Source organism: Saccostrea cucullata, unplaced genomic scaffold (assembly GCF_032062105.1).
Source record: "Saccostrea cucullata isolate Sc308-1 unplaced genomic scaffold, CSIRO_AGI_Scuc_v1 ctg702, whole genome shotgun sequence".
In the NCBI taxonomy this organism is placed as follows: domain Eukaryota; kingdom Metazoa; phylum Mollusca; class Bivalvia; order Ostreida; family Ostreidae; genus Saccostrea; species Saccostrea cuccullata.
In genome coordinates this window covers 56,469-127,280 of record NW_026920084.1, presented here as the reverse complement: position 1 = coordinate 127,280, position 70,812 = coordinate 56,469, and the positions used below count along the sequence as shown (strand labels likewise).

Below are 70,812 nucleotides of genomic sequence, written 5' to 3'. Positions count from 1 at the left end.
TTAGCCACTATGTAATGACATCTTCAGTAAATATTTACATAATCTATTGCATCGTCAATTGCATCTGTAGTCGTTTTAATTATCTAATAAATCTCTGGATGTAACTAAGATGTAGATATAATATTACAACAGGACCCGGCCCCAAACAAAGAGGTAATGAATTCGGTTCTACCGATACAAGACACTCTAATCCAACCTCCCAAGTCAAATGTTACAATGTGAATGGATCATTGTTAAAGGAAAAATACGGGAATTGTTCTGAAGGTGTTTGGGCATCTCTAAGGACAATTTTCACATTTGATACAACCTTGATTGAAAAGAAGATTTTTGGATTTCTAAAACCCCTATTAGAACGTCAAATTCGTAGTAACAAATACATTTCAAAGTCATTAATCTGAAATGCACCCGACACAAAAATGACAAACGGCCATTTCATGGTAAGTTGTACCAAAGTAAAGAATAATGTGTATTGTTGGTACGAATTTTTTGTTATTTTGATGGGAGTTCTAAATACATGTACATGTAATATTTGCCAAACCACGACACCCATAGATCTATATTACCAGTTTTCGCTAAGATTTGTGAAAGAGCAAGGGTAATTAACTTGCCTGTTTTACAGATCCACAAATTTACAGTCTAGTTGTTTTCAACATGGTTGTATATGCATGTTTTCTTTAGAATCAAAAAGAATGAAATGTATGATACAAAAATTGACTGTCTAGCTGTTCCTAAATTCTCACCACAGCTGTTAGAGATACACAAATATTCATATAATTTTATTTTGTCAAGTACATTTCCTTATCAGTAAAATATAGGAATAGCATAAAAAAGATATCCCTATAGCATGCTCGGGGAAAATACGACAAAACAGGTGTTGGAAATTTTGTTTTCGAATTTGTTTATAAAAATCCCAATAGTGATTACAAAAACATTCTAAAATCCCATGCGTTTTGGTGTATTTTATCTTCTTCGCAGCATCAGAAGAAAAAAAAAAGAAATTGTGGCAATTGCAAATTTTTGAGAAAAAAAATGTTTCTTTATTAAGACGTTTTAAGACATATCAGATATTAAACTTGGTTAAATTTTTAGTTTTTATGGCCGTCATGTCCTTTCCGTTTTTCTACAGCTGTAATGTACAATTTTGATTTCAGATTCTTCAAACAATTTAAATTAATTATAAAAACTTCTGAGCACAATGGAATGTCTTCATGCTGTTAACATATTATACTTCATTCATCAATATCATTACATTCCATATATACGTACACGTAAAATTACATTTCAAAACCATGCGCAGATCAAGGGTATACCCTTCAACATTATAGAAAGAATGACAGTATCCATGTTTTGCTTTGGAAAACTAAAAATACGTGTCCGATCAAAAAGGAAAATAAAAGGTGCACAACAGCGCTATATAACAAAGATAATATCGATTCTGTGAAAGTCTAATTAAATTTTATTCGGTAGTATAAGAGGAGTTGAAGATAAGAGATGTGTACCCCAAACCGTAACAGACAGACGTACAGACGGACGGAAATCCAGATCACTATATACTCTCCCACTTTTCAAGTGGGGAGGGGGTATAATAAATATGTCACTAATAAAAACAGCTTTACTATTCAAATTAATTTAAACTCTAGACTATTCTTGTATTGATACATGTTCATTCTCAACATTTTCATACCTAAAAACTGTGGAGAATTTTCCGGACTCTTGACACATCGAGCCATCTGCTAATTAATAGCCAACAATGCTCCCTATAGAAGCTCGGAAAGGAAGTGCCGGGAGAATACCTTCTCTCCGTTTTTCTTTTGAGAGTAATGTATTGATGTTCCTCTTCCGTCTGACTGTCTATTCCATTGTATTAGCTGCCAACTTTAGACCAAGGAAGACGGTCAAAATTATGCTTGACTTACAATTCACATTACCCAACTGAATAGATATTGATAACCCTTGATAACGATAGAGAATGAAAATCCATGACCTTTCAAGAAATATTTGAATTAATTGGTCTATTTTTGCATTACAGATTTTTTTTTAAAGAAATAAAGTCAGATTTACAGAAAATATTCAAAAAATAGAGAGAATTTTACACTTCTAAAATGAACTGTGAATGCATTTATATCGGGTACAACACGTTTCAAATTAGATCTAGCTGAACACGAAACCGTAACTGATGGAAAATGCATGAACAAGTAAATAAAGATTATTGATGCCCATTCCTTAGAGAAGGCAAAATATTCCGGACAGATGTTTGAGAATTAGTGAAATACCAGTGTTTGTAAGAACACCATAATTATACGCATTAAAATCGACATTTTGGAGAACTGGTATAATTAGATAACACAGGAGATATTGTCTTGATTTATCTTTTAAATATGCACGCGCGTGAGATTGCCATCTAGGATTTCACAGAGAGGCGTAATTGTTCTTCACACTTTGATCGCTTTTTTGCATAATATTAAATCTTACTACAGTTGTATGGAAGTCGGGACCAAAGGCTTTTCCGAAATTTGTCTGTCGTTGTAAAGTTTCACATATTCAATCTTTTTCTCTAGAAGCACTAGGTCAGTTTTGACCAAACTTGCAATAATGCATCCAAAGAAGAATCGAGTCCTATTTCAAGGGATGTTACATAGAATTTTAAAATTAATTGACATCTTTTAATAATTTATTCTTTTTTATGTGCCAATTAATGGACCAGGAAAGATAAAATTATTTAAACCGTCTGATCATTATACATATCGTTGTAAGGTTTTTTTTTTTAAATCATGACCCCCGTGAGTAGAGTGGGGCCAAATTAAGCAAGCAAAGTTTTACTTAGGAATACGAGTACATGTACATGTATATAGGAAAATATTTTAAAATATTCTTTTCAAGAATAAGCAAGGACATGATAATTAATATTGGTATGAAAGAATCTACAGGAAGAGAAAATACAAATTTTGTCCTTTGGATAGGATATGGGGCCACAATGGACGATAAAAAAAATTATGCATATATCTAAAGGAAAAGTCTACTCAAAAGCAGCAAATATGTGCCAAGTAGTAATTATATGGCATAATTGTGGATTCGGTTTGTGTAGAATCACAATTGTTAAAATCATGATCCCATAAGAGGGTGACCCAAAATGCACGATCAGAGTTTTAAAAAAAAATTTAAATAGCAGGGATAATTACTCATATAAATGACACTTTCAGTTAGATTAGATTCAGGTTTGTTAAAATCATGACCACTGAGTGTACGGGGAAGCAATAAAAAGATTTTATAGGGAATAAAGCTGCTTATAGAGAACAGCAGGTACATAATGAATCAGGTGGGCGTTGTGGCCCATCGGCATCTTGTTATTGGCGTCATCTCAAATCTATGATGTGATGCAATGTAATGGTTTTCTTTCGTTTTTGTTTATGATCAAAAAGTCATATAAACAAGAACCAGTAAGAATGGATGTAGAGAGATTATTCAAAGATCGATACATTGATCTGGTGTTAATATATAGAGATTTCATTTGAATCCATTTGTAGTCAGGCATGTGTTGAAAAATATTTCCGCATACTTCTACAGGCTGTGAGTATGGTGGCATATTTCATATGGTCAATAAAATATGTCCAATTATTAAAAAACAAATATTACTCATCCGCGTTATTACAGGAAATACAACAATACAAATTTGTTTTGAAGACAACAGCTTGTGGATACATTAAAAATAATTGGAGTACGACAGGGTTAAATAAATGTTTGAAAATAGGATGGATTGAATTCTGATGTTTGAATTACTTAAAATACTGTATAATGTGATGTTACAATATAAATGTAAAAGAAAGAGAATCTATATTGCAGGTCAAAAGATTGATTGATCGTTTGTTTGTTGTGTAACGTCTCTCGAGAGATTTTTTTTCTCACTCTTTGGAGACGCTACCCCCTGTCGTGGCGAACCGACTATAAATTCTGACCTTTATATACTCGGCACTTACGGCCATTAAGCAGTGAGGGATCTTTTTTGTGCCAGCACCTTCTGCGGAACGTTCCACAGTGGGATTTGAACCCTCGACGCAAGTGCTCTAAACAAAGCATGTAGAATGTTAATGTTTGATGAAATATCAAAGAAAATTTGTAATAATTGAGATTTAGTTTGTGACTTTCATGTTTGTCGCTCTGTAGCCATTCAGCAGGCTTTGTTCACCCATCTTCTTTTAAATTTTTTTTTCAATGAAAAATTATTGTTTCATTCTAATGAAGTGTGTAATTATTTAATCCAAACATGCATGTGTTCGAGATCAATGGCCAGGTCGCAAAAAGTGCAAATAAAGTTACCTTTGAAGGTCGAGAGTCACGATTTAAGTAGATTTAACAAATTATAAAGAATAAATTGCAACACTTTGACTTCAAAAAAGGTGAGGGAGAATTAAACGATTTTTTTTTTTTTTTTTTTTTGCGAAATTATTGAATAAACCAAATTACAAAGCAATAATCAAAAGGAATTGTCTCACATGTCGACTCACGAAGAAAGCTAAAAAATGACAATGTTATTTTACCATTTAAAATCAAAGATTAACCGCTTATAGTGATAATTAAAGAATGCTTTGAAGTCAAGCTGATTTGTAAAAGTGTGAAGATTAAAGTTTGATTCTAATAGTCTGGGGACAAATTCTAAGTTAGAGGGGCGCTAATTGATTTATAGGCCCACCTTGAGGTCCCTTTAGAGGGCGGTTTTAGGGAGGCCCACAGAGGCTCTTGGAGAAGTTTTATAGTACATATGAAGCCTTCTAAGCAGAAAATTCATACCATTTCTTGTAGTCATGTTTAATGAAACCTTATTTAATTTAAAATTTTTATAAATTTATAAAATTTAATTGGTCTGAGGAATCAAACCCTGAATGAAGACAATAAAAGCTCGTACCTCGCAAAAAATACAAATAATTTTTTTTATTTACTTTCATTTTATTTCTGAGGCAGAACTATGGTTATCCTGGTACTTTGTTAAAGTAAATGTTCTTTGCAATATTTCTTGATGATGACCTTGAAAAAAATCTCAAAAAGAAGCTAAAAGGTGATATAGATTGTCAAGTATTGGATGGCGATCAAAAACTGAACAAAAAAGATTAAACTCTCCCATTACATGTATAAACAATATGTGGCAAAAATAGGGACTTGCAAAAAGACTGAAAATGTACACGAAACAAATCTGTTTAAAGTATCCTTACGTTTAAAAATGGAAGAATGATTCAAGCCTAGGTAAGTTTTCTCAAATAACACATATGAAACAGCGGTCAAGGAAGAATTATTTTAAGAAAATGTAGCATTATGAGGAAAAGAAGCTTTCCAAAATTAATCATTTAAACAATATTTAATCTTATAAAACAAACAAGATTACTGTTTTACAAAACATAAGAATGGCCACAGGCCTGAACACACCTGAGTACACCAGAACGTGTGCAGTCAAGTGCAGCCAATTAGAATAAGTCTTTTTGCTAATTAAGTTAGTACAACAGAGAAGTATTTATTTATATTTAGTCTCCAAATGGCAAATCTACGCAAAAAGTATAAGAGGATAAAATTTCAAATCTGTTCCGCGATTAGTCCTCCCCCAAGGCAAGAAAAAAAAACTGGCCCACATCTCTTTAAATTACCAGTTTTTATCATAATCTGAAAAAAAATCTTTGATGTGCCTTGGACTCAGAGGGAATGCACAGATGTTTTAAATTACTAAAATACCAGACATATACGGGTTACTCTGATTAAAACAATCTGTATAAAAGCAGAAATAAACCTGACAACTAAGACTAATAGGTGCCACAACCATGCAATATCTGCCATATAAATATATTTTAGTGTATCACAAAATCTTACATGTACTGATGTAACCTATCAATATATCATTATATCAACAAAATAATATTTTAAATATGTTATCTGACATTTTAAATTCATCAAGTTGGTCTTTAATAAATGGTCGTTTTATGACACTTTGTCAGCAGTTTTGAAGACTATGCAAGAAATACTTCAAATGAATGAACTTGTCAGAAAATGAAAAAGCTTCAATGTGCTATCTTCAGGAAACAGCCAAAACTTAAGTTTGTGTTTTCAAAATTAATCAAAATTCAAACAATTCAAAGATAAGACTTTGCAGATTATTATTATTAATTTATATACGGTACATGTTCATCAGTTTTGTGACTAATCTGCTCAAAGCTTTAATACCCACTATGAAAATAAAAAAGTTATCAGTCAAAAAAAATCTTTAAACAATAAAATTCCATGAAGAGGGCATAAACACCTTGGAATTCCAGAGTTGGAATCAGTGGCCTAGATTAAGAAACCATCCCCTAGCTGTCGACCGGTCGCACCCGCTATGAGCATTGTGTATTGATGAGTAAATGGGATATTTCGCAGTGCAATTCTGTACCAAAACAAGACCTAACAATTGGTATGAAACAAAACAGCCAAAATGGGACTTATTGATAGTTCATATTTGCTAACAAGACCATTATAACGACAAATAGTATTTACGTAACACTGACTTTAAACTAGGTTTCTGAAATTCCTGTTACAGCAACTTATCTGTTAGTAGCTGTCTCCGTTTAAAAACTGATTTTAGTCGGAACATGCTCTTTAGTATCAAATTAGGGAGATGTTAATATTCAGGTGATAGCGGAATATTACGTCATAAATGCAGATGGAAAAGTTGAAATCATCTCGTTTGTCATACAGCTAAGCTGGTTAGTTTGCCCTGTGTACGGTACCTGAGTTGCTGACAAATAAATCTAGACTTTCTTTGTACGGAATATCTCAGTATGGCAGGACAATGTTCGAGAAAGCATACAAATATTTCATGAATCGTACACGGTAAAAGTGCATTCAATTTTGTCTTCTTTTAACCATTCCTCCTCCACAATCAAGCCAAGTTTGATATAGAAAGGTCCACTCACGGTAAGGCCATTCTATGAAAGAGTGGTGGATTTATTCATCAATAATTTCTCTCGAATTTGACTCATGTCTTCCTTAGTGAAGTAATCAAATAAAATATTGATCTTGTTATGGTTTAGTATACCATAGGGGATTCTTCAAGTACTCTAAGAACAAGAAAATTACACAAAGTCGAACTATTTTTAGTGATGGCTTATCTAATTATAAGAACCCAAGGCATGGGTGAATGAGTTCTTTTCAAAAGAACATTTACAATTTTACTTTTTTGAAGTAATAAAAGAGTATGATAATTTTTGCATAATTATCAATTGAGCTTCCTTTTTTTGTGTATCAAAATTAAGTTTTTATCAGCTGAAGTTGTAGATGAAAGAATAAATGATTTTTGGGGGGGTTCAGCACTCTTATCTATGTGATAATTTTTTCCCCGATTGCAGATACTTTTTATTCAAAAAAACGTGACTTCAAAATGTTAAATCCTGTTTCAAGCAGTGTATTACTAGTAGTTCCAGTAATGGCATGTCAATACACATGTATATTACAAAGAAAAAAACTCAGTTCAATAAGGTAGAGAAGATAATGTGAAAATTCGACAGTAAATATTGAGTAAACAACTAAACATATGACCTAGGATCCACTAATTGCTGCCATTCTGTTCGTTATGGAGATTTTTTATGGTTGATATATTGATTTGTCCCTTAGATTGTGAATGTCACATCTGATACATGAATAGATGGAACCAACAGGTTTTAGCCATGAAAATTGCAATCTCCACTTTTCAACAACACTTTCAACAATTTCAAATACCCTTTTATAACTTTAAAATAATAACAAAAGCATAATTGAAGAATATTTTAGCAACGCAAAATGGTTCCCAAGCCTCTAAAATTACAAGTATTGAAGACTTTTTTTTCTTTTGCACTAATCATATTTCAAGTGATAACCAAGGAAATAGCAACGCAGAACTGAGAAAGAAGTAATTAAAGAAATGAAAAATAGGTGCATGAGCAGCTTCACATTCATTTCAAATTCTTGCATCAATGCATTTGTTTTCAGAAGAAGAGACTAAAGACCAAAACAAACAGAGTTGAACACCTGGTTTATCCATCACTTGTGAGTATTTTTTTTCCTGAACCAAACTATTTCAATGATATACGAGTAACTAAATACAGCCTTGAAGGCACATCGTTCATCTACTGCAGTATACCAAGATCTTGTCACCTTAAGCTTGTAGAATTTATTTATGGAATCACTGTCTATTTGTTGGGTATGCCAGGGCATCAACGACAGTTACAAATGTGGGATAATTTGCATAGACAACTGCCTTTTCAAAAAAATTAAAACTCGTGAATTTACTTATCTTAATGTTAACGGTCATTTGGAAAATGTTAAGGGTATGTAGACATTGTACAGTGATCGACCTCAAAAAATCCATAAACAATATCATAACTATAAACAATATCATAACCATAAACAATATCATAGTTCCATAAACAATATCATAACCTTAAACAATATCATAACCATAAACAATATCATAACCATAAACAATATCAATATGTGAAGAGGACATAAAATCAATTACACGGAACATTCATGGAAAATCCAGAAGTGGTATGAAACAGGTCTGCCACTCAACGATAGGTTATTTTTGTTAACAAGGTCATTATAACGACCATAAAATTTACAAAATGTTGTCACACCCGCCGTGAAATCTGTGTATAAATCAATTATTAGTGAACATTCGTTTTAGTCAAATTCTGTAAAAAACAAAGTCTTTTAAAAATTGGTATGAAACAGGTCTGCCATGTACGTATAGGTTATTTTTGTTAACAAATCATTTGAATTTGGAATTTGGAATTTCAATGAGTACCATTATAAGCAAATATTTTCTTTAATATGAAGCAGCTGTTGAAATCCATGTAACATCAACATTAGCTGTAGCCTTCCATCGCTTTAGATGTACAGACGTGCATTAAGCAAAGTCTTTTAAAAAGTAACGAATAAGCCGGGAGACATGTACGTATATGTAGTTTTTGGATTCCTTAGTGACTGACACATCTGTTTTATGTTTTAATGTTTTACTAGAAAAAAAAACTTTATGGAAATCTAAAAAAAAAAAATAATGATAAACATTATGACCGATGTTTTCTATGTCAGCTTCCCTTACTTGTGCAGCATTATTCCCCGATCACCTGCATGTTGGGTTACATTTCCCCCAGTTGATTCGTCACGCAAGGACATGCCCTGTTCTAGAAAAAAATTCCAAAACGATGCAAGCTATTGACAAACGATTTGATGGAACAAAGATATCACTGAACAATCTCGATTTAGCAAGTTCTATATTCGATACACTGAGCTTGTCAGCGATTACAAATTATCTATCCTGAAGTCGAATGCTGACTCTTACAAGGAGCTCAGAACGTAGAAAGGGAGTACCTACTCCTTCATGTCACCTGATTCCATCTTTGATGTTTTAAAGGTCTGCGTTTGCTCTGCTTTTGATTTGGACTTCTGAGCTTGATTTTTTTTTTACATAATTCAAGCAAATACTTCTTGTTCATTTGTCATGGATGTTGAAGCTGCTGGAATATAAATTATTCTGTTTTTACAGACGTCAGAGGTGTCATTGTTTTCATTTATTTTCTTTGGTCTAGGTCAGAAATTGATTTTTATATAAATTGTTAGGCCTTACGTCTATGTATTTTCCCGGTAGCACGATCGTGACAAGGAGCACACGATGACAATGGATGTAAACGATCGATGCTTACTCCTCCATGGCACGTGATCCCACCTCTGAAGTTTTTTGGGGTCCCTGTTTGCTCTGCTCTCAGCAGGTATCTTTTTCAAACTTTCAACAGACTTTTGAGCTTAATTCCTGTTTGTTACCTTCATATTTCATTTAAGAAAAAATAGGATTTGAAGGTAAAGCCCTAAAAGGAAATGCCAAGCGTTCTGTCTTATATAAACAGATCGTACATGACATCCAACGAGCAAGACCTCTTCATATCTCAGAGAATATGTATCAGGAAGAGAAAATATTTTGTCCGAAAACAAAGGATACAGTTGGCGAAAACTTCATGTATCAGTATGTAAATTATTGTCATTTATATGTTCATGCAGCTGTTTTAGGGATTCTTACAGTTTTTTTTCTGCATAGGAGTTTCTTATACATGATTTTTTTTTCTTTTTTGTATTGAATAGACTTGTTAGAATAGAAGTTTTTCATTGTCAATAGATTATTTCTTTTTAAAGGTTTACTAAAAAAATCAAAGTGATTGATTAATATTGAAAATTACTATGCCCAATGTTTATTTCCTAATGCAATAAAGCACTAGGAATGTGCAAAGACAATCAAAAGCTGAAAATAAGGCTAGTAATGCAGAAGAACAATAAGCTCATTCTATTGAGAAATAGGCAATTAGTACACATCATTAGGCAATAAGCAATTTGACTAAGCAGATGACAATAAGCGACTGGTGTTAGCACAAAGAAAGTAATTGGCAAAATCAATTAAGCCTCTTATAATCTTGGGGAATATCTACAGTTGTGATAATAAAAATGCACAAATAAGTGAGTAGCAGAAATCCATGTGTAATTTCTGTGATATTATGGATTATGCTCTTTGAATCGGTAAACGTAAAGAAGGCATATAAATAACGCATGAAATTCTTCAAGTTAAATTGTTGGATACATAGTCCTGGTTTTCATTAAGTCTGGATGGGACACCAGGGGGCGCGTTTAAGCTCTGGAAGGACCACTGAGGACAGTTATCAAAAAGTTCGTGGACTTGTACTGGTCAAGTTTTATCAATTCATGCAAAGGTTCTGCATTCGTTGTTAGATAGTTACAAAAAATCCTGTAAGAAAGAACTCTTTTCTAAAAGGCATAAAGTTTTATTTATAAAACAGTTCTCAACAAATGTATAAATTGAATTCATGATAAAAAGGACGGATGTGTGATTAAAAACAAACAAAACGCAAAGCCAAAAAAATCATCTCATTCTTCGGTGCCATCATGATCATGAGAATCAGTAGTAAAATAAAAAATATGTGCTCGTAAAAAAAAAAAATAACACGTGACTGTTAGCCCTGCAGACAGGCACAGTGATGATTGCACCAAAGTTCATAAATATATTGCACAGTTTTATGTGGCGGAAGGAAAGTTTGGGGCCGCCATCGACATGTCAAATCTGAAAAAAGGAAAATAAAATATATGAAAAAAATTAAACTATAGCAGCCATATAATAAAAATTGATTCCTTTCATTAGAATTTTTAATGCCCACGTCCATGTATAATTACTGTCATCCAGACTTAGAATGCACTCACTTAAGCACGTTTGGGAGAACCGTTGGTTTGTGCTAATTGCCATGCTGTCCATTTTGGTTCTGAATACTTGAGCGTCTGCCATTTGCGAGTGTGGTTAAATTTGACTCTCTCTAACCACTCATGCTGAAATAAAGAATTTATTTAAATTAATTAAATTTAAAATTTAAAGTTAATTAACCTATGGATAAAAAAATATAATTTTTAAAAATCCCACTATTTAAAAAAAACGTTCAGGTGGTATATGACTCACCAGATGAGAGGGGTACTTCATTTTGTGAGCATCTTTGGAATCAATTTCTCGATTCTTTTCATTCTGAAAAAAAGTGTTATTCATAGAAAAATCCCATCTTTAATTTTTTTTTTTACTTTTTATAGGTGATTGGCTTGATTTTTAACATACTTGCTCTTTTTGTATTGTAAGAACCAATAATGTATGAAAGACAGAGTAAAGGAAAGAAATCAAAGATATGTAATTGTAGTATTAATTAAAAAAAAAGATGTTAATTTTTCTCTGTATAGAGTCTTACCCATTCATCCAACTGGTTCCTCCAGTTGGCGATCAGAGAGTTGTAGAAAGGCTGTCGCTAAAGAACGACACAGAAAGAGAAAAATCAGGAAATGTGTAGAGAGAGAAAGAGAGAGAAAGAGAGAGGTTTTAGTCCTTGTCCAAACTTGTATACAGTAGAAATTTACATCAAAAGACTTACCCTAGGCACCTCAGATTTCCTCCTGTATTGCCCAATAAGTGACTGAGGTGGCTTGATTTTAACTTTTTCTTTCGCCTTTTTGATGGAACTACTTTTATCACTCAGTTTGACCTTTTTGTTTGGTACGCCCTCAGTCGAGGCGGTCTGAGAGGACGAGGAAGGTCGCTTATGTGGCACGCCCTTTCTACGTTTTTTTGTACTTTCAGAGGTGTTTGACTGAAAACAGATAATGAAAGCATGAAAAATATATCATAATTACCTGCATTCCTTTATGACTTGGCTAGATTTGAAAGAAATGTCACATATTTATACCGCTGTAATATTTCATTAATGTAACTAACAAAATACTAGTAATATGATTACACGTGACTACTAGTATAATACTCACCTGAGAACTGCCGCTCGGTTTATCCGCCTCCCTGTGACAGACTGATTTGGTTGATGACCCTGGTCCTGTCTCAGAAGGATAACCAGAAGGCATAAGATAAGACAAAAGTCGGTCAAGTTTGGAGGGCTGACTTCTCACTCCTTCGGTGATTGTCTTTGTGTCAGTTTCTGCACTTTTTGTTGGGTAACTGTTACTGGAAAGGTAATCAGCTGATAATGCAGTCTGGGCCAGTATTGTCAGACCAGAAGACGAGCCAGGAAAGTCCTCGCATACTTTTGTTGCTCCTTCCTGCAAATTCAGATAACGAAAGCTTTATTTTTGAGAGAAATAGCAAGTTATAGCAATTTTGAAAATAAATAAAACGAAATGATAGACTTTAGACAAAGTTGAAAAAAAATCTGTATACCTACCCCATTATTACTGAGGCTTGGTTTATTCAGCTCATTTTGTTGTGGTATTGGTGGCGGTTTCAGTACTACTCGTTGTTTGCTGGGGTATATATTTAGAAGCCACAGCAAAAATCTGTTGATTTGTGAGGGCTGTTCTTTCTGGTCGTCCACAGGCACATTGGTGTTCTCTACTCTGTCAGTTTCACTTTGTAAGTTAGCATTAGGTGTCTGCTTGTCTTCCATTTGAGCAACATGGAGTATTTCTTTCTCTCTGGAGTCATGTTGAGTAGATGACACGACATTTTTGGCCAGTATCAAATGACTGTCTGCGGCCTGATTTTGGTGACAGGGTGCAGCAGCACCAGGCCCATCCGTTTGATTATCGTCGTCTAGTCTGCGCCTTTTTGCTGGCTGAAATTATAAACAGCAAAGTTAAAAAAAAATATCAGTTGCCACCCAATTCATAGTTTTCTCTATAAAGTTATACCCTTTCTCTTAAAAAATTAATTCATAGAAAAATAAATCCTCAAAAACGTTCTATCTTGAAATACAATGATATCGTAAACTACTAATGAAAATATTATTTTCACTTTGCAGGTTATACACCCTTTTCCTGTGACATATTTTGCCTATTATTCCCCTTACTCTTGTAGGGCAAAGTAGTGAATTTACCTCTTTGAGCAACCAATTTTAAATGCGCATGCAAGAAATATATGGGGGGAAATGTTTCCAATCTTATAATTATGAATTAATAGAGGCTTTAACAAACGTATATTCATAAGAAAAATAGCATTATCTTTACCTCAGTAACCAGTATAACAAGTTGAACTTGGTTGAATAATGAAGGGATCTGGGAATGTTGCCCCACAATATGGCGGCTAGGGGGAATAACTCCTAGACAAAATGTGTCATAGGAAAAGGGTCTACATCCTTGCAAGAGCTCCTGAATTATTATTAGTAAGTAGCCAGCCTACCTCTAACTGATAAAAAAAAAATCAAGTGCTACACATCTTGAGTAGTTAGAGGTTAAGAATTTTTGTTCTATAGGGTTTTATTACGAACTTATATATAGGCTAGAACAGTCAGTTAAACACCATCATAAACCGCCCCCTTACTCCATTTGATTCGATTATAAAATTAAGATATTAATCATGCAATAATTTGCAATCCCGTCTAGACTGTACAAAATCGTTAAGGGAACGACATTTGATTCTGAAGGGGGGGGGCAGATTTTGGAAAGAAGAAAAATAATTTGTTGGTAAGATTTTATTCAGTGTACAGTGTATATAAATAATCTGTATTTAATCTTCTTGGAAATAAATAATATCTCCTTCAACGACACGAAAAAAAAATCTGACTCGGAATTTTTTTTTTGCCAGCCCCCCCCCCCCCATTCCCGAATCAAATGGTCGTCTCCTAATCGTTGGATATTAGTATATAATAATTTAATATAACAGATGATGGCATGTACCCGTAATAAATCCACAGTGTCGAAATCCGTCGTTGAAACCTTTCTTTTCATTGTTAAATCAGACTTTTTCCTTGCTTGACTAAAAACACGCCCGCTCTCTACAGATGAAGACGTAACTATGAACTGGTTGCGAAAACAGAGGACTAATACGTCAGCACATTCCGCATCCTTGGCAACGTCATGACGTCACCACTGGGGAAGCGGACCAATCGCATCATCTCGGGCCTTTCCGTCAGTGGTCGGGAAAACGACATCTGACGGAAAGGCCCGACATCAGTGGCGGATCCAGGAATTTCGTAGCGGGGGATAAAGGATTCAGGGAGGGGGCTGCACTGAAGCCCCAAGTGGGTCTAGGGCAAGGCCCAGGTGGGGGTCAACTGTAAAATTCTTAGAAATAAAATATTTTTTCCTTGATTTTAGGATAATGGACATATGAATTTTTATACAAAAAAAATTCAAACGGGGGAGGGGGGGGGGCACGCCCGGCGCGCCGACCATAGATCCGCCTTTGGAGATGATGCGATTGGAGCGTGATAGCCTATTTCTTTGGTTCCCCAGGCTGTCCCTGTTATGCTTCGTATACTAAGTTACTTTGCGACAAGGATGAGAAAGGGGACTATAGCTGCAAAACTGTAGCTTGAGAAAACTCGGACAAATAAAGCAGAGAGCTACAGATCCAAAACCTTGTAAAAACCTTCGATTTACACCGCGGCTCTTTTTGTCGCTCAATTTTGATATTTTTTCTTGTATTTTTAGCTTTCTCCCGCTTCCAGAATGATATCCTATAAAATTGGATGTATTTCACAACTATTCTTGGTATACTTTTTTTTTTATTAACCTTTCAACGGTGCGAAACCAGCTTTTAATTCTCATTCCGACGTCAATGTTGGAGATCGTTCATGAAAATATCTTTCAAAGAACATACGCTTGCCTAGAAATAGGATTATTATAATAGATTATACATGTATGGTATAATAGCGGATACCATTTCTAACACGACAAAAAAGCATAAAATACAATAATACCCGAAATGAGCGACAGAAAAGCAGCGACGTAAATCGAAGGTATAATGGTATAATAAAGTCATAATGTTTTTGGGAGGGTCACTATAATAGTGATCCCTATAATAGGCATCCAGATCACTTTATACCCTCCTCCTTTCCAAGCGGGGTATGAAAAGTAGGAGGTGGGGTTTCCAGCTCCTAAGTGCCTATGGTGGGAGCGATTGAAAATGACCCCTCATCGGAAGTACCGAGTGCAGGTCTAGATTTGCAGTCCTGAACCGGCTTCTCAGTTTGATTGAAAATTTTCTCTAAGGGACGTCATACAAACTGCTTGGATTTCTGCTTCCAAAATATGTAGATAAACCGTAATATGATGTTACCATAATTTCATTAGTAAGACCACCTTTAAAGAAATGTTTTGCTACTGTTGCTATCTCCAACCGGCTGGTTAAAATGGCTCGAGTCAAAATTTTATGAACATTTTGGAAACTATATTTATGCATTTAAAATTTCAACAATGATGTTTTCTAAGGAAAAACTACCGACCCCAAACATTAATCCTGAGTCGGAGGAGGGCAAAGAAAAATTATATTAAAGCTGACCTAACACCGATCCCAAAATTATATATATGATGAATCTTGGGGGGAAAAAAGTCTAACGTAGTAATTTTTTTCTATTAGAATAATGGATCCTTATTGACAAGAGAAAGCCATTTATGTCAACAAATGTATTGGTAGCGTAGGGTTCTCATTTCGATCTGAGGTAATTTACTTTTATCATTAAGGGGCAACCTGCTGAGAGTGTTATGAGAGGGCTTATAGAAATCTTTTCAAATATTAATCCAGCAACTTATGAAATATTGACAATATTTACTTGAAATGTTAGAATATTCAAAGAGAGATGTCTTTTGAAAGGAATATATGAAGAGTTCTCAACAATCACTCCATCTCGTAAAACCCACTTCAAGTGACCATCCAATTTACGTGGATTATGTAATTGTTTGCATATCTAGATCAAATATTTATGATGAAAGACTGCATATTAACGCTGATGCTACGTAACTCTGCAAGTAGAATTTGGACTTTGATGTAAAGCATTTAAAGTGTGTCACAGGTACTTGTGGACAGGACCCCCCCCCCCCCTCCCAATATACACCCCTGGTCAAAATATTTTTTTTTCTTTTTTTCTCAAGAATTATGTTTCTAGTACTTATTTACAATGTATTCCATATGAAAAACCCAAAAAATAACATAGATTTAACGATTTACGAAAAAAGTCATACCAGGGTATTATAAAATAGAGAAGGTAAGTCACTTCGGGTTGTTAATTCGGACCCCTCTTGAATATCGGGCCTAAAATATCATATACCTATTACATGTCACCAAAATGTCTAGTCATGCCTTAATTCGGTAGAGGTTTTTGTCGTAAATCGTGCCATTTTATCAACCAAACATTATTCTGTTATCCCTTTATTAACCGTCAAACGCCAAAAATCCAGAAATGTCAAAGCAGAAATTACGGAAGTGACGAAAAAACGACACCTCGTAGTAATTTACTACAGGAACGATAACTCCACTTCTGTACTCGGAGAGTTCCGAATGTAATAGAACCAACGGAAAGAGCCGAAATTTGCGAAAAAAAGTACGGGAAATATTTCGGCGGTTGTTTTAAAGCGCAAAAAATAAGGAAAGAGATGAAATTAAGCAAAGGTATTCAAAATGAGTGAAAAAAATATTTCTTCTTTATACATCTGGTTACTAGAAAATTTTGAAGCTTCCACAGGCACTGAATACGTTGATTTACAGGACATTATAACAAAATTCAAGGCTACAGTGACTGGTCTTGCAGTAGGAAATATAATAAAGAGGTTATTTGAAAATGTCACAATAATACAAGTTCGCTCAAAAGATGACTGGTCAAAATTGACAAAGAGATATTTGGGAATCTCGTGGAGAAAATCCCCACTGTCTGATGTTCCTTTCAGTGAAATAAGTTCAATTATCCCAGAAGATTTTTTTTTGCTTTCAAAGACTGCAGACTGTATTAAATTAGGTCATTTTACTGGTGACATAATAAACAATAACAAAGTAATGATTGAAATTTCTCTGAAAAGTGATAAAATTTGGCATATGAATATTCGTGGAAGAACTATTAAACCAGCAAGTCTTGGCATCAATGAACAAAATGAACATTACAGTTTCAGCACAATATTCCAAATTATAAGACACCTTTCTTTTTGCAAAGGGGCTGAGAAAATTGGGGAAAATAAAAAGAAAACTACCTTTTTTGAAGAGCACTTGTCCAAAGTTGGTGATGAAAATTTCAGCAGTATTTGCTTCCGCTCAAAAAACTGTATAAATGTTTTACCAATTCAAGCTGCAACAAATATGTCATTTATCTGTACCTTTTGTAAAAAACTCCAGAGATCAACTAAATATCAATCTGATAAAAATGAAGAACAGTCTGAATCAAACGTTGAAAAAAAATCATTCTTCAAAAATACAAATAATTGCAGACGCAATCCAAGTGAACTCTGTGTGGAAAGTGATGATTTGCATAATACAGTTACATTGTGTGAAGCAGACAATAAAGACATGTCTGAACTGTTGAGCAAAATTTTTCCTGATTGTACTAACAAAATGAAAACATTTTTAAAGTCACAAAAAATAGCACTTGATAGACATCCCAATGGGAGAAGGTGGAATAGGGATGTAGTTCGGTTATGTTTAAATTTGTGGTGTAGAAGCCCTCGTGGTTACACAGATTTAAGAAATAGCAAGTTTTTGGTTCTTCCCTCTCAAAAACTCCTACAAAGAGTTAAAAATGAAGTTCATCAAGAGGCAGGATTCTCTAAAGAAGTGCTTCATTGGATGAGGAATGAAGCCCAGCTGAAGAAAATTCCACCAGAGGGGTTAGAGGGCGGCCTAATATTTGACGAAATGTCTGTTCAATCAGATCTACAATTCAAGAAAAAAGATGGTGAAATTCAATTAATTGGATTCTCAGAATGCACTCCTGAGTCCATTGTTTTTAACCAGATCTCGTCAAGTAAAAGACAGTTACCTTTAGCAACACATGCCCTCCAACTCCTGTTTTTGGGGTTTACAGGGTTCAGATTCCCATTTGCCCATTTTCCCTCAACTACAGCCTCAGGACATGAACTTTACTTGTTGCTTTGGGAATCCGTGAATATGTTATCAAGTTTTGGTTTTAAAATACAGTATATAAGTACCGATGGGGCTCAGTCCAACAGAGACTTATTCAATCTTTTACTACCAGAATTTAGCACAATGAACCCAGTAACCTGCTCATTCAAAAACATATATTGTCTAGATAACCCCCAAATTTTTTTCATAATGGACATCTCCCATGTGATAAAAAAAATTCGCAATAACATATTGAAAAGTGGTACTGATGCTAGCTGCAAGAGACATTTAATGCTCGGTGATAAGTACATTGAGTGGAATCATTTTAGGAAAGCTTATATATGGGACATATCATCTCATGCATTTCCAGTACACCATAAATTATCCCAAGAACACTTGTTTATGACACCTGAGGCCAAAATGAGGAATCACTTAGCTGAGGATGTACTAGATGGGAATATGCTACATCTCATGGAACTTTATCAAGATAGTCTTGGTTCAGAAGGGTCACAACTGGATGTGACAGTTAAACTCCTAAAATGTACTAGTGTCCTCATTAAAAACTTCAGAGATACTAGACCTGTCACTGATGTAAGTGATGATCGTTTGAAAGAAAATCATGATGCAATGGATTGGTTCGTACAGTGGGAGAATAGCATAAAAAACAACAAAACAATAAAAAATAAAGAAAAGCATTTAATTTCACACCAGACTAGACAAGACATTATATCATCTGTGCTTGGTTTTGAGGAGCTCTGTCTTTACAAACTGAAAAAATCAAATGCCTCCATTATTCCATCAAGAACAAACAGTGATGTTATAGAAAATGTTTTTTGTCAACAGAGGACACTACATAATGGGGCTAATACCAATCCTACCTACCTAGGATACTGCAACACAATGAATTCTGTTATTCTAGGACACGCCTCTGTATCGAGGAAATCAAACACTGGGGGAGCCTCGGGAGGTGCTGAATTGCCAGAACAACATCCAAAAAGAAGCTCAGAAGGAAAGATATGGCATACTAAAAGGTTTCTGAAATAATATAAAGTACATTATTATACATGTATTTCACAATCAATCATAAAAAGTATTTATAGACAAATTTTAGGTACATCATAGAAACATATACAGTGTAAATAGAAACTTATCTAAGTAATGAATTTGCAGATATTTTTTAATTTTTGATATAGATAATGGCCAACCTATCAATGTAATACTGTCACAGAAGACTTGGCCTCTTTTGTGTATACAGTACTAGTATTTCTCACATGAATTATAACATGAGGTCCATGGGCTACAATCCTCACCTGACTCACTGGTCTTGCTATTAATTCTTAATCAGGATTTCTCTCCAGCTCCTATGTGCAACTTTGATCTGACACTTCTGTTGGTCCCACCCTATTTTGAGAAAACTTGAATATAAACTACCAGAGAGATGCTTCCACAACAAATACTAATCATGCATTTACTATTCTTGAGAAAATGTTAAATATTTTTTCCAATGGTTTTTCTCTGTAAAATTATGACATTACAAAAAACAGAATTTTCATATGGAAAATCCACTGAATTAACATTAAAATTAACATTAGAAACATTTAAATATTTTCTGCACCTAAATTTGGAGTTAATAAATTTCAGACCAGATGACATACCTAGTAAGATCTTCCTCTGTCATGTTCAAATCTCTGTCAGCAGATGTTTTTCTTTTCTTTCCTTTGCCCTTCCCTTTACCTTTTCCTTTGCTTGATGTTCTCTTACCTCTTTCTCTAGGTTGTGGTGAAAGGCCAGGTCCAGATGATACAGAGCCAGCGGGAGTCAGATCAGCATACGAAGGTTGAGAGTTACTAGGTCCTGCCTGTTCAGTGTCAAGTACAGATTGATTGGATGCATGAACATTTTCTAGAATTCCATCGACAAGCACTTTTATGATATCATCCTTCTTTTGCTTCATAGTAGCTTTCAAATTAAAATGCTGACATATTGAGATCAAATCCTTTTTGGTAAATGAATGTTCAGTAAAGAATTTTTCATTTTGTAAAAGTTCAGATTTTAACCTTAATAATGAAACTTCTTTATTGCTAGAGTCATCTTCTGAGAAAAATTTCATGTTGAAAGTTTTCACAACTGTTTTTGACCTTTTCATGACCTTTTTACGCAGTGCGACACTCTTCTCTTTTTTCAAAAATGTTAAGAAATCTCTTCGAAACTGACTTAAATTTACTTTGAGGAATAAAGAGACAACTGCTTGGAAAATCTCTGTGTAACTATCACAGGTCATGACCATTGAAGACAAAAGATCAGAAATATCTTCAGTTTGATTTTCATTCAATTGATTTCTCGACTTCGCAACACACTGAATCCATGTGTCAAAAATATAAGAACTATCGAGTATTTCTCCCTTAATAGAACTGAATAAATATTTTCTATCATCAACTAGCTTATCATGAGTAAGTTTTTCACGGCATAGTAATTCAAGTTTTTGGAAAAAACTAAAGGTCAAATCAGACACATTAGTGAGACTCTCTCTGTCATTTTGTCTGTGTTTAACTTCAAGTAGGGTCTCCGGCTCTACTGCTGTAGCATTTAAATGATCAAATGAAGTACACAATGAATTGAGAATTTCCATTTGTGATTGAAATCTTGACAACTCTGTTTCTTTACCTTTGGTGAATAATATATTTCTGATTTTTTTTGACAAAGTATGTTTCAATTTGGCTAATATGTATCCACTTATGTACCTTAATTTCCCTTTTCCTGCAGAGTCCATTTCCAGGTCAGACTGAACAGTTAGCTTTTTTACAGGCTCAGGGGCAGATAACTGAAGATAGGAAGAAAGCTGAAGAAAAAATTCTTTCTCTATCTGAAACATAACTGCAGTTAAAAGCTGAAATGCTGGCCCTTCAGAATTTTGCTCATAATAATTAAGCAAGGTTTTTGCACTTTTTTCATAATCATCTGAGTTAAGATACTTGTTGAATCTAATAAAATAATCATTTCTATGCTTCTGAGAAAAAGACATTTCCCCTTCAGGAAAAGTATTCAGTCCTATGTCTTCCATTATTGAAAATTGCTCATGAAACCAGTCATCAAAATATTTATAACTTTTGCAGATTGCATCCCTGAAACTGAAAATAATTGTTTCTACTGGTGTGTCAGAATATTTCTGCACTGCAGAGTCCAAAATGAGTTTTGATTGTGAAAACTGATCAGGAAGTGCATTTTGACCAGGATCACTAAGAATATTGTCTATGAATTCTAATTCTTCAATCTCTGAATCAGAAAATTCTGAATCCTCATTCAAAACTTTTGACTCGATAGCATCATCAGTGTCTTCAGATTTATGACCAGTATCTGCTGTCAGAGTACTAATGTCAACATTATCCCTGCAACAACTTAGATCACATTTCACAATGCCAATTGAAAAACTGTCGTAAAAATTGTATACATGACCTGGATGTTTTTTGCATAGATTTTTATGGAAGTTTATTACTTTCAAACCCTGAACAGATACTGCTCTGCCTATGGCAACTCCAAGTTGCCCAGGCTGGATACAATTTGTGCAATCAATAACTAAATTTTTCAAGGTCATTCCCTGGGATTTGTGTATTGTCATAGCAAATCCTACTTTTAAGGGCATTTGTACTCTTTTCGCCAAAACAATTTTATCCACAGGGTCAAATATTGTGAAAATTTCTCTTGAAATGGACACTGTAATTGGTGTACTATGATTTTCCATAAATTTCACATCTACAGAATCATTACATAAATTTGTCACAGTTCCACAAAGTCCATTCACTAATGTGTCACTTAAATTTTTAATCAGCATAACAGGACAACCAAGTTTTAATCCTAGATTCTTAGGGGCCAGAAATTTGTTGAGATAGTGTTGAGAGCCCTCATCCTCAGCTTTGTACACCTTTAACTCCCCTTGAAGTGCTTGCAATTTGTTGTAATTATACAAGTCTACATCTAAATTTCTAGCAAATAAGTGTACACATGATTTCTCATTTTGTATTGGTCTATCAAGAGAAAGAAGAAATGCAACACAATCTTCTGAGAGATTTCCAATTTCAAGTTCATTAATACATTGAATCAAGAGCTGATCTTCCTGTCTGTGGATAATATTTAAGTTAATTTTGTGTGGGAAATAATTTTCAAACCAAGGTAATCTATAGCAATGATTTCCAAGATCTCCAAAAAGTTCGTTTGAAATAGGTGGGAGTTGATAAAAGTCTCCCACAAGTATCACCTGGATATTGCCAAAGATGAGTTTTGAATTTCTGACATTTTTACAAAGTAACTGAACTTGATGTAGGATTTTTGCGCTAATCATGGAAATTTCATCAATAATTAGTATTTCGGCATTTTCAATATTTTTCTTAGCAACATTGAACCTTTCATCAGTCTTTACTAAGTGTATTATTTCTTCGTTCAAGTGTCTGCCATCCTCTATCCCGGCCCATTTATGCAATGTCTGTGCCCTTAATTCACCATAATGAGTCGCGGCGATACCGGTAGAACATACAATAGCAACATTTTTCTTCAGTTGTCTTAAATACCTTACAATTTGTTTGACAAGAAAAGTTTTTCCTGTCCCGGCTTGTCCAGTAATTATCAAGTTATGTCCAGAAGTTGCCAATTCAAATGCTCTTCGTTGATCGTCGTCCATTTTTATTTCCCGTACTTTTTTTCGCAAATTTCGGCTCTTTCCTTTGGTTCTATTACATTCGGAACTCTCCGAGTACAGAAGTGGAGTTATCGTTCCTGTAGTAAATTACTACGAGGTGTCGTTTTTTCGTCACTTCCGTAATTTCTGCTTTGACATTTCTGGATTTTTGGCGTTTGACGGTTAATAAAGGGATAACAGAATAATGTTTGGTTGATAAAATGGCACGATTTACGACAAAAACCTCTACCGAATTAAGGCATGACTAGACATTTTGGTGACATGTAATAGGTATATGATATTTTAGGCCCGATATTCAAGAGGGGTCCGAATTAACAACCCGAAGTGACTTACCTTCTCTATTTTATAATACCCTGGTATGACTTTTTTCGTAAATCGTTAAATCTATGTTATTTTTTGGGTTTTTCATATGGAATACATTGTAAATAAGTACTAGAAACATAATTCTTGAGAAAAAAAGAAAAAAAAATATTTTGACCAGGGGTGTATATTGGGAGGGGGGGGGGGGTCCTGTCCACAAGTACCTGTGAAAGTGTGTATCAAAGTAGTATCGCGAAACATGCACTATTCGTGTCTCTTCAAAGACGACCTATATTCAATGGTTTTAATAATTATCACACAAATGGTTAAAACAACATTCATTAGATATTAAAAAAAATTATAAAGTAAGAAAAAGAATCGAATTCCATGTCGTTTAGTTAGTAAAAGCATTCATTAAGCTTCATTTAAAGGGAATTATCTTTAATAACGAAAATTCAAAAATAAATAGAACAACCCTAAGCCTAAACATTTTTTACTTCAACTTTAATTTTGTGGTAAATATCCTACTTAAACAGATATTTTCAAAAACAGATATTTCCCTTAAGAAATGTGTAGTGCAAACTATCTTTTTATTGAATTTTACAGATTTTAGCAATGTCAAACCACAGTTAGGTTTTAAAAACGTTCTCAAATGCAAGGGAAATTTCTATACAAACTGATTTTGTAGATCGAAGTAATATAATAGCCAATCAAACTCCCTACTAACAAACAAGTAAAAGGGAGTTTTAAAAAAATGCTGGTCATTTTATTAAAAACACTTTTCACTTCCAAAATAACAAAATCAAAATTCCCAATTGATTTTTTGTTCAAATGCCTCAAGAACATATCTATTACTCAAATCAAACATGAGGCTTGTTATTTTCATTCATTGGTTCATTTCCGGTCTGTAAATTTGTTGAAAGCATCACTCCGTGTCTGTTGGCATGAAACATACATGGCCAGAACACGCTTTCTTTTCACGTTCAATTACATCCATTGCCTGTAAATAAAAAAAATGTATGATTATGTAATAATTATCATTTATGCTTTCTTATTTCAAATAAATACAACTGCACCTGGATTCAATTTTTGAAATTAAATACCGTTATCTTTTATCAACTGAAATGCTTTTTTTTCTAACATTTAGATCAAATTAATCGAAAGAAGCTTGCAAGTTTATAGAGATTATTTTCAAGGACAACACGTACTAACCCGTTAGACAAATATCGTTCTTTACACTGTTACAACACATCCTTATATCGACTTTATGTGTTCCACTTGGAATCGGTACATGGTTGTCGATGAAATAAATGGGAAATTTCAGTATCAGAAAAAAACATGAAATGGCATATCAAATGTTACGTCCAGTTAAAATTTATATTTGTGACTTGGTAAAATTTTTCATTATATGGACGATAAAAACGTCTGAGAGAGGATGTGACCTCTTCTGGCAGTTGTGGGTGTTTACGCCCTTTAGTGTCGTCCAAGCAGTGTCCCCTTTTGTTGGTTATTTTCTTCTTGATACACGGAAATCCTCGACTTTTATTCATTATAAAATGCTGCTCTGTTATGAATTGTTTTAATCCTAAAAATTTTTGTACTTTCCTCATTTCCTCCCCCGGATTCGTCACTAAGTTCTCACCGTGAACAAAATGAATCTGTTTCAAAGGAAACACAGATAACCAGTTCTCTAGATGCTTGACATATAAACCAATTCTTATCACAATCCATGACGTATTAATTTTTGTAGTGTCGTTATTCAAGAAAGCAGAACTTTGAAATGACTTGATTTTCCCACCATGTTTGCTAAGAATTTGGGTGTAGTCTGAAATGGCACGGGTCACCGGGTCCCTGACCACTATTAAAAGCTTGGTTGAATTAGACATTCTGAAAATCCTTGACGGCACCTCCTTTGTAACGAAATAACTCGGGGTTTTCTCTATTGTGAGCTGGTTTGGCATCGTTTCTGGCATAAGCATTCTGAAAATGTAGAAAAACAATTTGTTTAATGTTAAAGAATCAAAAAGAGCTACAAGTAACATGATTTTTGCTACTTTACGTAATTTCCAAGAGGTTTCACGGATTTAAAAGCCTTTCGTTTCTTCTGATTTATAAGTTTCAGATCTAGAGTGCTGAAGATTACAGATATATATTGACATCAACACATGAAAGCTTGAATGTGTTGCGTTTCGTATCATTAGAGCATCTTCTACTCGAGACTACTCCTAATTTAAACACTGGATGCTACCAAATGCATTTTCCTCTCGAAAGATCACAAGAAAGGTTAGCACTAATGGAAGCATGTGTGTCTTCAAAGACCAATTGTGTATCATTTTATTAAAACAAGTAATTGCTTGGAGAATCCTCCAGACAATCAAAGGGTTTTACTGGGTATTCATTTCTAATGCAAGTGTCCCTGTTGTATATTTAGTGTATGTTCTTAATCCTGCAGAATGAGAAACAGAAATCTATTTAAAGCCTGCTGTAAAGCTTGCTTTTAAGTTAGAAGAAGGTCAACATCAAACAAACAACCGTTGAATGAAAACATCTTTTAAAGGTAACAAAGGAATTGATAGTTTTCAATTTATTAGAGAAAAGACTCAGAAAGCTATATTTACCAAATACTAAGTATATGAGTGATTTACTAAGTATATCAGGTATAAAAGAAATCATATAAAAATTTACAATGTGATGTCAGATTATGGAAAATGTCAACTAATAATTCCAAAGTTGCTACATAAAAAAACTAAACCAAGCCAATTTTAAGCACAAAAAAGGCCTGAAGAATTTGATATTTCAGTAAATGTATGTCATGTAGCCATACACAGTTCATATAATTTGTCTCGACTGACTGTTGCCGACAATTTTTTTTCGACAGATGCAAACGTATATAACACCAAATATAGATTGCATCCTAATCAACTTGTTGTGTGACACCTCTTGATTAGTTTCCGAATTTATCAGCTCGAGTCTATTTTAACCAAAAGAGGGGGAGGGAATGCAATGTTTTAATTCAAAAGGAGGGAAGACGAATAGGAGTCCCGTTAGCCACAGCGTTCGCCTGAGTCGCATTGACCCTGCATATTTTGGGAAAAGGGTTTATCCATACCCATTACGAGATAGAGAAAATAAACCTCTCTGACATAGACTCAAACTGTAAAGTTTCTCAGAATATATATTGTTCAAATTCAGTTGACAAAGTTTCAGTCTCGCTATCGCTAAGCTATGACTTTTCAAACACTCAATAATGATGTCACAGTCTATGACAATTTCTAACGAAAAGGCAAAGAAAAGATCAGAGAAAATGTTATTTATTAGCAAAAATGTATGTAATTTATTTCATCGTGAGACAGGATTTTAAAAAAAAATGTATTCACTCGTGTTGCGCACCGTGAAAATACCAAAAATATCTGCCCTGCTCATGAAATATTTTTTATCCAGCTACAAAACTGAATATCCTCTATATAGTTTTTGAGTATTAAAAAAAACCCTCTATGGTATAACCAATTTTTATATGGATATATAAGCCTTAAGCTTTCATTTCAGACATGGTAATTATACATGTAAGAGACAGATAAATCATTTCCGCTGGAGGAAAATGAGAAGATGGTGACAATATATGGTTTTTACACAAAAGGTAATCAACAAAGAAGATCGAATTACAATTTCTTGGATCTTTATTAAGTGGCCATCTGCATTCTTGTATCAGAAAGATGCACAGAGGGAAGAGATTTTCATGCTCTCTTATACGTCAATAATTGATGTACACATGTACCTTAACTGACTCTGGCAAAAAAGTCTCACAATTTGTATGTTCCAATAATTGTTGAAGGGAATGATTTTTATTTAAATTAATAGAAGAAGAAAAAACATAGGGATTTACTACATGTACTTGTAATTCGAAGTTACTATAACAATGTTTGCTTTGTCTATGTGGATGTGTAGTTGTCTTTCGGGAGATAACCTTAAGAAGGATTGACCTCGTTTTTCAGTAAAGAACTTTAACTTTCTGGGTTGCTTTTACGGAAAAGGAGCATATTTAACGAGGAATGTGAAAAAACAAGAAAGTAATATCACCGACAGAGGACAACGTCGACAGGTATCAGAATTTTTAGTTGAACCAGTCTGGTTTTGTCAATCCTATGTTAATACGAATTTTCACTCCCTTTTGCTTTCAAATTCATTCATCCAAATGACTTCATTTAACTTTTATTGTTCTCCACAAACAGAACTGGCATGTCGGCCAACCTTAAACTTACCAGGGTAGTGGCTAAATGGTGGTAAAAACACAGACATTGTTATAAAAAATTGTCTCTTCAACTTTGCAAGAAAGTAATTAATAGTAGGTATGGTAAGGAAAGGAATAAATTGCTTTCTTACACCCATCTCTTTGATTTATTCTTTTTCCGTATAAAATAATTTGAACTTGAAATAGGATATGGCCCAAAATTAATTTATTGTCCTTGAGTGTGTGTGTGTGTGTTAAATGGTTCTAGCACCGATTTCTACACTAACCTAGTTTCAAATAGCTGTGAAAAGAGCAATTTCGCTTTTGGTCAAAGGAACTTTATTTATTCTTGGGATTATGGACTAAAGACCTCAATAAAACATAAAGACTTTAAGCGAGGTTTATAGCTTAACTTTCAACAGATATTAAAAAATCATTTTGACCAAGGTTTGAAAATGCTCTGTAAGAAGTGATATAACAAATGCAAACAGTGCGTACCTGTACCAATCAAGCCCTTTGTGATAGTGTTTATCAAAGAAGTGCGGCTCTGGACCAGTAGCCCTAACGTCTGGGTGGACACGTAGAAATTCCAACAAGGCACGGGTTCCGCCCTTTTTCACTCCTATAATTATAGCTTGAGGAAGGCGACGTTTTCTCTCCTTTTCCTTGTCCTTTAATGATAGTTTGTCTGTTTTTCCGGAGACTTTTTCTTCCTCTGTCAATGTATTCCCCCTTGCCTCTTCGTTTGTGAACACTTTTTTGAATGATGTTCCTTCGCTGATCACCCCAGATTGGATTTGACTTACATTACCATAATGTATGACATTTTGTAAGTTTCTGTAATGATGTCCCATTTCCAGAGGCATTGAGTAAAATTTAGTGGAGGGAATTTTTTTGGAATCCCAAGTTTCAAAAGACAAAAGTTGATTATTGATACTAAAGAGACACAGTACGACAAGAGAGCACACTGCAGAAACGAAGGTGCACCACGACTTTCTTCGAATTTTCCTGATGGTTTTTGATGCCATAACACCCAGCATATCCGCTCATATCCTGCTCCGGTACTGAGAAATCATTTGTGTTCTCACTTGAATTAATTGATAAAATCCATGACTTGAATTTTGCAAAAAATGTCTGTGCTGAAAATTTTGGCAAAGAACATTCATCACCAGTGGTATGGATATATGATTCCTTGCAAATTGTAAACGTTCCATCTCATATCATTTAAAACCAACACTATTCATAATTAAGAAATGAAATGGTATGGAACACAGAGATTTAACACCTGGACGTCTCCCCCGTAAAGCTATCAGCATACCACTAATTTAACCCATTGTGAAGGTTGTATATCGGTTCTCTCACACCTAGGTCAGCCGTGTATCGATATAAAAAGGTTGCAATCTAACACGTTGATCCCCATTCACACTTTGGTATTTTTGTTTGATAACGGAATGCGCGCTGATAACTCCAATAATATACTATAGTACCTGCTCATTGACTGACAGTTGCTGTCCAGACTTTATGTATTCTGCGGTAATATTGATCCTTAGTTCCTGTGAGCGGGAGGCTTTAAGTCCTACACGATTGGTCGAGCACTTACAGTAGGCAGGGACGCTAAATTTCTCCCCCGCACCTCTAACCACTGTACAAAATGTTATGGTTGGTGTTTAAAATTTACCAGATCCCTCATTTATTTTGTTTACATTTATATTTATCAAAAAGAAAGGCTATCCGCTTAAATACATTTGATCAATGTCTGTCTCTCAATGTCTATCAACTGTTGCTGACGCGAAAAAGAAATGAAAAATTAATTTTAAAAGTAAAAATCTTTTTATTAAAATAAATGTGTATTGTTGAAGACATTCCCAAAGTTGACAGCTTAAGGCGTCATCTTATACTTATTTTAGTTGATAACACAGTGCACCTTAAAATTGCTGATAAACATTGAACATGCAGAAGCAGTACTGCAATGGGGTCACTATATTACTTTATGCAAAGATTTGCTTTATACGAGCCTTTTAGGATACCCTATTGAGTCCTTTCTGAGTTTACTGGTGACGTACTCAGGGTGGTCGCATGAGGGTTGTAAAGATAAATGACTGTGACAGATAGTGCACAAGGTCCCCCCGGCACGCTCTATAGAGCCATTAGGATCCTGTTTAATGGCATCTTTGGTAAATATTTACACAAGCCACTGAATTGTCAAATGATTCGGTTTGGACGTTTTTAATTGTCTTACACAACATAAACATTCTAGAGTAGGCCGGGGAGAGTTGATACGGTTAGGGGTAATCAGGATTTAACAAAGAGCCAATATTGAGAAGAACACTGGGTACTCGGAAGAGAGGAACTAGCTTTTAAGGGGTTGATTGTTCGAGCATATTGTAATTTCACATGCTTGTCAGAACTGTTTGGCAGACATATATATAAATTACGGTTATATGAATATCTCGCTCAAATCTTGTTTTCTAATGTAGAATTGAACAGTGTGGGAATCCTGTTCCAAAAATTCTTATGACTGATGTTCATTTTTTAAATGTCAAGGACCTATCAATTTGTGACAAAATAAATTATAAAGAGTTTAAAAGGAACATTCAAATGATCCCACGAATGATTACTTCATACGTTTCATGATTAAGAAAGCTTTAAATGGCGAAAACAGTTCTTGATTAGTAAATATTTTCCAGTTAGTGGCTCCTATGTTACTTAATGAAGAATAAATCTTGACTAGAGTAATACTCATTAGCATGATAAGTTATTGACGTAAAAAGGTTTTAAAATTTAGGCATTCAAATTTTATGGTGCTCAGTGAAATATGGATAGACTATCAACCTCAGGCTCAAAAATTAATTGAAAGAATACAAAACGCGAGCAGAGCAGCAAACAAGGACCGCTAAAAACATCAGAGGTGGGATCAGGTGTCATAAAGGAGTAAGCTTCCCCTGTTGACAAGTTACAACCGGCAACCGCGTGCCCCTTGTCATGAGGGAGCAATCGGAACAATCCGCAGACATTTTATTGTGTAAAACAATGACTTAATCATTGTATAGACTATAGAACTTGTCGAAATAATGTCTTTAAACGAAAGTTATTGATATCCTTGTTTCAATAGCTTGTTTGTTCATAGTTTGCTTCTTATTAGATCGAAAGTAGAGCATTCTCTCGCGTATTGAATCAATTTGGAAACATAAACCCCACACAAAGGTGATAAGGGGTAAGTAGTTACATAAATAACGGAATGTTGAAAACAGAAAAGTAAATGTCATCACGTTTATCGTAAATTTTGTCGTTGGGTTACCATTATAACATTTTGCTGTAGTAATAAATCTATTTTGCTGTAGTAATAAATCCACAGAGAAAAGAGTTGTTTTAGACAGAGTTTTATATTTCAAGTTCACTGAGATACGAGTCGGTATATGAATGAAAGTAAATATTGTTAATTGATAATATGCCATCGATATTTCTAATTGTCAAGTTGAAGGCAACAGCGTATTTTCTTACTCTCATAATTTTAATAATATATTTTTTGCTTCATATAAATACAAAATTATGAATGTGTATAACGGGGCGCAATTGGTACCCATGGGAATTTTGACAGCCAATCCCCAACTTGTAGGCCTTATAACCACTTTTAAAAATGTTGGTGTTCTTTATAAGATTTTAAATCATTTTTTGATGACTGGTATACTTATGTAACCTTCACGTAGAATGAAAGGCTTCTTACGTAACTTCTAAAAATTGTTTTAATATCCTCATGTTTAGCATTGACTTTTTTTCTCTTTTCATGATACTGGATTAACCACAAGCTACCGCGTGGAAACATTTAATTGGAATCCTCTCAAGCAAAAATTTATATACTTATCAAGGTTTATCACTTCATGCTTGAATCCTACTGGAAGTGTCCTTGCTCGCAGTCACTATCATCGATGTTAAGGAGAAAATGTATGTAGCAAAAATAATGATTTTTGGTGTTCACATCGATGCTAATAGCTTACGGTATTTACATAAGCTAAAACATAATGTTCTAATTTTTGTATTGAATTATGACCGATAACCAAAGGATATAATATTTCAGAAACATTATGATATTCATTTTAGTTTGTTAATGGAATACATGTACTTGTCAAGTACATAAACATACATTTCTTCACCATAAAGCAGAATAGAGTACCGGTATTTCATAAAAATGCTGAAAAAAGAAAATGGATTACCTCTGCTTTGAATGCATTATAATACAAAACTTGTAGGCGTAAACATAAATTGTATTGTCCATGCAAGTTAAGATAATAACCAAATGAGAATTAGAAGTTGGCCGTTACGTGATCCATCCTTTGAAAATCCACATATGATAGCCAATTTCTGATCGGTGGTATCATTCATTTATTGAATTTTTTTTCACAATAGAGATTTGACATGCAGAGTGTAGTAGCGAGGGAGAAAATGAGAGATATTTTCTTGATTTGCTTCGCAAAAACTCACGCGAGAATAAGATCTGTGGATCCTCTGTCGGGAAAACATAAATTGAGAACGACTTCCTGTCATTTATTGCATAAGATCTGACACCAATAAAAATGATTTCGGGACCCTTCAACACGTAATATATTTTGCAATACTCCTCTGTCAAATATGAGAATACAGAGCATCTTTATTCTTGCACATAATTAGAGTCAACAAATTCAAGACAATTTATCATTTTCCCAATTGGGAAATGTTTTCATTTTCAAAGAATTGTCAGTGATGCCGTTAGATTTTCACTTCATATTGAAAAAAGATTGTTATTCGCGGTTTGATTTCTCCAAACAGACAATTTCCCTGCGTGGTAAGAGCGTTTCCTTCCAAACTGCGGAACAGGGAGTGCGTCCTTGGTCACGGGATCAAATCCCACTATAGAACGTGAAGACCGGTCATTTGGATGAGGCCGAATAAACCAAGCGAGGGGCTGGTCCGAAAAAAAAAATCTTAACTGTTAAAAGGCTGTAATTATGTTCCCCAAACGAAGTTGGGGAACATATTGTTTTTACTCTGTTTCTTATTATTATGTTCCCCAAACGAAGTTGGGGAACATATTGTTTTTACTCTGTTTCTTATTATTATTATGTTCCCCAAACGGAGTTTGGGAACATATTGTTTTTACTCTGTTTCTTATTATTATTATTTTTTTTCTTATTTGTTCTCCGGTACTTTTTTGTCCGCGAGTGTTCTCAGAAACTGTTCACCCAACTGAGCTAAAACCTTTTTAGGGTTAATAGGTGTGTAGTGTAGGTGTGCGGAACGAAGGTCATTTTGCGCGCATGCGCCTGCACGTGCGTGCGCGTGAAATGAGTGAATTGACTGATATACTTAATATAGCTATAACTTTTACATTTTTTGATGAAATGCTTTGAAACTCATTACATCAGGATATATAAATAGTGTTAATAATATGACACTGTCAAATTAGCACGAACTCACGCGCATGCACGTGCGCCTTGCTCTGATTGGCTGAAACAAAAATCTCAATATCTCTTTTGTTTTCCGACGAAATGCTTTGAAATTTTTAAAATTGCCATGAATTAGGATATCCTACAATATAATATGGAAAAATTTCATGAAATCACGCGCATGCACGTGCGCTGCAATCTGATTGGCTGAAACTTTAAATGGCTATATCTCCTTTGTTTTTTGACGAAATGCTTTGAAATTTAAAACATAGTCATGCATTAGGACATCCTGCAATTTGATATACAAAAAATTTCAAGAAATCACGCGCATGCACGTGTGCTGCAATCTGATTGGCTGAAACTTTAAATGGCTATATCTCCTTTGATTTTTGACGAAATGCTTTGAAATTTAAAACATAGTCATGCATTAGGATATTCTACAGTATGATTTAGAAAAAAATTCTTGAAATCACGTGGATGCACGTGTGCTGCAATCTGATTGGCTGAAACTTTAAATGGCTATAATTCCTTTGGTTTTCAACCAAACAGGATGGGATTTAGAACATAGATAGATATAAGGGCCTCTAACAAGAAGGTATGGTCATCATGCACGTGCACGCACGTGCGTGCATTTGGAACGAGTGAAATTAAAAATACACTTGAATGAGTGATTTTTAATACTTTTGGACTAAATGCTTTAATAAAAAGTATATTTAAATATATAGAAAGTGTAGACAAGATTATATGATCATTATGCACGTGCATTCACATGGGCACGCGTGAAATGTTAAAATTTGAATATAATTGGTATCCTTTTGGGAAAACGTTGTTAAAGACAAAAATGTACAGATGCTGTCTTATTTAATAAGGCTTACAGGGAATATGGCACCAAAAGGGAGTTGGGGAGCGTTTGGGGAACATCTGTAACGGTTCCCGTTACAATTAGCACTAGTTATTTTTCTTCTTCTTCTTCTTCTTCTTCCTGGGTACTTTTTTGTCCGGGAGTGATCTTGTAAACTGTTCATCCGACTTAGGTAAAACCTTTTTAGGGTCAGTAGGCATGTTATGTAGATTTGCGGAAAGAAGGTCATTTTGCGCGCACGTGCTTGCAAGAGCGTGCACGTGCAACACGTGAAATGACCGATTTAATTGATATAGGCGTAACTTTTTACATTTTTTATGAAATGCTTTGAAACTCATCATATTAGGATATATTAGTAACATAGACAATATGACATGGTAAAAATAGCAAGATCTCACGCGCATGCACGTGCGCTTCGCTCTGATTGGCTGAAACTAAAGTCTCAATATCTTTCTTGTTTTTTGACAAAATCCTTTGAAATTTTGAACTTTGCCATGCATTAGGATATTCTACAACATGATGTATAGCAATTATCATGAAAACACGTGCATGCACGTGCGCTGCAATCTGATTGGCTAAAACTTTAAATAGGTATAACTCCCTTGGTTATCAACCAAACAGGATGGGATTTGGAACATAGATAGATATAATGGACTTCTACAAGAAAGTATGGTCACCATACACATGCATACACGTGTATGTACGTGCGCTGCAATCTGATTGGCTTAAACTTTAAATAGGTATAACTTTGGTTTTCAACCAAACGGGGTGGGATTTAGAACATAGATAGATGTAATGGACTTCTACAAGAAGGTATGGTCACCATGCTCATGTATGCACGTGCGTGCACGTGAAATGAGTAAAATCAAAAATACTCTTGAATGAGCGTATTTTTTTTTACACTTTTGAATTAAATACTTTCATATTTAGTATATTAAAATATATAGATTGTGTAGACATGATGATATGGTCATTATGCACATGCATTCACAAGCGCATGCAACGCTAAAATTTGAATGAACTTGGTAAAACGTTGTTAAAGTCTCAAATGCATAGCGTTTGTCTTATTTAATGAAGCTTACAAGGAATATGGCACCAAAAGGGAGTTGGGGAGCGTTTGGGGAACATCTGTAACGGTCCCCGTTACAATTAGCACTAGTTATTATTATTTTTCTTCTCGGGAAAATTTTCTTGCACGAATGATCTTGTAAACTACACATCCGATTTAGGTGAAATGTTTTTAGGGTCAGTAGACATGTTATGTAGATTTGCGGAACGAAGGTCATTTTGCGCGCACGTGCTTGCAAGAGCGTACACGTGCAACACGTGAAATGACCGATTTAATTGATATAGGCGTAACTTTTTACATTTTTGATGAAATGCTTTAAAACTTATAATATAAGAATATATTAGTAGCATAGGCAATATCACATGATCAAAATAGCAAGATCTTCACGCGCATGCACGTGCGCTTCACTCTGATTGGCTGAAACTAAAGTCTCAATATCTTTCTTGTTTTTTGACAAAATCCTTTGAAATTTTGAACATAGCCATGCATAAGGATATCCTACAACATAATATATAGCAATTATCATAAAAACACGTGCATGCATGTGCGCTGCAATCTGATTGGCTGAAACTTTAAGTAGCTATAACTCCCTTGGTTTACAACCAAACGGGGTGGGATTTGGAACATAGATGGATATAATGAACTTCTACAAGAAGGTATGGTCACCTGCACATGCATACACGTGCGTGTGCGTGCGATGCAATCTGATTGGCTGAAACATTGAACAGCTATAACTCCGTCGGTTTTCAGCCAAACGGGGTGGGATTTAGAACATAGATAGGCGTAATAGAATTCTACAAGAAAGTTTCGTCACCATGCTCATGTATTCACGTGCGTGCACGTGAAATGAGTAAAATTAAAAATACACTTGAATGAGCGTATTTTTTAATACTTTTTGATTAAATACTTTTATATTTAGTATAGTAGAATATATAGATTGTGTAGACAAGATAATATGGTCATTACGCACATGCTTTCACATGTGCACGCGTGCAATGCTAAAATTAGAATGAACTTGGTACACTTCTGGGTAAACATTGTTAAAGTCTTAAATGCATAGAGTTTGTCTTATTTAATGAAGCTTACAGGGAATATGGCACCAAAAGGGAGTTGGGGAGCGTTTGGGGAACATCTGTAACGGTCCCCGTTACAATTAGCACTAGTTGTCGAGTATAGTTCAAATCCAGCCCTCCTCTGGTAAGTGGAAGCATCGCAATATGAGTGAAAAATTCTTGACGGGACATTAAGCACACTAAATAATCTCTCTGCAAAAAACAATGAGAAGTATAAGCGTAAGATAGACTGCATTCACAAAATAAGCTCTTCTTGATTAAGCATTTAATAAACTGGCAAGGTAAGTTAAAGTTCTCAACATCTGAAAAGTCATCTGAAAAGTGCTCGAGAGGACGTAAATCAAACTCAACAATTTCTCTCTGCAAAACACAATGAAAACTACAAGATATGATACACTGCAATTCAGAAAATAAACTCATAGTTAAGCGTTTGAAGTTTACCAAATAGTGAAATAAAATATGTTCTACTTTGAAAGGGATTTTTTTCTTTTATGCACGAAAGATAAATGACATTAAGCCTAAGAGCGGTGGTAGAACCACACCTGTATCTTTCCTCGATCTTCGTTAAAGAGGATTACTCAATTTAACAAGTTAACTTGCTGAGAAAACATCATAAGAGTATTTTGCTAAATATTCCCAAACATTAATCCTATGATTGGCAAATATTGACTGAGAACTGTCTCAAAATGGCACCGTATGTATTAAAAGACGAGAATTTAAACAGGTCGATTTTCTTAAGAGAAGGGTCCCTTTCTCGATGGCATTCTACAAGAATTCATCTTACCAAGAGGATTATTTAAAGCTGGGGATATACAAACATCAAATATTTAAGTCAACTCCACGCTGTTTTGAGTTTCATACTTTTTTAATCAATATGTGATATGTTGACTTTGAAGTAAGATTTATTGACAGAAACTCTTAAACAGAACCCATATCTGTGAAAAGAAAAGGGATAAATTCGTCGGCGGGAAAATGAACCCCTAAACAATAATTCTTTACTTCTTTCCAAAAAATTAATGGATATAAGATTTTTCAGTTTCGACTAATTTTTTGTCCAGTATGACAAAAAATTTTGGCGGGGTTTCTAACTTTCCATAGATTTGACTGGCAAAATAACCATAAAATAGAGCAGATTTTGTAAAACTTGAAACGTTATCAAATGCTTGCAGTTGCAAAGGTTCATGTCTATATTTCCATCATCAAGCAATATTTGATGAATAAAACTGCAACTAATGAGTGTCAGATATTGCTTATAACTCCACTCTGTAAAAACAATAACTCTTTGTTACATTTTCCAGACAAGGAACAGTGCTCTAGAGTCGCGGAATAAGGAGTCGATTACGCAGGTTCGAATCCCATTGTGGGACGTGGAGACCGGTCCTTCGGATGAGACCGTATCATCTGAGGTCCCGTATCGAAGTCGGTGCAGGCATAAAAAGATCCCTCAGTGCTCAATGTGTGCCGAGTAAATGTTAATATGTAGCTTTCCACCGGCAGGCTTCAGTGGTGGCGTCTTCATGTGAGTGAAAAATTCTCAAGAGGGACCTTTAACAACATACAAACATTTACCAGAATATACAGTCATCACAGATATACCCGTCATTCGAAGAGAATACTAAAGCTTGTGATTTCAAATATGGTGGTATAGTGGTAGTAAAATTAGGCTTCTGTACATTAGCTATGTTTTCACAAGACTTTGATAAAAAGTTTGCATATTTTAAAATATGAAAAATAACTTCTTTATATTACAGAGCCGTTGAAATCAATGCATTTAGCTGAGGGAAGTTTGATGCTAATGAATACCATATACATGTATAAACCTGTAAGCTTCTGGCTGTATGCAATTTTAATTGTTTTAAAGTAAAAATACCCTCCATAGTGGAATCCTTATTTTAAAACTAGATGCGAATGAACAATGAAATAAAGATAAATAATGGAAGTAATTTATTTACACGTCGGTCTTCTTGACAAAAGTGTCAATATATCTACCCACAGGACTCTAAATATTAGACCAACAGGATGTCCAATTTTGTTTACCAACGGATAGCAATGTACTTTAAAATGATGGTCTCCCACACTGCTTCTAAATTTCTCATCTTTCCATCCTTTCTTCGTTTGCAGGATCGTGCCGAGACAATACTGAGCCTTAAGCCACTTAAGACGGGTGTATTAACTGGTTATTTACCATAACAATAAAGTTTATTTAATAATAAATTGAACGACACATTGTTATCATTCATGTCAAAGGATGTCTCCTTATGATTCACTGTTCATATATCTACCGATGTTCTTGATCATCTACTCATTTTGTGGTATGAAGTCAGGGGCGTAGCAACGGGGGGGGGGGGGGGGGGGCCTTGCCCCCTTTTTTTCCCAACCTTACTTATACTATAGGAAATGTTAATGGAAAGCCTTGTTGCCCCCCCCCACCCCCACTTTTAGCGATGTGCCGAAAATGTAGTATTAGAATTGGCACTGAAAGCTGAAAGTACTTGACACTGAGAAAAAATTTACCTACCCCCCCCCTCCCCCCCCCGAAATAGGATTTTTGACTTTGGGCAACTTCCCCCCCCCTTTTTTGTCAACTTTTTCAGGTAAGTAAAAAAAGAAATTTCTCTGGCTGCCCCCCCCCCCCACTCTCAAAAACGATGCTACGCGCCTGGAAGTCATTTATCAATGAAGATGTGGAACTTTTCCTTGATCGTGTTAAATCTAGTAAGGAAATGTATAATTCTCTTGAAAAGAGAAAGATAGATAAAGTGGATAAAGTACGGAGATAACGAACAGTATTCAAGCTTAGTAGTCCATCGAAACGATGCAAAATGAGAGCAGCGCAATCACGGACCTCTGTAAAAATATCAGAGGTTGGATCAGGTGCCATGGAGGTGCACTTGTTTGTAACCTTGTCCCCACGATCCTGAGTAACAATTAAAAATATATATATACAATGATTCATAAATGTGCATGGAACGAACGTTCATGGTTATCACCAAAAATTACAATCTTAAATTTTGACAGCCTATATCAAGGGAACTTGGCTGTCAATCATTTTTTTAAGAAATGTAGACTTGGCTTAATGACGTCTTTAAATTAGTATGACTTTTTTGGTTGTTTTTAACAATAACGATGTGGTTTTATATCATTTCAAGTTCAAGGTAGAAAACATATTTTATCTAATTATCTTGGACTTTTGAGATAATTTTCAGACTTAGATCACTATAATCTCAGTGTATATAAATGAGGTGAATGAAAACAGAGAGAGAGAGAGAGAGAGAGACCGTTTTGACCTATCAAAAGCTCTTAAAAAGCTGCATGGAAACTGGTAGCTGCAGATCTGTAGCTCTCCGAAAAAATATATATTGATAGACCGGAGAGCTACAGTGCCACCCATTGAAAAAACTGTATATTTATTGCGCACAAAAAAGTGCGCTCGATTCTTGATTAATTCTTCCAAATTCTTACCTCAATTGCAAAAAATGGAAGATTTAAAAAATTTCCTCTCTCCTCTATCAAGTTCTCTCGTAACATTTGAACGAAGAGAGAGAGAGAGATAAATAAGCAAAATGTTCGATGATTGCAATATCAGGGCCAGGAGGACTATTAACAACATTTATTTTATGAGGAATGTTTTGTTGTGGAAAGAGTCAAAGAATATGTTAGGAACACACGGTTAGTAATATTTTGAGATTACAGTTTTAAAAACATGGAGAAATAAATCGAGAACCGAGCGCATTTTTTTTGTGCACAATAAATATACAGTTTTTTCAATGGACTTCCGGTCTATCAATATATATTTTTTCAGAGCTTAAAAAAAATCCATTGGTTGATTAGGATAATATTCGAAAGACACAAAATCTTTCAAATTCTCAGCATGACTTTTTGTTGCAAGCAAAGTTTATGGTTTTCTAAATATACATGTATGTAACTGTTTAACATATCCGTCAGTGTACGTATATTACTTAATATAACAATGTTTTTAAAGACACTAATCTCACCTTGGATCTAGTCATAGAAAGATAGAATTTCATAATTTCAATTACCCCTGCAATCAATTTAACTGAAACTTCTGTCTGACAAATGTCCAAATATTATTTTTTTTCAATAAGGGAAAGGAAACCTATCTATCATTTGAATGTCAAGTTTGAGGTTTTTGAAATCTGATCACCTTGAAAAAATATCTCAAATTGAACGACGAATAATTATATCTCTCACAGGAAAATAATGAGCGTTAAAACAGATGAAACGATAAAATTCAATCCGTGCACTTCAAACTTTTATAGGTTTGTTGGTAATTGATTGTGTGCCATACATTTTAAAACATAATCATTCAGAACAGTGCATATACAAAAAAATTGTAGTAAATGTGTTTGGTTCCTTTCGGTTACACTCGGTAAATACGCACTGAGTAGTTAATATCTCCAATTAAAATGATTTTCTTAAGTTCATCCAAAGTATTTTAATTTTGATTTTAACATTTGACGCCCGCGTGGCGCAGTGGTTAGATGTTTGCTTTACAATATATAGAATCGCGGAGTAAGGAGTTAATCCTTCCGTTGCGGGATCGAATCCCAGTGCAGGACGTCTTGCAGATGGTGCCGAAATGAGAAAAAAGATCCCTCACTCAGAAGCCTTAAGTTCGAGTACGGGACTTAAAGCTGAACACAATTCCTAAAAGGAATATGTTCGCCATATTCCTTTATTTACTCGCTTTGTATGAGGGCCCCTATGTAAGACGCTCACTTCGTCACTGTTCTGTGTAATCCTTTGTCATGTGTATAGAGAGACGGATGTATGCTATATAGCTCTCGGTATAGCGTCAAAAAATTACTGGGTACTTCTTCCAAGACAAGAAAGAAAAATACCAAATTTACAACAGTTGCACAGGTCAGTGAAGTATGCAAACAAACACAAATACACGTAACATTTACTGCAATAAAATAAATGAAACTCTTGAATATGAATCAAGCTATAGAATAATACTAATACTGCAGATCACCAAATTTTCGCGTGGTATGTATTTAGCATCTATAAGATAAAATTTTCACAAAGTCCGGTTATTGCTGTATATTAGCTATGCCAATAAAATTATTCTCGAAAACAAAATTTTCGCGAAAAACACACATGTAGACTCGTTTAATTACGCAAAACTCAAGTTTGTGATTATAAGTATTCGTTGGATTCAATTTAGAACATCAATACTGCTCAAGAAGAAATCAGCTATTGACATTCCAAGATCTTCGATATCCTTACAATTAAAATTCGTCGATAAGAAAAAAAATGAAAAGACAGAAAGAAGCAACAAAATACTACATGTACATCTTCCTTCAAAAATACTGAAAGGAATATAAGGAAAGCACCTCTACTTCCTCAAAAATAATGTTGGTATATCATAGGATCTTTATTGAGTTCTTGCAAAAAAATGAAAAAAAAAACCCATTTCTACTTTCTTTAATTTTTTTAATCGCGGATTTGAAGTACAGTCAAGGAATCTAGCACGTCCAATGTGATATTATGTCTAAAATACACGTATGTCAGTACATTTGTACATGTATGACATTTAGTAATGATCATTCGGGATAAAGATTTTCATGCAAAAAAAGTTTGCCTAGTTAAAAAAGGCATGTTCATTAATAAGATCATGTCCAACCTTATAATACTGGAATTATTTTTTATAATTGTTAATGAATTTTATACCACAAGGATATACCGGGTATTTAATTTGCTGGCTACTACCAGGATTGTTTATACTCTGTAGATATGTCTGGTTGTGTCCCTCCCAGTGGTGCATAGACATCATTATGTATAGATCAAGTCCATTCTCCCTATTATCCATAAACCACCAGGTTGAAATTTATATAATATCCAATGGAATTTCCAAATCCAGACGTCCATTAAATTGAGTGCCTGAAATGTGTATCAGGGGAGCTAATTAACCTTCCTGTAAACCATGATTGATTAGAGTTAGAATTCTGTGTACTCAAAATATCGATCCTATTCAGCTAATTTGAGTTTTAAAAGACAATTGCGTGAGCACGTACAATAATTTTCGAGAAAGCAATGTATAACAGGCTTCGTGGCTAAGGATATAGTCTTACGGGGCAAGAGAGATTACTTGAGTTTTAGTACAAAGTTTTAGTGATCCTAGGCCTTGCTGATATATCAGGATTGTGCGAAAAAAGGCATGCAGTATTTTAATTTATAAAAAGAAAAACAAAACAAAAGGAAAGGAAAACATAGATATGCACTTATACCCGGGTATGTTGCTTAAAACAATGCAAAACAAGAGGCCCAGGGACCACATCGCTCAACTGAGTCTGTAGTTAGGAAAAAAGCAAAAATCAGTTTAGAAGAGTTTTCAAGATTTTCCCTATACATTCCTATGTAAAAATTTGATGAGCCATTGTGGCCCCGCCCTACCCCTGGGGGTCATTATTGAACAAACTCGAATCTGCACTACCTGAGGATGCTTCCAAATAAGTTTCATCTTTCCTGGCCCTGTGGTTCTTGAGAAGATTTTTAAAAGATGCCATTAATTTTTCGCTAATTCATAATAATCTCCCCTTGAATAAGGGCGTGGCCCTTCATATGAAAAAACTTGAATCCTCTTCACCCAAGGATACTACGTGGCAATGGCTGAAATTTGCCCAGTGGTCCTTGAGAAGAAGATGAAAATGTGAAAAGTTTACGACGACAACAGACAACGGACAAATTTTGATCAGAAAAGCTCACTTAAGCCTTCGACTCAGGTGACCTAAAAATGACAAAATTGAGAAATAAAGGAAATTATCCACAAGAGAAGGATAAGCACATCAGATAATTATACCTGATATACTACTACATGTATTTATTGTAAACATCAAAGGTAAAGTGGTGTGTACGTTAGACAGTAAATGATCCCTGGCGTAAGCTGTTACTGTAACCAATATCAAAAGCGCTTCCGTGTCAGTACCACTGCCAAAATCAGACGAGGAAGCTCAAAAATAGCTTTCTGTCAGAGAACAGTTACCCTTAAACAATCTCATTTATTTTTATTTCTCATGTTTGTTTGATATTTATGCCAAGTTTAAGATACGGAAGAAATTTTAAACTTTCTTCTGATGAGTTATGCTTTAATATATAATTTTAGTCCTCCATTGTTTTGTAATGATTCAAAGCAGGAAGATTATTTCTCTTTTTTTTCAAAATCTAAAACAATGTAAATAAAAATTGAAATGCTTTTTCTCTGTTAAAAGAAAATTAAAGAAACCATCAATTAAGTATTCCAATTGAAATGTTGTTTTGATTTCTCGTTAAATTTCTCGTTGAATGGATGGAAGAAGTTCCTTAAGCATTTCATCAAGTATTCTGGCGGATGTGTTTTAAGCTTGCTGTCCATAAAACAATGAGGTCGTCCTTGACATTCGCGCTTTTTGATGCATAAAGTATCACGTGATGTATTATAATAAAAATGTTCCGATGAGATCAAATTTCTAAGATTTAAGAATTTCTCCACTTTTTTCAGCTCTTGTAAAGGATTCTTATAAAGCTTATCACCGTTAACAAACTGAATTTGGTCCAGTTTGAAATATTTTAACCAATTATCCAAAAACTTCACATAAATGCTCGTCTGTATAAAATCACGTGACATTTCCAGGAAATCGGTATCATTGTTCCAAAAGAAGGCTTCCATGAAAGACAGTTTGGTTTTATTTCTTTCACATTGTGAGATATAATCTAGCAGAGTCCGCAGCACCGGGTTTCGAACCACTACAATTAGACGAATGTTCGGAAACTGGTGGTGTATCCTGTGGGGAACCTCTCCGTGTACAAAGTAGCCACGGGTTCTCTCAATCGTCACTTGATTCTCTAAACAAACCGGCATCTGTCTTCTGAAAGAAAGATTGGTAAACAAGGAATTCGATCTTGGCATTTTGATTTGAGAATTAACTGATCATTAATGAAGTCTGAACAAGAACAATTCAGATCTGAGGATTACTAAGCATCACGTATTTCTCGTTTGTAACATTGTCGGAACCGGGGCTGGAAGGAAATGTGTACCCCCCCATTTTTTCTTCAATATAAACTAAGTATTGACCCCCACCCACGATAATAGGATTTTCGTTTTTGGACAAAAAACATTTCCATTTATATCTTTTCTTTTTTATATTTTGTTTTGGAGTTCTAAAAATTTTTTTTCTTACACTTAGCCCCCCCAACTTTTAATTTGCTTTCGACGCCAATGTGTAATGCATCCAATGGTCTCGATCACAAGTATATTTTAATAACTTTGACCTTTGGCTATTGACCTTAGAGTAAGCAACAGCAACTAGAATGATAAGATCATCTTTTCGTGGTGACCTATGGTAAAAGTTTGAAAATCAGTAAGATATCTAATTGCATGTATTGAGATCCTAGTTGAGACAATTCGAATAGTTAAGGTTCACGTAGCTGACTTCTGGCTTTGGAGATATTGGCCAAACCTTGACTAGAATAACCATGGCTTTTGTAAAAATAGTCTAAGACAAAACTCATCAGCTAGTATTTTTAATTTACATGCGAGCTATGTTAGACAAATGTACATGTATAACTTAAATATGGATCGTACTTGTGCAAACTTACACATAGACCATAAATACATGTACATTGTACCTAGCAAAACTGTCTAAACTCTCAAGCATATTCTAATATGACAGTATCTTACCTATACCATTCCAGTCCTTTGTGGTAATTTCTTGTAAAATAGTGAATTTCGTTTGCAGGCGCACAGATATCTGGGTGTATTTTGAGGAACTCTAACACCGTCTTTGTACCTGACTTCTTAACACCTATAATTAACGCATCTGGTAATCTCTTCATTGGGCGTGAGGTCACTATTTGTAATTGGTCGTCCGCCACGACATCGTTTAGTTCATCGTCAAGGTAAATGATATCACCGTCTTCCCGTTGTGGTTGATTTTCGTGCAAAAGACGATATTTGGACTTTAATCCGAAATAAAAGAATCTCTCATTCTCATTGATATTTGTGTTTTCTTGGAAGAGTGGTTCTTTTTCCGATACAAACATATAAATTCCGAGGATAAGCAATAATGAAACCCAAAACGTAACAATCACTTTTTGCAATAATTTTCGCGGCCTAATTCTTCGTATAACATTGGGAACCATCATCCAAATGAACCATGATGCACAATCTTCAAATTTTGTAAAATCTTCAAAATTCTAATATTGTAAAAAATATACTTCGGCTTCGTTATCAGGCATTCGCACACATGTTGGTGTATACAAACATAGCAGAACAGTGGATAGGATCCCAAATGAGTACGCAAACAATTACAACGGACGCCAATTTGTCCGAGAGAAATTTTCATTTCTGACGCTGTATATCATAAATGAAAGTGGCATAACCTCAGCGGGGCAAGCAGATCACACAATGCAGACCTATATTATTATATTCCCTAATATCACTCATTACAAATACACTAACATCTCTTCTGTGAAGTGCTGATCAAGAAAGCAAGCTATTAATATGTTCTTGCTGTTTCTTACTCGTAAAACACACTTTAATCAGAATTCTGGTTAGTTAACTTTGATATCTGACAAATAAGATTGAAATTGGCAAAGCCATTTTATTAGAGTATCACAGAGAGGGAAAGTATTACTAAAAACACAGGGACCAAAGTCGTTAAAAATCATTTCAAAGAAAATGGACAATTATGCGATCCGAATTCTAAATTGTGTTTTCCTTTCTTTGCAGTCCAATTAACATCAAATCTGTTTGCTCTTATCTTGGAAAATCAAGTATGCAAGTTCATTTAACCAGATTGCTTATTTTGCTTACTCTGTTGTAAAACTTTCATGTCTCATTTAGCATAAGCGTGTCAAACATCACCTCAACGAAAACAACACCAGACTAAATCTGCAACCAAGTGGCAGAGAATTTTTATAAGAACATCATTGGGGAAAAAGTCTTTAGATTTACACATTTCATATTTTTTATAAATATCTTTTTAAAAATCATCTTAAGACGTTTGTTAACGTTTTATAATGCACGATTCAGATAAGAACACAGAAGGAACCCGGAAAATTCAAAGAAAGATATCAACTGGGTTTATCGTGTCATCAGAGACAGATAAGAACAATGACAGGGAACCTGCGCTGTCTAGTAGTTCTGCTGGGTTTGAGCCAGTACATTGTAGGAGGAATTCCGAACAGACAGGCGCACGTCGTGAACCAGAGAGGGGCGCTGTCGTATGTCGTCAGTCAAGGCTGTCCGTACCTTGTTCAGTAAGTCGACAATACGCCATTTTTAATTCAACATGAAGGAGGAAACGAGCATGATGCTGCTGATACGAAAAATTCTTTTCCTAGTGCGCGTTAAGCGAATGATCAATTGTATTAACAGTGAAAACGCTAATTATACATAAACAATTAAATATACAGTTTTTAAAAATTCATTTATCATAAAACATACATTCTGAGAGTATTGCATCAGCAATACATGTCCTCTACCGGGTTCCCCTTTTCTCTTTAGGATACAAGAGACATGAGATACAAACTCGTTTGGTAAATTAAAAGACTGCATCAAGAACCCGATCGTAATCCCAATATTATGAAAAATTGAAAATGCCATACTTCTGTCAAGAATCAATGACCTGGATCGAAATTCAAACTTTATCTGTAGCTCATCAAGATACGCTTACATACCAAAATTCAGCTCAATATCTGCAACCTTTTACACTGTTTTAGGAAAAAAGTGCGGAAAACCTAGTGAAACAGACTGACAGATGGAAGGACAGTCGGACGGACAGCCAGACGGACAGACTCAGATGAAACCTATAGTCCCCTCCAGAAGACTAATAAGGGAGGGGACAGGGTCAGGCTTCCCTCAGGGTTAGGGGACGTTGGAGAAAAGACGGAAGGGTGGAGATAACGCAGAGGAAAGGGAAAACTTAGAGAACGTGAGGAAACTGGGAACACGGAAAAAGGGGTAGAAAATGGGGTATTTGTATCCAACTAATAACTCAAAATTCTTTCAATAAATTGTAAATTTCTTTAAAGTCATTGAATTAGTTTCGATGATTTTTTATTTATCTATCGATAACACGTACATCTTTCATTTGATGAAGACCATAGTCTAAACATTGTCAAAGGTTTACCAGTACGAAATATTGATATTATTATTATCGAAGATGTAGTTCGAATGTGAAGATTAAGGTAATGGAAGATTTATTTTTTAACTGGAAGATTGGTCTCTCTTTTTCAAAATCCGTTATATTTTTCAGTTATGTCCGCGATAATTATTTTTCCTTCCGCATCTACCGACAAGTTTCGGGGTCCACCACCGCCCCACCCCCTCATCTTAACTGGGTAACGTATGTTTATGACAGAGGTGTGGACAATTATGTTCCAATGGAACTCATTCACGGCATCATCAACTGTAGGATGAACTACGCCTTGTATGCTGTGAACGCGCCCTCCAATATTTTACATCAACTCCATGCTGATTTCTCGGGAATTCCCGGAGTTCTGGGTTTGTTATTCATTTCAATGTAACATTTAGTTTTCATGTTTTCAAATTTCGACCTTGAAATATTAAATGAAATTTGCTAGAAATTCAATAGATTGAAATCATGGATATTTTTCTCACTAAAACCGTGTATAATTAATTTTTCATTTCCATGCGAGGAACTAGAGTTTGGGTGGATCACTTCTAGGAAATTCAGTGTCATGAAAATTATGTTATAATTATAAAGTAACCCAAAACTGCATTAGAAAACCAACACTCTAGGTAAACCGGTTAAGAAATATACTATGTATCTGAAGGAAACCGTCACCCAACAAAACTTTGTCCGGTTTGATGTTGTTTAATTAGGTCTTGTATTTTGCAATTTCTTTTTTTAAATCTTGAAATAGTTCTTGGGAATGGGCGTGGACAACCCTTGGATCTGAACAAAAATTTTGTACCTACACCCGGCTATATGAAAATGTGATAAGCCTGTACAATTTTTTTTTCATTAATAAGACAGTATGATAGGTCGACATCTCTTAATATTAAAACTTATTTAAAATTACCCCACACAGTTTGAAATAATTTTTTTTTCAGGAAAGATAACTTATTTCTACCCTAGACTGACCTTGACAATAAGGTTAACTTCAAAAATACTTTGGAATATTTCTAGAGATCAGTTGAATTTAAAAGCTGCAAATGAACTCATAAAGTGTTTTCTTTATTTCCAGGATAGCGGTTTATTGGCCTCTGTTTGGAAAATGATTGATAACAAAAACAAGTGTTGAGATAAATAAAACATATCAATTTACTTTTTCTTTTTCCATTTTGATTTCTTTTTTACATTGCCTTTCTGACTGTGAGGGATGGATTCCAGAAGTTTATGTTGTAATTTCTGGTCTTTTTTGACAACTTTTACGGCATCTTTCTTCTCTGTAAGAAAAGATCGACCATGATGATCATTTTACGACTTGTGATTTTATGCATTAAAACATGCCATCTGTTTTGATATCAATATTCATAAAACCTGCATATCTTAATCCATGAAATTTGCACTAAATGCAATCATTACTTGCACTCAATTGAATTCCTGACAATGCAACAATTTTTAAAAAGATGCAAGAAGGATATGTTAAAATTATTTCTTTTAAAAATAAAATTCACAATCACAAATTACAAACATTTTCATTTATAAATGTTAAAAAGAAATAATTTTCAAGTGATAGGAGCTGTTACCTTCCTCATTAGACATTTCTAGTTTTCCCGATTGAGTGAGATATTTCCCAGTGAAGGCCTGAGGAGCCAGCCTCTGCTTTAACATCTGATCCAATTCATTCTTCATGCTTTTCAAATCTTGTTTTCTCCCTGACTGTTCAAACGAGTCTCCAAGGTCAGTTAAACTGATCAAAGGTCAAGGCATTCTAATGTCCACTTTGAAGAAACATTAGCATCTGGCTCATTCTTTTTGATAGCCTTTAAAAGACTTTGTTAACTGTGGGCAAATTAAAACAGGGCAAATAACAAGAACCCAATATAATTTCTTAAACAGATCTAAGAATAGGTGAATTTACAAAATTGTTTGCAAGTGTTTAAATGCAAAAAAAGGGGGTGAAAATAACCCTGTTTATCATTTTAATTTCAGAGAATTATGATCTAGAAGGATACAGTTCCTGATCATCTATCAACATGTCCATTTCCTTGGCTGCCTTCTCAAACCATTCATTCTGTCTCTTCTTCTTGTTAAACCTTTAACATATTTTATCTCCTTTTAAATACTCAATTATCAAACATTTTCTTTCATTGAACATTTTCATATTAAAATGACTTCCAAATGTCGAGGTATGGAAAAAAAACAAATCAATTTTACCGATGCTCCTCTACATCAATTCTTTTCGCTAAGTTAAGTCTTTTCTTTAGAGCTGATAGAAGTTGGTATTCCACTGGAAATACTGGAAGATCTTCACCTTTGAAAAACAAAACCAGCAAGGTGATAAATGCTTACAATGATATGAAGTAAAAGCTGATTACAAGAGAATGCCAAGGCTGTGTTCTGTAGAATTTCCACAAATACCCCTGGTTGAAAGTATTACTGGTGGAATGAAGGATTAATGAATAAATTTGTATATCATTGTTTGCTGTACACTTGTGTTACATGTATCGGAAAGGAACAAATGACTGTGTTCTGAACTGCTTTATTTCAACTTTGCTATATTTTGGATATAGGTAGGTTTGGGTGTAACAGAACAGATTTTACAATCAAAAACATATACAAGTGTATCTTACTTCTATTGAGGGTGTGAACAATTTTCCTGTAATTTTTCACATCTTCTGGAGAAATAAGCATTATACTCAGGCCTTCCTTCATGGCACGAGCCGTTCTTCCACTTCTATGGACATAATTCTGAAAATACAATTTTCCAGTGATATTACTACAGGTCAAAGCAAAGACTAAAAAAAATTATGGTTTGGACCGATACTATGGATATGAATTCTGGATAAAAAAAAAAGATATGCATGTAGATATGCCAAATATGACATACATGAATTTGATGCCATACATATCAGAATATGTTTTTCCTCTCATACCAAACATTAATTTATTATTAACTGTATAAATTACAATAATAAACTTGTGTAAAAGAATGAATTATAACTCTTTGTATACAAAAGTCAAGAATAAGAAGAAATGTTAGATCCTCACCTCCACTGTCTGTGGCACCTGGTAGTGGATCACATGTTCTACATTAGGGATGTCCAAACCTCTGGCAGCAACATCAGAAGCCAGCAGTACAGCTTTATCATTGGCTGAAAGTGAACAAAAGAATTTCTTAAAACTGCCTTATAAATTGCAAGACAAACAGGAGAAATAGCTCTTTTATAAAAATTTTCATAATTTACGGTGAAATAAAAATATATGTAGTTTACAAAATGAACACACAAGTATATGTATTTCCTCTTCTTGTTTTTGAGAATTTAAAATTGGCATTGTCCCCTCTTCAAAAATTTGATCTGTATATTGAATTTACCAGTAAATCTCTCCAGGTTTTTCAGTCTCTGCTTCTGATGCATGTCAGCATGTAGGGGTAAAGGGTCTGTTTTAAGGAGAGTGAGAATGGAAACAAGACGTCGAATGCAGTCCTTACTGTTGGCAAAAATCAGTCTACGGCCTGGGTACTGGGTCAGGAAGTAGTACAGAAACAGATCCTGTAAATAAAATTTAGCAAATGAATAGGTACTGGATTAGATAAATTTTTTGTAAATTTCTTTATTAGCAACCATGGCAACACTCTTCATCTACTTCAAAAACTGATAATTGCATCCTTATATAGTGATAGTCACTGGGACAGAAATTACTTGTTATATCCGACAATATATTAAAATCAAATTTATTTAGCTGGGGATCCAAAACTGTATATCCGATGATATCCGACAGTGTTTTGTGAAAAATTTGTTTTATATTAAAATCAGATGGATGGATGGATGGATGGATGGATGACTGACACCTTACCACCACATAGGCTTGATTGACCTCTGGCAGGTGGAGCTAAAAAGTGTCCATTCAGAACAATACTGCGGATATATAAAATGATGTAGTCTCTATGACTGAGTTACCTTCTCCTCCAGAGTACAGTTTATTCTGGCCTCCGTCAATGTCTCCACTGTCCCTATCTTCCTTGTCAGGTCTATCACTTTTGGCTTCTCCCTCATCTGGATCTTACTCATCAGGGCTTCTGGAGGAGAGAAAAAAAAATTATTCATTTATTCAATGGTAGAAAACTTATAACTTTATAGATTAAATAATCAAGAGGACAATTCCACACACCTAGCTTCTTTTCCTCCGTGAGAGTCATTTTCTTACGGACAGAACGTTGAGGCCCTGCATGAACCAAGGTCAAGGTGGCTGAAAATACAAATGTCTGTCTCTTGTGCTTCTTCTTCTCATTTCTACAAATAATCAAGGAGATATTGTCACCATAATATACATCCATGTTTGATTTTTTTTATTTTCATGATTACATGCAATGGATTTACGTATTCTAATTCAATCTACTATTAGGAGAAAATGAAAATTTTGCTATGTTAAATAATTCACAACGAAGGACTTTGTGTTTTTCTCAGTTATATCTTGAAAGTAAATGTTCTGTACCTATTAATAAAAGCCAGAATCTGAGTCAATTCTTCAAAGTGGCCCTTCTCTATCATTCTGTCTGCTTCATCTATAACTAGACTGTCCACTTCATCAATGCGAGACAAGTAGGGATCCTTCCAAAAGAAAGAAATCATTCACTGAAAACTACACACAAAATAACAAGTGGTTCAAGCATTTCAAAATTTATCACATTTCCCATATATCATTCGAAAGTAGTGTTTACCAGTAGATTCTGGTAGTGTACATACATAACAGTATAAGCATTTAAATGTCAAAGTTATTAAGATTTTTTCCACAATCCATACAGAGATGGCTCTCTATCACTTCTGAACTATTTCTCACGTTCACCAAAAAATTTCAGGAATTTCAAAGTATCTCTGCACAACAAAGATATATATGTACTGGTATGTAATGAGATAAATGTGAATGGTGTAAACCTGCTCCATGAGTTCCCATAACCTTCCTGGAGTGGCTACCAATATATCTGGACACTTCTTTAAAATCCTTTTTTGTTTCTCAGCTGACATTCCACCAACAATTGGGGCAATCTAGAGAAATAAGTGAAAATCACTAAATTGTCTTGCATTGAAACTTCTTTCAAAACTAATTTTAAATTGTGCAAATGTTCTGATTCCAAAATAATGTGAAATTAACTGACTAAATGTATTAACATAATTGTCATAGACTACACAATAAAACACATAAACTTGAAATTTCATGATACATATTCTAGTATGATGTATATGTTCATACAAATTTGATAATGAAATATGTTCATACTGAAAATCTTCTTACTGTGATATCAGTGAATGCTGCTGCCACCTGTAGGTGATCTTTGACCTGGATAGCCAGCTCTCTGGTTGGCTGGAGGATTAGAGCCAATGGGAACTTATTGCCCTTTCTCAGAGCTGGTCCAGAATTAGGGAATCCAAGTGCAGAGAAGTCAGCATCATCAATCACCTTTACACAACCCAACTCTTCTGTCTGGAAAAAAAATATTGGATTTGAAATTGAAAAGCTAAATACTGCACCATTACAACTTAAAATACTTCAATATTGAAGAAGAAATTGATATGGAATGTTTAAGACTGCATAATATATAATCATTAAACCTGTTCTGAATCCTGATTTTTAGCATAATCCTCTGCATCCTCATCATCTGAAATGTCCTCATCCTCAAACAACACTTCTTCATCTTCATCATCATCATCATCTTCCCCTGAAATGTCATCATCTTCAACTACCTCTTCTACCTTGCTATCATCATCAGGTGAAATTTCTTCATCCTCATCTGATCCAGATGACTTTTCATTCCCTTCATCATCATCATCATCAGTATCAATGTCAACATCAGGGGTCTCTCCTTTTGAAGTGTTACTTTTAGCTTCTTTTTCTTTGCGTACAAGAATGTTGTGAATAACTGGGATTCCAAATGCTAGACTTTTCCCACTCCCCTATTAAATTATACCAACCAAAAAAAATGTAGTTTCAAATTTCAAACTCTCTTTGAAAAGAGAGTAGCTCAATCCTCATTCAATATAGAGAAAAAATTCTTAAAAATGAAAATGAATATTTTACCGTCTCCGCTGCTCCCACTATATCTTTCCTGTCCCTTATGGCACTGGGGAGGGACATGGCTTGGATGGGAGTAGGAGAGAAGAATTTATTTCTATGAAGAGCTTGAAGCACCTTTTTGGGAACAAAGAAATTTTTCCATGCTACCATTTTCTCTGTAAAATATAAGTGAGCTTAGAAAGAAAAGACCTTTGTCACAAATGATGCATTTGAGAAAATAACTGCTTCAAATACAAGCTTAGTCCAATAGGCACTCTAAGATATCACTGTTCTTATGATAAATAGTAATTTTAATTGCTTAAAAAAATCATATACAAAAAATTAGCTAATTTCAAATTCATTGACAGAGAAAAATCAGACAAAATTTATCCATTCAGTTTCATGTGATTGGTGGTTGCCATGTTTTTATACTTAATTACAAGTTTTCCTGGCTGGTAAACTGACTATGAGGCTATGAAAATCAATGAAGTCTTTATAAATACATGTAAGTAGAAATAAGTTACCCATCAGTTCATTATTATCCACAGCTTCTGTTTCCTCTCCATCAGAATCTTTAATCATCTTCATTCTTTTTCTTTCACTTGAGTAACTTTCAACTGTAGAAAATGAATTTTACGACAATAATAAAGTCTTCTTCCTATATACTATAAAACTAAATCTGTCTTTATGTATTTAAAGAAATAATAAATTGTATAGTAAAAGCATGCCTGTTCTTTAATAATTGTTCAATGACATAAGGAAATATATATTCACCAGAGTTTTTATTTTTTATTTTTCTCTTTTTACTTGTTGCCCTTGTCTCTTCAGTACTTTCCTTGGATTCACTTGATTTTATCACCTCATTTTTAAAAGTCTCCTTAGCTTTCTGTGGTTTTTGTTTCTTTTTCTTATTATTGTTTTGTTTTGTGTTGTTGTCTGTATCTGTTGATTGAGATGTCACAGTCCAAGAATCTAGCTTGTTTTGTGTTTTTAACTTTTGTTTCTTTTTCTTAGTTGGTCTTTCTGATGAGCTTTCTGTGACAGAGTGTTTTTTGTTATTTAATTTCATAAGTTCAGATGAAACATCAATTTCACTGACAGAGCTTGTTGTATAGTCTTTTCCAGTTTTGGATGATTTCCCTTTTCTTGATTTCTTCTTTTTCACTGCCTTTTCTTGAATTTTGCTTTCCTTGGTTTCCTTGGTTTTGCCAGACTCCTTAAATGAATGAAATGTAGTTTAGCTATAAAATTAAAATAGTTACACTAATGACTATTCAATGTTTGTTTGTTTATTTCATGTGAATACCTGTATACCTACAGGAAAGGTATACCCATTTACAAATGAATTTAAAGTTATGAATGCTCGAATGAATAAAACCAATCTTACTGAAAGTTAGATATATTATGGACTGTATTTTATTTTAATTTTGGACTCCTGTGACATTTGGCGCCCAAAAAAATAACCAACTGTTCCCTTGGAATATGCTTCAGTATTTCCTTACTCACAGCATGTGCTAAATGTAGCAGTGGACAAGAAAGAAAAACGAGATATAAATCATTCATTTTCTGGTCCCTTAAACTTTGAATAAATGTTCCAACACTACTGTGACTAGGCCTACCTTTTACATATTGCCACTGAATTTGTGTTTAGTGAATCAAATTGACAGAATGCATGCTTACTTTTTTCTGTTATTTTATACATAGGCACTCCCCATCTTAATTGTTAAAAAAAAATATATCTACTAAACTATAAACAGATAAACATAACATTTTATAGTATAGTAGATATATTTTTTTTAGCAATTAAGATGGGGAATGCATGCTTACTTTTTTTTCTGTTATTTCATATACAACACTAAAAGACTTAACACATGAATAAATATCCCATATACAACTTAATCTGCAATTTAATATACAAAGGGAAATACAAGACGTTAACTAAGGAGTACGTCTATGTCAACACATAGAATTACTTCCCTTTAATTTTAAGTTGCGTTTACTTACGTTTTCTTTTGGTTTTATCCTCTTCCTCTTTTTGGGGTCAATTATTTCATAATCTGTTATTACTTTACAGCTGATTAGAGACTCAAAAGCTCTATCAGAAAGCAAATCAGGTGAAATTTCAAAGTTTTTCCAACCAGAATTTAATTTCACGTGTCTGGTGGCCGCCATCTTTACAAGTTAACCTCTATGATTTTTTTTTTTACTTTTAAATGATTAAAGAGGTAAACATGGTAAATAGCAATAGTTATTGAGGGAAAACAAGTATTCATAAATTAAATAAATGGCCAAAAGTAAATTTGGTTTGTTAATTTTAATAAATTAACAGATGCTAACATCAGTGAGCTTTTTTTGGAGATTATAATTTTGTGTTTGACAAAAGAGCGGGAAAGAATGCAATTCAGTTGAAGACCCTAGGTAGGCCTATTTATAAAAGATGTGTATGCCGATTAGTATCATTTAGTAATCTAATGAATAGGCCTACTATTTTTATATATAAAGAAGTAATTAAACGTGTGATGTTCGTCATTTTTTTAATTATCTCGAATTTCCTCGATTTTATTCTCTCTTCTTATTTTTCAGTTTTTCACGTTACACGATGTCACAACTCCAGTTAAATGATGGACATCGTCTGTTTTTACAGTCATTTATGTCTAGAGGAATTCTAAATGCTAAAGAAGTTAAACAGCTGTTCAAGATATGCTGCCTGAAATACAATAGTAAATGGAGTTTTTGTTCCTTCATTCATGAAAAAAACACTTCTTACCAGTTTTAGTCCATTATGCCCTTATGGGCCTTTATGGCACTTAAAATATCAGTCATTTTAAAGCCAAGATATTTTTTAAATAAACAAAGCTCATTTAGCGGACATAAGAAAAGTTTTATACCTGTTACCAGTAGATAAGAATATCTTCAAGTAAGCATTGATGAAACATCTAATATTGCCTTACATATCGATTGGGGTAGACTTTACTTTACTTGTCCCCAGATCCGCAAGATCCTCAAGATTTCGTTTAAACGTCTTAGTCCTTGCATACCATTCGAGAAATTAGGGTTAGTGACTCATTCTTTTAGATATGTTAAGAAATCAATTTTTTCTGTAATTTTTTGAAGGTCATAATTCAGCTTCAACGGCATTTCGTTGGTTTGTTTACATGGAAGAACCCCTAAGTCCGAAAGAAATGACACTAAGCATGCACCGCACGTGCTTCGTTCAGAATATTCTTTGTCGATTTTTTCCATAATTAAACAGATATTTATTATTCTTTTCAGAGAATGAGGTTAAAGAATTCATTTAGAAATTAAGTTTTAAACTAAACTTTTAGCCGTAGATTTCGATCTTGGGGTTAAGAAGACCAAAAACTTCGCATTTTTAATTTTTTCGATTGCTCACGCGATCTCATATATACTGAAGTTGCCTTCAGCGAACCCACGTTTTAGCGCGCTTTTCTGGGGACCGATAAGGTAAAGTTCCATCAATTGTAATGTTCATTTTCATTCCATGTGTTGGCAGTGTTGGATTTTGTCGGGTTTGCTACATATTGCAACAAAATTGCACCAAGGGCATATTCTGACACAGATTATTCTAACTATGCAAGCCAACTTGAATCTAGATCTAACTCATTATGTGTCAAGTTTACTCCATGTTGACTTTTTGATATTTATATTATGCATTTAATTATTATTCTCAAATGACTCCTGATGGGAAGATTCTCTTAGATTTGTGTATTCATAATATTCATTTTCATTTCACAGTACCATATCCAGAAAATGAGAAAGAAGCTCAAGGCCCACTACTGGAGTTTGTAAGAACTGTAAATCACCACATAGGGCCTCTACACATGCAGATACGCAAGGGCATCAGTGAAGATGATGGGACGAGTTCATATGGATTGGTAATCTCATAGACTAGTAAAAAAGGATGAAAAATAGCTCAATTCTATTACAGAAAGAAATGCTTTTTTACACCTTAAGAAAGTACATGTATGTTTTACTAAGAATTAAAAAATTGGTATTTTACTGCTTAGGCATGGTGAATAGATATGATATCTATAATAGGTACCATTATCACTACCGTAATTTACGGAATATAGGTCGATACTTTTTTTCTCAGAACTGCTGGGGTCGCCCAATATTCAGAATTCGACCTATTTAAGGCTCAAGTTTACGAAAAGTACTCCCAAATCAGTTAAATTTACGTCAATTTTAAAGCAAATCTGTGCCCCTTTTGTAAATTTTTTGATTATTTTTCGCAAAAAAATTAATGCCCTGGTAAACAGTAAAATATTTATTCTGAAACTTTCTTACAAAATAAATTCCATAAAATATTCGTTGATGACAAAGGAAAAAAAAACATTGCTTCATCTGTTAAATAATTCCTCAACGTATTATCCATTAACATCATGCGGTATCCATCTTATGAAGTTAGGAAGTCGCGATCGTGTACTAAAAGTAAAACCGCAACCGTATCAAAATTTAAAATACAGAAATTTTTCATGATCACAACTAGTGTTTTTACCATTTATTAGTAGCGATAAATTGAAATAGTATATTAAATATTTTTTATTGTCTTATGTTTATTTAAATGTAAAATGAGTGAAATAATTTGCCATTATTAAAAGCTTCGTATACAAGAAGTACATTGAATTACCGGTGTACAAAGATTGGCTTCTAAAAGAATTTTAATTGTCTGAGAGATAAAGGGATTTACACTGTACGCAAAGGTGTTAACACCTGTGTTGGTGTAAATGCTGGGCATGATTAAGAAACCCAAGTGCCATTATAGGGTATTAGTGTTACACATCATTGAACAAACAAAGCCGTGAAATTCATGTTGACAGTCAAATTGTGAATGAACTCTCAATTAAAGTTATAAATTAAACTTATAAAGTGTTAATATGATTTCAATTCTTTACTGTTGCTTGATATGTACATTTAATGGTCATTTGCGTGTTATAGCCAATCCCTGGAGAAGAAAAATAAGAATGGCGAACATCGAAGTAATTGTCGTCCACCGGTAAATAATGTCTGAATAAAATTTATTAGGAATGTGTCCAAGTTGTTCTGAAATTGGTATTGCTATTCTTTGGTCTCGGGTATTTCCCGAATTATAGCTGTAAAATAATAACGTATTTACGTGTTATTTATGCCTCTGATTTAACAACAGTGTGAAACTATGGAGGCATTGAACAAGCAAGTTGGAGAAAAATAAGTAATAACATAATTCAAAGAAGTTTTAAATACATTTTTTAAAAAACTTGATCTAAATGCTGTACTCATTAAAATACCTGTTTATTTTCTTGATACGTTCATGTGAATAACCCCGGTAATTTTAGGGGTTTACCTGTTCTGATACGTTGTATCTGTGTAAGAATCTTTAGAAAATGGGAAAAAAGCCTCGTCCTTTATAGTAAGTTTGTCCTATCTTAGGATTTTTCAAAAATTAAGGCTGAAAATGAGCCTTTTGACCTATATACCCCATCGGCCTATAATCCCCAAATTACGGTATTTTCAATTTTTATGGCTTTGAGAGAGCTGTACAGTTTTTTTGACAATTTTTTAGGTCACCTGAGTAAACTCAGGTGACCTATTGCTATCCGTTTTCGTCCGTCGTCGTGCGTCGTCCGTCGTCCATCGTGTGTTAACATTTGAACATTTTCAGCTTCTTCTCTGCAACCACTGCACCAATTTCAACCAAATTTGGCACAAAGCATCTATGGCTAAAGGGGAACAAAAATTGTGAATTTCATGATCCCTGCCCCCCTGGGGCCTGAGGGGTGGGGCCAAAACCACTAAAATTAATGCAATCTTTAAAAATCTTCTTCTTTACTCCTGGACATCAAGCAGTCAAACTGTTTGCATGATTGTAATCAGCAATGAGTCCTCTACCAAAATTGTGAAATTCATGGCCCTGGGGTCAGGGGTTCTAGTGCTAGGGCGGGGCTAAATAAGTATATAGTGAAAATGCATTATTCCTTTGAAAATCTTCTTCTCTGCTCCTGGGTATTAAATAAACCAACTAAGTACATAGTTATGATGAGCAATAGTGCCTCTACCAAAATTGTGAAATTTATGCCCCCAGGGTCAGGGGTTCTGGTGTTAGGGTGGGGCTCTATTGATTATATATAGTGAAAATACATGAATTCTTTGAAAATCTTCTTCTCTGCTCCTGGGTATTAAATAAACTAACCAAGTACATAGTTATGATGAGCAATAGTGCCTCTACCAAAATTGTGAAATTTATGGCCCCAGGGTCAGGGGTTCTGGTGTTAGGGTGGGGCTCTATTGATTATATATAGTGAAAATACATGAATTCTTTGAAAATCTTCTTCTCTGCTCCTGGGTATTAAATAAACTAACCAAGTACATAGTTATGATGAGCAAGAGTGTCTCAGCCAAAATTGTGAATTTTATGGCCCCAGGGTCAAGGATTCTGGTGTTGGGGGGGGCTCTATTGATTATAAATTGAAAATACATGAATTCTTTGAAAATCTTCTTCTCTGCTCCTAGGTATTAAATAAACTAACTGAGTGCCAAGAGTGCCTCAACAAAAATTGTGAATTTTATGGTCCCAGGGTCAGGGGTTCTGGTGTTAGGGCGGGGCTCTATAGATTATATAGTAAAAATACATGAATTCTTTGAAAATCTTCTTCTCTGCTCCTAGGTATTAAATAAACTAACTAAGTGTATAGTTATGTTGAGCAAGAGTGCTTTTACCAAAATTGTGAATTTTATGGCCCCAGGGTCAAGGGTTCTGGTGTGTGTAGGGGGGGGGGCTCTATTGATTATATAGTGAAAATACATTAATTCTTTGAAAATCTTCTCTGCTCTTAGGTATTAAATAAACTAACTAAGTGCATAGTTATGATGAGCAAGAGTGCCTCAACCAAAATTGTGAATTTTATGGCCCCAGGGTCAAGGGTTCTGGTGTTGAAGGGGGGGGGGGGGGGGGGGAGGGGCTCTATTGATTATATAGTGAAAATTCATGAATTCTTTGAAAACCTTCTTCTCTGCTCCTAGGTTTTAAATAAACTAACTAAGTGCATTGTTATGATGAGCAAGAGTGCCTCAACCAAAATTGTAAATTTTATGGTCCCAGGGTCAGGGGTTCTGGTGTTGAGGAGGGGGGGGGGGGGCTCTATAGATTATATAGTAAAAATACATGAATTCTTTGAAAATCTTCTTCTCTGCTCCTAGGTATTAAATAAACTAACTAAGTGTATAGTTATGATGAGCAAGAGTGCTTTTACCTAAATTGTGAATTTTATGGTCCCAGGGTCAGGGGTTCTGGTGTTAAGGCAGGGCTAGTTTGATTATATATTGAAAATACATGAATTCTTTGAAAATCTTCTTCTCTGCTCCTAGGAATTAAATAAACTAACTAAGTACATAGTTATGATGAGCAAGAATGCCTCTTCTAAAATTATGAATTTTATGGCCCCAGGGTCAGGGGTTCTGATGTTAGGGCGGGGCTCTATTGATTATATAGTGAAAATACATTAAATCTTTGAAAATTTTCTTCTCTGTCTCTGGGTATGAAGCAGATGAACTACCTATATAGTCATGATGAGCAAGGGCCCTAATCTTGCAGAATTGTGAATTTCAAGGACCCTGGGTCAGGGGTGGGGGAGGGGGGGGGGGCTCTACTTATATACTGAAAATGAATTAATTGTTTGAAATCTGCTCCTTTGTATTTATAAAACATTTATTTATTTTTTGATAGGCAATTTTAAGAGTGCCTTTTTAAAATTTGTGCAATGTGTGGACCTAGGGTCAGGGGTTTATGTCACAGTGTTAGGGGCACTACTCATTATTGCTGAATATTACTGATTAGTTGGAATGCATTTTTGTTCCCCTACCCTGCGTATGGGTATTTAGTAACCAAGCTAAGCAACTGCTAAGTGTACTGTTATGATGATCAATGGTGCCTCTTTCAAAATTGTGAATGCCATATATCATCTGGCTTAAGTTAAAACATGAATCAAATTCAATAACTGGAAAATTGTTGCATAATGCTCAGGTGACCTATAAGGCCCGTGGGCCTCTTGTTTCTTTTATCTGTCATCTTTCATTTGTTTTCACATTTAGCTTAATTGAAAGAACAGTGTTTAATATTACACTAAAATTTATAAAATACTTAATATTCAAATTCTTTTTTACATTATTAAAATGCAGAAGATTAAATAGATAATTTTTTCTCTCTCAAAAAATAAGATTTATTTATATTCAGGTCTGTACAACAGAGTCAGCAATAACAAAGTTGGCATCAGACTATACACCTAGTGAACTAGAATTCTTTAAGAAACTGGTAAGTATAGTGTTCATCAATAAGAGTAAATCAAAAATTGAAAAAAAAATTGCTGTAACATATAACACAGTGACATCAATCTCATCTAATATTATCAAGCAATTTTTGCTTATTTATTTACATTTATCATATCTGGAGTCAAATTAAGAATATAGCCACTAATATCTGCAGTGAACTTGACATACAGAATGGATTTTCTTTTCTGTAGCCCAAAAATGGGGAGGGGGGTCTTATTTCACATTGAACTTATGCAGTTTTGTTTCATTCATGTTTAGCTTCTCTGTTTATCACTGTATGTGCAGATACATGAAAAATTTTAACTGGCTACAAAATCTTGATCCATATTATTTTTGCCAATGCTCTGCAATCTTACCAATCTGCTATCTTGTTTTAAAACTTGACAAATTAAATCCATACAAATGCATGTAATCACTCACTTCTTGGATGATGGAAATAAATTCTTCCCTTGAATCCTTTGTGTTTTAATCAATACTGAGTTTTATAAACAAACATGTTTAACACAATACCTTGTCAAATTTTGTCTTTAGATTGAAATTATTGTGGCATCTGAAGATGCAGAAGTAGGGTCAACAGAAGCCTTAAATCTAGTCAGTCGTCTGGAAAATGTCAAAAAGCTCTCCAAAGATGATGCTGAGGACCTGCTTTCTCGACTGGAAACAAATAAATGGATAAAAATGGTTTGTTTTGATTATGGTTCAAAGTGTACACAGTTTACTATAAGCATTTGATTGTATTCTTGTTGATATTTTTACAGTATTAATTTGCCCTTTAACAGTCATCATGAGTAAAAAGAAAATTTAAATTGAGTTTAAATTGGGCTTCTCAAGGAGATTGTAGCCACAAATAATATATTAATTTCAGTCCCGGGGAAAGATAAGTCTAGCCACCAGATCCCTTCTTGAACTGGACCGGTATATAGAACAGATGTACGAGGACGTGGAGAAGTGCAATATTTGTAAGAAACTCTGTCTGAAGGTGAGTCTGCAAAAATATTAAACTGAAGATTTTGTATTCTGTGAAATGTTGTTGCCTAGAAAACTTAATAAACTTTTCATTTTCTTAAAAAATTCTTATAAAATTTTTCTTTCATATTTTAGGGACAAACCTGTCCATTCTGTGGTACAAAACTTCATTTCCACTGTTCAAGCAAGTTGTTTGAGAGAGAAGAAAATCCTAAATGTCCCAAACAGAGCTGTAAAAAACCCTGGCCACATGAAATCAGAAGGACCCCCAGGAGTCCAAGAAAAGGTTTTAAAAAGATATTCAGTTAAATTAAGATTTCAAAATAAATATGTAACTAATTATAAACCTGTCTTAAAATGGTATGTATAATGGTATGGTGTTTTTGTCCATACATCAGTCTGTCAGTCTGTCCATTTGTTAGCTTTAAATATCACTGATTTTTTTTCCAGTGGTATAGGAGGAGTTGAGAATAAGAGATGGGTACCCTTCAATATTATAGAAAGAATGGCAGTGTTCATGTTTTGCTATGGGAAACCCAAAATATGTGTTGAATCAAAAAGTATAATAGGAGGTGCACAATGGCATTATGGAACAAAAAATCTATAAAAGTCCCATTAAATTTTATTCAGTGGTATAAGAGGAGTTGCTGATAAGAGATGGGTACCCCAAAGCATAATAGGTGGACGGACGCACAGACAGAGGGGCATCCCAATTACTATTTACTCTCCCACTTTTCAATGGGGGGGGGGGGGGGGGGATAATGGGACGTTACGGCTTTTTTTGGCAAAAACCAGTCTGGATTCATAGACCTAGAATCACCAAACCTTAGTCAATTTCTACATCTTACATAAATGTCACTGTGACCTTAAATTTAATTCCTTTAAACCAACTTTAAATGATGACAATTTTTAGGTCACCTGAGTCACTCAGGTGACCTATTGCTATCCGTTTTCATCCGTCGTCGTCGGTCATGTGTTAACATTTGAACATTTTCAACTTCCTCTCTGAAACCGCTCAGCCAATTTCAACCAAATTTGGTATACAGCATCTGTGGGTGAAGACTCATTAGAGGAACAAAAATTGTGAATTTAGTGGTCCCTGCCCCCCTGGGGCCTGGGGGATGGGGCCAAAACCACTAAAATTAATGAAATCTTTAAAAATCTTCTTCTGTACTCCTGGACATCAAGCAGTCAAACTGTTGGTATGAATGTAATGAGCATTGAGTCCTCTACCAAAATTATGAAATTTATGGCCCCAGGGTCAGGGGTTCTAGTGCTAGGGCGGGGCTATATAGATTATATAGTAAAAATGCATTAATTCTTAAAAAATCTTCTTCTCTGCTCCTGGGTATTGAATAAACTAACAAGTACATAGTTATGATGAGTAAGAGTGCATCTTTCAAAATTGTGAATGTTATGGCCCCAGGGTTGGGGGTTCTGGTGTTAGGGCGGGGCTCTATTGATTATATAGTGAAAATGCATTAATTCCTTGAAAATCTTCTTCTCTGCTCCTGGGTATTAAATAAACTAACTTAGTATATAGTTATAATGAGCAAGAGTGCTTCAACCAAATTAGTGAATTTCGTGGCCCCTGTGTCAGGGGTTTTGTCATTTGGTGTAAAGGGGGGGGGGCTCTTTTGATTACACAGTGAAAATACATTAAATCTTTGATAATCTTTTCCTTTGCTCCAGGGTATTATGTCAATGATCTAAGTTTATATATTTATGATGAAAAAAAGGTGCACGTAGCAAAATGGTTTATTTCAAGCCCCCTTGGTCAGAAGTATTGGGGGGGGGGGGGGGTTACATATTCTGAAAATAAATTAGTGATTCACCATTTATGAAGAAATAAAATTTATGATAAAATTTCCAAAATTTTGAATTAAGTGGCCCCAGGGTCAGTGGTTCCTTTGGGGTGGGGTGCCGAACCAAATTGAATTGTTCGAAAGTTGTTACATGATACTTAGGTGACCTATAAGGCCCGTGGGCCTCTTGTTACCGATGCAGACACTTTTCACTTTGCAGACACCCTATTAAAAAATGTTTTGCCAAGAAAATACACATTATCTGATGATATAATGTGTTTAGTGGAAGAATTTTATGTTAATCATTTCTGATAGAACATATCTGACCAAGAAGGTGTCAATAAGGAACTTGCCATAGAAATATACCCTCTTATTTGCAATTGATAATATCAATCATATTAAAATTCTTCTTGATTGTTGCTAACCTTTATTTTAAAATGAATTTTGTATAAAGATATTGAAACTTATCCAAAAAAAATTTCGAAATACAAATGTATTTCGGTTAATCTGTGTTCTACTTCCCATGTTTTACTGTTATACAATTTTCTTTTTTCCCATTCCAGAAGAGGTTTTGTACTCAAGAACACCAGAAAAGAGCCAAAGAAAAAGAAAAGCTGATACAAGTTGAAAATTGAAATGGTTCATGGCTCGTGCATTTTGATTGCAGACACATTGTGTAATGATAAACTTTGGAGGCAGCAGTTGATAGTTTTGATATCTGATGAACTTTGGTTTTAGTGCTGTTCTTTTACTCTGGTTAACTTTTACTTTGTGAAATGTCATTTTGCAATTAACTGTTGGTATCTCTTTGAGTGATTATAAACCATGCAAAATCAGAGATTGGAGAGGTTTCGCAGACCGAACATGTATGTGCATGGGAAAAGTTACTGAAGTCAGAAATACAAGTATGCTGTGTGTACTTGGAAATGCTTTAAATATTTATTCACTTACAATTTTATTTACATCATTATATTTCCATGATTTTATGCAACATTTTATAAAAAATAATTTGAACACTAAATATAATATTTTGCCATTAAAAACATGAAGATACCTTTACATGTATCAGTACTTACTCTAAATCTTGTAGAAAAATGCACACTTTAATTGAAATAAACAGAACATAAAATATATATGCTACAAGTTTGCTGTTATCATTTTCTCAAGTGTAATGTTTTAATGCACATATTTTACCTGCTACAAGTACACATATACTTTGGTTTGCAAAATCTCTCGATTAACTTTTTAATGATTATGAAATTTTTTAAACTCTTTAAATACCATTAATCCACTGAGAAGAGAATTTGATTGAAATAAACGAACAACTAAAGTAAAAAAAAAGTTGATGTATTCTTTTATCCAAATACTGTAGATCACTAAATTTTCGCAAAACCTTATTTTTGTGAGATTGTCATTGACTCTCTCTAAGCGAGATTAAATTTTCACAATTTGTGGTTGTTAATCTGTATCACCTTTAATAATACATATATATGCGAGAATCATGTCTTCGGGAGCACACTCTCGCATAATTTTGTGAAAATAAAGCTCTCACAAATAAATAGTGATTTACAGTACAAAAGTCATGTTTATTTACATGAAGGACATTGTCTTTCCATTCTATTACTGCTCCTTTAGATAGAAAATTACAAATTCAGAGCTTGAAAATGTACTCGATATAATTACAAAGGGGTATCGGTTTCACATAGGTCAGAGATCATGTGAGTTAATCTCCATGAAGCTTTTCTTTTCCAATGCAACTGAATAAAGGCCAACATCATGCCATGCTTAAAAGTATTGGAATGGGGAAATTTATTTGTTGTATAAAAGTTTAAAATATTGTCTTTTATGCATAACAAAAACTAGCGATACTCTGAGCATTGAGATTACTAAATGATACCCCACCTTCCATATGATTATAATGGCAAAGTCCATGTTTTGCTCTGGGAGACTGAAATAAGTGTCAGATCAAAAAGGAAAGTAGGAGGTGCACAATGGCATTATGTAATGAAGAATCTTTGAAAATATTAAATTTTATTCAGTGGTATAGAAGGAGTTGCGGAGAAGAGATAGGTACCCTTCAGTATTATAGAAAAAAATGGCATTGTCCATGTTTTACCATGGGCAACCCAAAATATGTGTCAGATCAAAATATCAAATAGAAGGTGCACAATGGCACTATGTAACAAAAAGATTCTTTGATGAAAGTTTCATTAAATTTCAGCGGAATAGGAGCTGCGGATAAGAGTTGGGTACATCAAAGCGTATCGGACGGACGGACGTACAGATGAACATCCCGATTACTATAGTACATACCCCCCCCCCCCCACTTTTCAATCCCAAGGGTATAATAATTAACAACAATAGTCTCACTGGCATGTGGACAATTACCTAAAATATCAAAGATTCATTTCGATATGCTTAAATCTAGTGACGATTCTTTACTCACGTCATATATACGTGACGCTTTTTAGCCAATGAACATATAAGAGTCACAAACATTTTTAGCTCACCTGAGCCAAAGGCTCAAGTGAGCTTTTCTGATCACATTTTGTCCGTCGTCCGTCCATCTGTGTGTCCGTCTGTAAACTTTTCACATTTTCGACTTCTCAAGAACCACTGGGCCAATTTTGACCAAACTTGGTACAAAGCATCCTTGGGTGAAGGGGAATTTAAACTGTTAAAATGAAGGGCCAAGTCCCATCACAAGGGGAGATAATCAAGATAAGAGAAAAATAGGGTGGGGTCATTAAAAAATCTTCTCTAGAACCACTGAGCCAGAAAAGCTTAAACTTATGTGGAAGCATCCTGGGGTAATGTAGATTCTAAATTGTTCAAATCATAACCCACTGTGGTAGGGCGGGGCGGCTATGGGGAATCAAAGTTTTACATAGAAATTTATAGGGAAAATGTTTAAAAATCTTCTCAAGAACCACTGGGCCAGAAAAGCTGAAACTTTTGTGGAAGCATTCTGGGGTAGTGCAGATTCTAAATTGTTCAAATCATGACATCTGGGGGTAGGGCGGGACCGCTATGGGGGATCAAAGTTTTACGTAGAAATATATAGGAATAATCTTTGAAAATCTTCTTCTCAAGAACCACTGGGCCAGAAGAGCTGAAACCTATGTGAAAGCATCCTGGGGTAGTATAGATTCTAAATTGTTCAAATCATGACCCCAAGGGGTAGGGCGGGGCTGCTATGGGGAATCAAAGTTTTACATAGAAATATATAGGAAAAATCTTTAAAAATCTTCTTCTCAAGAACCACTGGGCCAGAAGAGCTGAAACCTATGTGGGAGCATCTTGGGGTAGTATAGATTCTAAATTGTTCAAATCATGACCCCAAGGGGTAGGGTGGGGCCACCATGGGGAATCAAAGTTTTACAATGGGGAATCAAAGCATCCTGTGGTAGTGTACATTTCAAATTGTCTAAATTATATCAGTGGGGTAGGGTGGGGTCACAATATGTATTACAAAGGGGAAATCTGGTAAAGAACAGAATGGTCGAAGCTTCTCAGGTGAGCGATGTGGCCCATGGGCCTCTTGTTCTTACGAAAAATAACCCAATATCTAATTACTAGGGGATAATTTCTTAATAAGAAAAATGTCTAACATCAGGTGCCTGTAATATGAAGAGAAAAGGTTAAGATAACATCTAACCCCCACCCTTAAGTCCAAACTCCGGATAAGGAGCTTAAAATTATGATTAAAGTTGAGGGTACAATAGAATGACTAAAAGGACTAGTACCACCTATCCCAACTTATAAAGAAAACTAAAGGTACTGTGAGCAATGACCTTACTAAATGATACCCCCTCCTCCCATGTGAATATGATGGCATTGTACATGTTTTTCCTACGAGAAACCCAAAATATGAGTCGGATCAAAAAGCAAAATAGAAGTTGCACAATGGCAATATGTAATAAAGACTCTGTGAAAGTGTAATCAAATTTCATTCAATGGTATGAGATGAATTGCGGATAAGAGATGGGTACCCCAAAGCGTAACAGACGGACGGACATCCCGATGACTATATATCCTCCCGTTTTTCTAGCGGGTGTATAACAAGATGGCTGTAGATAGAACAATTATTTTGTGGAATGCAGTACTCCCAACCTCCATCTTAAGGATTGCATTGAGATCGACAGCAACCAAAAAGAGAAAGAGCAGAAAAGACCCGTTGAAGATCGGTCGAGAAAGAAACTAGAAGTATCTTGAGCACTGAGCTCACTTAATGTTACAATGTTACACCCCCACCCCCGCCTCCCATATGATTATAATAGCAAAGACCATTTTTTGTTCTGGGAGACCCTAAATAAATGTCGGATCAAAAAGTAAAATAGAAAGTGCACAATGGCATTATGTAATAAAGAATCTTTTAAATTTTATTCAGTGGTATAGGAGGAGTTGCGGATAAGAGATGGGTACCCTTTAATATTATTGAAAAAATGGCAGTGTCCATGTTTTGCCATGGGAAACTCGAAATATGTGTCGGATCAAAAAGTAAAATAGGGGGTGCGCAATGGCACTATGTAACAAAGAAATCTGTGCAAGTCCCATTTAATTAATTTCATTTGGTGGTATAGGAGGAGTTGCGGATAAGAGACAGGTACCCGAAAGCGTAACAGACGGACGGCATTCCGATCAATATATACCCTCCCGCTTTTAAGCGGGAGGTATAACCGTTACTTCTGATGCGGAATAAATTGTTAGTAATATTTAATTTTTGCGATCTCTTAAATGCCCAAATTAAATCCTTGGCAAAATTCCTACTTAAACGTTATATACATGCAAGATATTTTATACCAATGTTTATATTGCATGAGTTTTAGGGGCTTAAACTAGGAAAAAACTGCTCACTTATATCAAACTTTTACAGAAAATTAGAGAAGTCAATCGGAGGAATTGTGTTAATTTTTGGTAAAGTCCTTACCTTGTCACAACAACAACAAAGTTAGCATAAATTTTTTTGTTATATTTTTTACTACACAAACACGGGGAATATATCATACCTAGATGACACTAATGAGGTGGCGTAGTTTTGAATCCCGTTGTAAATTAAAGAAGCCGAATGATGCTAAGATCATTAGTTTAAATACATGTACAATTCATACATTTTTAGAGAATTTAAAACTTTGAGCCTTATGTCGACATCTTCATAATTATAAAAATCCCATCATAAAACTAGAGGCACTGTGAGCAATGAGCTCACTAAATGATACCCCCGCCTCCCATATGAATATAATGGCAGAGTCCATGTTTTGCTACGGGAAACCCAAAATATGTGTCAGATCAAAAAGTGAAATAGGAGGTGCACAATGGCAATATGAATTAAAAATAATCTGAGAGTCTCATTAAATTTCATTCAGTGGTATAAGGAGTTGCGGATAAGGATGGACATCCCGATTACTATATACCCTCCCGCGTTTCAAGTGTGTGTGTGTGTGTGTGTGTGTGTGGGGGGGGGGGGTTATAACTAGAGGTACTGTGAGCAGCAATAAGCTCCCATTAATGATACCCCTCGCCTCCCTTATGGTTATAATGGCAAAGTGTGGTTTGCTCTGGGAAACCCAAAATAGGTGTCAGATCCAAAGGTAAAATAGGAGGTGCACAATGTAATGTAATCATGAATCTGTGGAAGTATAATTAAATTGTATTCAGTGATACAGGAGGAGTTGCGGATAAGAGATAGGTACCCTTCAATATTATAGAAAGAATGGCAGTGTCCAAGTTTTGCTCTAGAAAACCAAAAATATGTGTAGGATCAAAAAGTAACTGAATAGGAGGTGTACAATGGCACTATATAACAAAGATTCTTGAAAGTCTTATTAAATTCCATTCAGGGATAAAAGAGGAGTTGCGGATAAGAGTTGGGTACCACAAAGCGTAACTGACGGTCGGACAGACATCAAGATCACTTTATATACGCTCCCATTTTTCCAGGTATAAAGATACGTTCTTCCATCAAGTTTTGCCATTACCTCAGACTAAAGACACGAGAAAAAATCTTTTTCATTGGATGTATGAAGTATACATTTCGCAAAGGCTTTCTTTTATTAGTTCAGAAATGGTGCTTACCAGAAACACAATACCGTTAAGTAGTCACTGAAACGGCACAATTTATACAAGAATCAAGATTTTAGCATATCATGTATGGGCGCTGGCGTTCCTCATTGACAATATCTATGTAGTATTTGGATACCAAATTTTCCAATAATATATTGAAATTCCGATCGACAATAATAATGTTCCGTTATTTAAGACCTGTTTATATCCCCTGCGTGAAATATATATATATAGTGATCGGGATGTCTGTACGTCCTCCCGTTTGTTACGCTTTGGGGTACCCACCTCTTATCCGCAACTCCTCTTATACCACTGAAATATACCACTAATGAGACTTTCACAGATTCTTAGTAACATATTGCCATTGTGCACCCTCAGATTTTACTTTTTGATCCTACACCGGGTTTCTCATATCAAAACATGGCCACTGCCATGCTTTCTATCATATTGAAGGGTACCCATCTCTT

The 70,812-nt window shown here is 34.6% G+C and overlaps 6 protein-coding genes and 1 long non-coding RNA gene across 11 annotated transcripts; 2 read left to right on the top strand and 5 right to left on the bottom strand.

Moving 5' to 3' along the window:
* Nucleotides 1–10,824: 10,824 nt before the first annotated feature.
* LOC134242975 (uncharacterized) lies at nt 10,825–14,273 on the bottom strand. 2 transcript variants are annotated; one of them, XM_062725191.1, is made up of 8 exons: nt 14,209–14,273; nt 12,759–13,148; nt 12,349–12,636; nt 11,961–12,176; nt 11,781–11,837; nt 11,504–11,566; nt 11,254–11,376; nt 10,825–11,116 (listed from the first exon to the last, which is right to left on the bottom strand). In XM_062725191.1, the coding sequence occupies exons 1-7, from the start codon at nt 14,257–14,259 to the stop codon at nt 11,254–11,256; spliced, it is 1,188 nt and encodes a 395-aa protein (XP_062581175.1). In that variant the 5' UTR covers nt 14,260–14,273; the 3' UTR covers nt 10,825–11,116. The 2 variants fall into 2 exon arrangements, with proteins under 2 accessions (XP_062581175.1, XP_062581178.1); XM_062725194.1 differs by lacking the exon at nt 11,781–11,837.
* Nucleotides 14,274–19,157: 4,884 nt separating this feature from the next.
* Nucleotides 19,158–20,090, bottom strand: LOC134242968 (uncharacterized). Its single transcript, XR_009986949.1, has 3 exons — nt 20,014–20,090; nt 19,669–19,759; nt 19,158–19,393 (listed from the first exon to the last, which is right to left on the bottom strand). It is a non-coding gene; the product is annotated as an uncharacterized LOC134242968 (long non-coding RNA).
* Nucleotides 20,091–24,576: 4,486 nt separating this feature from the next.
* LOC134243090 (heparan sulfate glucosamine 3-O-sulfotransferase 6-like) lies at nt 24,577–29,192 on the bottom strand. The gene is made up of 2 exons (XM_062725311.1): nt 28,075–29,192; nt 24,577–25,328 (listed from the first exon to the last, which is right to left on the bottom strand). Exons 1-2 carry the CDS (start codon nt 28,614–28,616, stop codon nt 24,707–24,709), a joined length of 1,164 nt encoding a protein of 387 aa, XP_062581295.1. The 5' UTR covers nt 28,617–29,192; the 3' UTR covers nt 24,577–24,706.
* Nucleotides 29,193–42,215: 13,023 nt separating this feature from the next.
* LOC134243051 (heparan sulfate glucosamine 3-O-sulfotransferase 6-like) lies at nt 42,216–45,924 on the bottom strand. The gene is made up of 2 exons (XM_062725276.1): nt 44,681–45,924; nt 42,216–43,868 (listed from the first exon to the last, which is right to left on the bottom strand). Exons 1-2 carry the CDS (start codon nt 45,142–45,144, stop codon nt 43,253–43,255), a joined length of 1,080 nt encoding a protein of 359 aa, XP_062581260.1. The 5' UTR covers nt 45,145–45,924; the 3' UTR covers nt 42,216–43,252.
* On the bottom strand, nt 44,709–55,385 carry LOC134243031 (ATP-dependent RNA helicase DDX24-like). 3 transcript variants are annotated; one of them, XM_062725264.1, is made up of 18 exons: nt 55,191–55,385; nt 53,961–54,384; nt 53,711–53,803; nt 53,211–53,362; nt 52,745–53,086; nt 52,428–52,616; nt 52,070–52,180; nt 51,630–51,745; nt 51,306–51,427; nt 51,095–51,213; nt 50,509–50,686; nt 50,184–50,287; nt 49,766–49,883; nt 49,350–49,446; nt 49,148–49,228; nt 48,719–48,882; nt 48,295–48,415; nt 44,709–44,804 (listed from the first exon to the last, which is right to left on the bottom strand). In XM_062725264.1, exons 1-18 carry the CDS (start codon nt 55,356–55,358, stop codon nt 44,798–44,800), a joined length of 2,706 nt encoding a protein of 901 aa, XP_062581248.1. In that variant the 5' UTR covers nt 55,359–55,385; the 3' UTR covers nt 44,709–44,797. The 3 variants fall into 3 exon arrangements, with proteins under 3 accessions (XP_062581248.1, XP_062581231.1, XP_062581240.1); XM_062725247.1 differs by having other exon boundaries at nt 44,710–44,804; nt 53,961–54,402; XM_062725256.1 differs by lacking the exon at nt 44,709–44,804 and having other exon boundaries at nt 48,267–48,415; nt 53,961–54,402.
* Nucleotides 46,008–48,287, top strand: LOC134243063 (uncharacterized). Of its 2 annotated transcripts, XM_062725292.1 has the most exons (3): nt 46,011–46,260; nt 47,259–47,506; nt 48,214–48,287. In XM_062725292.1, exons 1-3 carry the CDS (start codon nt 46,115–46,117, stop codon nt 48,216–48,218), a joined length of 399 nt encoding a protein of 132 aa, XP_062581276.1. In that variant the 5' UTR covers nt 46,011–46,114; the 3' UTR covers nt 48,219–48,287. The 2 variants fall into 2 exon arrangements, with proteins under 2 accessions (XP_062581267.1, XP_062581276.1); XM_062725283.1 differs by lacking the exon at nt 48,214–48,287 and having other exon boundaries at nt 46,008–46,260; nt 47,259–47,544.
* Nucleotides 55,386–55,482: 97 nt separating the features above from the next.
* On the top strand, nt 55,483–65,841 carry LOC134243023 (non-structural maintenance of chromosomes element 1 homolog). The gene is made up of 8 exons (XM_062725236.1): nt 55,483–55,604; nt 55,770–55,906; nt 56,943–57,082; nt 61,417–61,494; nt 62,043–62,192; nt 62,377–62,490; nt 62,613–62,763; nt 64,846–65,841. Exons 2-8 carry the CDS (start codon nt 55,786–55,788, stop codon nt 64,908–64,910), a joined length of 819 nt encoding a protein of 272 aa, XP_062581220.1. The 5' UTR covers nt 55,483–55,604; nt 55,770–55,785; the 3' UTR covers nt 64,911–65,841.
* The last annotated feature ends 4,971 nt before the right edge of the window (nt 65,842–70,812 follow it).

What these genes read in the sequence shown, in the direction of transcription:
- LOC134243063 (XM_062725283.1), top strand. Translation starts at nt 46,115, where the DNA reads ATGACAGGGAACCTGCGCTGTCTAGTAGTTCTGCTGGGTTTGAGCCAG. An exon ending in GGCTGTCCGTACCTTGTTCA is followed by an intron (nt 46,261 to 47,258) that starts GTAAGTCGACAA and finishes TATATTTTTCAG; the next exon opens with TTATGTCCGCGATAATTATT.
- LOC134242975 (XM_062725191.1), bottom strand. Translation starts at nt 14,259, where the DNA reads ATGAAAAGAAAGGTTTCAACGACGGATTTCGACACTGTGGATTTATTA. An exon ending in AACCGAGCGGCAGTTCTCAG is followed by an intron (nt 12,177 to 12,348) that starts GTGAGTATTATA and finishes ATCTGTTTTCAG; the next exon opens with TCAAACACCTCTGAAAGTAC. An exon ending in TGAAGTACCCCTCTCATCTG is followed by an intron (nt 11,377 to 11,503) that starts GTGAGTCATATA and finishes TCTTTATTTCAG; the next exon opens with CATGAGTGGTTAGAGAGAGT.
- LOC134243031 (XM_062725247.1), bottom strand. Translation starts at nt 55,358, where the DNA reads ATGGCGGCCACCAGACACGTGAAATTAAATTCTGGTTGGAAAAACTTT. An exon ending in CAGCATTCACTGATATCACA is followed by an intron (nt 52,181 to 52,427) that starts GTAAGAAGATTT and finishes TTATTTCTCTAG; the next exon opens with ATTGCCCCAATTGTTGGTGG. An exon ending in TTGATAGATGATCAGGAACT is followed by an intron (nt 48,883 to 49,147) that starts GTATCCTTCTAG and finishes ACCTTTGATCAG; the next exon opens with TTTAACTGACCTTGGAGACT.
- LOC134243090 (XM_062725311.1), bottom strand. Translation starts at nt 28,616, where the DNA reads ATGCTGGGTGTTATGGCATCAAAAACCATCAGGAAAATTCGAAGAAAG. An exon ending in AAAGGGCTTGATTGGTACAG is followed by an intron (nt 25,329 to 28,074) that starts GTACGCACTGTT and finishes CTACATTTTCAG; the next exon opens with AATGCTTATGCCAGAAACGA.
- LOC134243023 (XM_062725236.1), top strand. Translation starts at nt 55,786, where the DNA reads ATGTCACAACTCCAGTTAAATGATGGACATCGTCTGTTTTTACAGTCA. An exon ending in ATGCTGCCTGAAATACAATA is followed by an intron (nt 55,907 to 56,942) that starts GTAAATGGAGTT and finishes TTCATTTCACAG; the next exon opens with TACCATATCCAGAAAATGAG. An exon ending in TAGAATTCTTTAAGAAACTG is followed by an intron (nt 61,495 to 62,042) that starts GTAAGTATAGTG and finishes TTTTGTCTTTAG; the next exon opens with ATTGAAATTATTGTGGCATC.
- LOC134243051 (XM_062725276.1), bottom strand. Translation starts at nt 45,144, where the DNA reads ATGATGGTTCCCAATGTTATACGAAGAATTAGGCCGCGAAAATTATTG. An exon ending in AAAGGACTGGAATGGTATAG is followed by an intron (nt 43,869 to 44,680) that starts GTAAGATACTGT and finishes TCTTTCTTTCAG; the next exon opens with AAGACAGATGCCGGTTTGTT.